General features: G+C 44.9%; 3 protein-coding genes and 1 long non-coding RNA gene across 4 annotated transcripts; 1 reads left to right on the top strand and 3 right to left on the bottom strand.

Annotated features, from left to right (window-relative positions):
• Positions 1-3,722: 3,722 nt before the first annotated feature.
• On the bottom strand, positions 3,723-7,763 carry LOC120686406. Its single transcript, XM_039968607.1, has 2 exons — positions 6,098-7,763; positions 3,723-5,440 (listed from the first exon to the last, which is right to left on the bottom strand). The coding sequence occupies exons 1-2, from the start codon at positions 7,522-7,524 to the stop codon at positions 3,856-3,858; spliced, it is 3,012 nt and encodes a 1,003-aa protein (XP_039824541.1). The 5' UTR covers positions 7,525-7,763; the 3' UTR covers positions 3,723-3,855.
• Positions 7,764-34,274: 26,511 nt separating this feature from the next.
• LOC120686234 (UDP-glycosyltransferase 88A1-like) lies at positions 34,275-35,901 on the bottom strand. The gene has a single exon (XM_039968417.1). It carries the CDS (start codon positions 35,852-35,854, stop codon positions 34,355-34,357), a length of 1,500 nt encoding a protein of 499 aa, XP_039824351.1. The 5' UTR covers positions 35,855-35,901; the 3' UTR covers positions 34,275-34,354.
• A 3,913-nt stretch (positions 35,902-39,814) lies between these two features.
• Positions 39,815-42,841, bottom strand: LOC120684733 (zinc finger MYM-type protein 1-like). Its single transcript, XM_039966620.1, has 3 exons — positions 42,702-42,841; positions 42,361-42,504; positions 39,815-42,256 (listed from the first exon to the last, which is right to left on the bottom strand). The coding sequence occupies exon 3, from the start codon at positions 42,245-42,247 to the stop codon at positions 39,815-39,817; it is 2,433 nt and encodes an 810-aa protein (XP_039822554.1). The 5' UTR covers positions 42,248-42,256; positions 42,361-42,504; positions 42,702-42,841.
• A 2,898-nt stretch (positions 42,842-45,739) lies between these two features.
• On the top strand, positions 45,740-48,566 carry LOC120686162. The gene is made up of 2 exons (XR_005680018.1): positions 45,740-46,817; positions 47,992-48,566. It is a non-coding gene; the product is annotated as an uncharacterized LOC120686162 (long non-coding RNA).
• Positions 48,567-72,089: the final 23,523 nt, after the last annotated feature.

Genomic DNA, 72,089 nt, shown 5'->3' with positions numbered 1-72,089 from the left:
CATGGTGTGGCCATCATGAACCTGCGATGTGATTCTGCAGGTAGAGTCTTAGACACATCTCCAACACTCTTTAGTTTAAATATTAATTTGTACTATTTTTCTAGAATAGAATCTCATTTAGAGAAGCATTACAAACATTTTGAACTAAGGAGCATTAGAGGTGCACCTAAGGGTCATCTATTTACACTCTTAGAGTCTAACGAAGAAGGGAATGATGCACACTGGGATGCATCCTTCGATCCACGATTGTGATGCAGCGCGCAGAGCTCATTAGGAGCAATCATAATGAACTTTTTACTCCGCCGCACGATTCGTACAAGGGAAAAAGGCGCAGCATTTGTAACTGCAGATTAGAGAAAACGGAAAAAAAAAAGAGATTTAGCTAGGTATGATAATTAAAAAGAATGCATCCGCTCATTGTTAAGGTATTGATTCAAACTAAAAAGAATTTCAAATTATCTTACTATTACTAATTAGAGGCTCCTTTTAAAGTCTACATGTGAAGCCACCTAGAATCTTAGGTGGGCACTCTAAAAAATAGAGAAATTCTAGAAATTCTTATGGAAAAAACACCCAGCTACATCCGATAACTCTATCATAATAGTCATCAATATGTTATCTTTTACAATAAATTATGCAAATATGCCGTTATGAAAGTAGACTATAGTAACTGCTAAACATGTATCCAAATTACTTGCATCTGTCATTATAAAAGAAATCTAAAGTAACCCATAATCTTCATATAAATTACACACCTATGCCATTATAAAAATAATGCAAATAACTCCCAAATTTGCATATAAATTATCCAATTATATTATCATTAAAAGTTAAAGTAACCCCTAAATCTGAATCTAAATTATATAATTATAACAAAAAATTAAAGTGCACCAATATAAATTCTAAATTACTATTCAAAAAAAAATAGGGCAAGAGTCTTCTCAAAAATTAAAATGCACCACTTTAAATTCTAAATTAAAGTGCAACAAAAAATTATAACCTAGAAAAGGCCTTATAACCTTCGTATCATACTACTCAAACAAATAGGGAAAGACTCTTCTCTAAAATCTAGAAAGTTAAAATTGACATAATTCTAACCTTGCATGACCCCTAGAAGTGCACTTGTGATGAGAGAGAATTAAAGGACACAAAAAAAAGGAAATAACAATAATACAATGTATGAACTGTATTGCTGCATCTATGGATGGAACTTGCATTGCATTTTCTTTTGAAAAAAATACAGCCATATCTGAATCCTTAGTTTCGTGCACATGGTTTAATTATCTCGATATGTACAAGCATATATAACAGCATACTCATATCTTCCAGAAGTAGAGATTGAACAAAAAAGGACTAAAGGCCTGACCATTATGTTGGCAAACTGCAACTCGTCAAATCTTTTTATGTTCAACATGTAAATTGCAATTTACATGTCAAATCTTTTTATGTTCAACATGTAAATTGCAATTTACATGTTGAACATAAAAAGATTTGACGAGTTGCAGTTTGCCAACATAATGGTCAGGCCTTTAGTCCTTTTTCGTTCAATGTGTGTATGGAACTACTCTTCTCAGGCTCCTTAGATTATACCATTCTCCTTAGGTTCTTTGTGTTGAGCACGCAGTGGTGGAGTGGTTGGGGAAGCAGAGTGACCCGGGGCCGTGGCAATGGAAGTAGACATGGCTGCAGGCACCTGATCCTGCGTGAACGTGTGGCTGCACACAACCACCACGCGGCGAGATGGACTGAAACGAGGAGCTGCTGCGGCACACCAATGTCCCCATCCTTCCCTTCTCGCACGCCTGGAGGAGCCGGCGCGGGGCGAGGTCGCGAGCGCGCGGGAGGAGCCGGCGGGGACGCTAGAGCGGGGAGAGGCCGGCGGCGGTGGAGGCGAGGGCGGGCGCGTCGGCGGCACGTGGTGGAGGCTGAAGAGCGAGGGGAGCAGTGGCACGGTCGGTCCGAACCGGGGAGGCCGGGGGCGCCCGGCGAGCTCGACGTCGAGCTCGGAGGTGCTTCAGTCGACGGGAAGGGGAGCGACAACGACGCTGGGGACCTCTCCACCCTCTGCGGCGAGACGGCGACCCGGCGGGAGGGAAGGACGCCCGGCGTCATGTGCATCGGGGAGGGCGGCCACTGTCGCATGGGGAGAGCTGCTGACGGCGTGTTATTGGGGAGGGCGGTCTTGGTGGTATCCCAGATCGGACGAGTAGCGTGACTCACCGGCAGCAAGGGAGGATGAGGGGGCTTGACCGCCCACAGCCCGGGTTCCAGCGGCGAAGGAGGGAGGGAGGAGATGGATCGATCCGCCTGAAGCTCGAGCCCCAGCGGTCGAGGAGGGAGCGAGGATCTGGTCGGAGGAGAGGCCAGCTCCATCCGCCCGTAGGCCGTGCCGTCGGGGTCGTGAGGCAGGGGTCAGGGAAGCGGCGGCAGTGGAGTAGCACAGGGGTGGGCGGCTGGGGTCGGAGGAGGTGGTGGTGGTGGCCATGCCGGAGCGTGCGGGGAGGAGGAGGCAGGGGCGCACGGGGGCGGACAAACCGTCAGCCAAGCGGTCGGTCATGGCCTCATGGGGAAGGAGGTTGAGAGATGAGGCGGGTCGGAGGAAGGGGAGGGATGGAGGGCCGAGATCTTATGGGATGACGATAGGACGGCTGAGATACAAAGATGGCAGACGCACGGGAGGCAGACTCAGGAGGGATCAACAGACTGACTTCTTTTTATGTAGTATAAGTAGTAGAAACCTTATTTTCATATTGATTCTAATTATCCCGTGCAGGTTGATACGCTAGTTATGTCTGAAAATAAATTCTAATTAATTATTCCCTCTAGTGTAAACATTGAACTACTCACCTAGATCTTATTTTAGAAATATATAGACCTTTATATCGATGTCAGACTCCTTGGAAAACTAGACTAGTTGTATTGATGTCAGGCTCAAATATAGTGTGCATGAACAATTATATATACTAGTCTACCAACTCGTGCTCCCGCACGGGCTAATTAGAGTTATTTTAAAAATAAATCATACAATTAATAACTATACTTATCTATCTCACACACTCATATCTATTGAATATTCTAACACATATTATAAAATATATATTTATCATAATATAGTTGTAATAGATTTTATTTTGCACCACACCTCCATGTGTGTAATTAAACTATTTATTTATGAATTAGTTCTTATCTCTTTCGTCGTACATGAACACAGTGACACTTATCGTGGGTAGTATTTTTATATACATGATAATATAATAATGATAGAAATTATAATTTAGAATTTTATATTGATATACTTTAAAATTTTATTATAATTATATAATTTAGATTTAAATTTAGGGGTTACTTCAACTTTTAATAATGACATAATTGGATAAATTATATACAAATTTAGGGGTTGTTTTGCATTATTGTTTAATAGCATAGGTGGGTAATTTACATGAAGATTAGGGGGTTACTTTAGGTTTTTTTTATAATGCGGTAATTTAGATGCATGTTTAGTGGGTTACTTTAGTCTATTTGTATAATGACATAGGTGAGTAATTTATTAGAAAAATAACAGATCCTATGACAATTATGATTAGAGTAGTTAGATGGATGACCAGATGTTTCTGATTTTTATGAGAATTTCTAGAACTTCTCTATTTTTTAAAGTGTCCACCTAGTATTCTAGGTGGCTTCACGTGGAGGCTTCAAAGGAGCCTCCAATTAGTAATAGTAAAATAAGATATTAAAAAAATATATATAGAGAGAGAGACATACAAATTAAATACTGGACTAGCTAGATTACAATGACAATGATATACTGGTGCCTCCAGTTGTCGTCACGAACGGCTGGTTTGCCAAATAAATGAACTAGAGGAGCTGCTGGCTTGGGTTTGGCTGGATTGGCTCCTCTACCTCCACAAGAACAGAGCTGCATTGGTGTATTGCTGTGTCATTCCCCTTATCTTTCTGCTTCGGCTGTTTGTTTCTCTTGCTGATCCAGGAGAAAAAGAGATGGATTGCCATGTAGGCCGCCACGGCTATGACAAGAACGAAGACATACACAGATGTCTTCCACCCTCTGTTTGAGCCGGCTGCGTAGGCACCTAGGAGGCCAAGCAGATCCAGCACAATTGTTGTGTTCATCACAAAATGCCACCTCTTGAGCTCTGTATCCTTTACCAATATATTCTTCGGTAGCAGTAGGAGCAGGATGACCACAATGGATGCCATGAACGAAGTGGAATTGCTGTAGAAGAAGGCGAGGTACCGGGGCCTCCTGTTGTCATGCATGACCGGGTTGCCGGCCTCGTGCCCATCACCGCCGCTCTGCCAAGCTCTGCCTGGCGGTGCCAGGCCGGCCTGGTAGGTGACGCTTGCCACAAGGATTCCTAGCAGCATGAGGTACTTGCGCTTGGCATGCATGTCATGTTCTTCATTCTTCTCTTTCTTTTTCTTGGTGGCCTCCATTGCTTGTTCTTGTGTCGTGTTGTTGTCGCCGGTGGTGGGCGCCGCCGGTTGTGCGCCGCTGCTGCCCACGAAGAAAAACACCAGGAACAACAGTCCTATGAAGAAGATGACCACTGCCACCAGCACGAATGTGTAGATGGATGTCTTGAGGTGCTGTGTGCTTCCGGCGGCGTAGGCGCCCAAAAGGCCGAACAATCCTGCCGCCGTGCAGACGGATAGCGCGTGGCTTCGAATGGCTGGCCTGTACAGGTTGGGGTTGACGAGGAGGAGGATGAGGGCGAGGGACAGCATGTAGCTCACCGTGTTGCAGTAGAAGAAGGCCTTGTAGCGGCGCGGAAAGTTGTACAGGAGGATCGGGTCGCCAGCGTGGTGCCCGGACTGGTCGTCTTGGAGCAGGAAACCACCTGGAGGAGTGAGGCCGGCTTGGTAGGTGATGGTCGCCACCAAGATCGCGAAGAGGAGCAACCGCTTGCGCGTCTTCTCCACCAACTCATCACCCTCTTCCTTGCTTCTTCTGCTCGTGTTCTCGTCCAGCGTGATGAAGATGACATGGATCACCACATAGACGAGGACGGCACCGGCCAAGGCCATGGCGTAAATGGAGGTGCTCACATCCCGGCTGCTTCCGGCGGCGTACGCACCGATGAGGCCGAACAGGTCCAGTATCATCACTGCCTCGAGGACATGGTGCTTTAGCAGAAGCTTCTTTTGGGCTAAGATGGTGGCGACTAAGGACGCCACGAAGGAAACCGAGTTGCAGTAGTAGAAAGCCCTGTAGCGCCCGACATTCGTCGTCATAAGGATTGGGTCACCGGCCTTGTTGCCGTTCATGTTGTCCTGCCAAAAACCACCCGGCGGGTTCAGCCCTGCTTGATAGGTAATTGTCGCCGCAAGAGTGGCAAGAAGCAGGACAAGAGATCGAGCTTGTTCCACTGCTTTCTGCTTCTCCGTTATCTTTTCTTCCTGAGGATTAGCTTGATCCGCCCTGATTTGGAGAAATTAAAAGATTTTCAACTACAATATTTGTCTTTGGAACCAATAATGAATGCTAACTATATTGGCGGTTCTCAAACTTGTCTCGTACTATCATTTAGGACCATAAACTTTCAAAATGCATTTCCAGATCCCTGAACACGCCACAAGCATCATCACTAGTAAAAAAAAACGTGGGGAGGATAAGTACTCTGATTCTAGTGTTAAATTTCATCATTCCCACTGCCGCATCTTCTAGCGCTCTCTTCAATTTCATCCTAGACCATCGCAAGAAGCCCCACTTACTAACCAAAAGACACACACTCATGGACATGTAACAAGTTCTTGGGTCAAAAATTCCATCTGATAGTCTAGTCACAAAATTCCATTTGAGAGTTTAGGGACCCTTGTGGCACCTGGTGGCAAATTTGGGACCTAGATGACACCCCCAAGACGTACAAGTTTGCGGACCTAAAAATATATTTTGAGAGTTTCAAGGTTTTAGATGACACACTGTGACAAGTTTGAGAGGTTAAAATATAATGCATTTTGAGAGTTCGGGGCAGAACCTAGATGACAGCACATCAAGAAAGTTCAAGGACCGGTTATGCATTTTACTCCTAATGATTATTGCATATGAAGTTTCAGGGAGAACCTCTTGGTATAGTACCTGCCATTCCTGTTGTCCCCACCATCATTTGTTACTACTGCTGGTTTTGCTGCTGATTTTTGCTTCAACATGGCGTCGTTGGCCCAATCAACCAATTTTTTACCAGTCTTGGTCCTGCTTATCTTGGAAGCAGCCCAAACAAGCAACAGGAGGAACGAGATGTATACCAGGACGGCACCAACCAAGCTGACCACGTAGACGGTGGTGTCGGTCTGCCTGCAGCTGCCGGCGGTGTAGGCGCCGATGAGGCTGACCAGCGCGACCACGATGAACACGTAGGCATGTGCCTCCCGGAGCTTCCTGTTGAGGAGCGCCACGATGATGAGCAGCGACGCGGCGAATGACATGGTGTTGAAGGCGAAGAACGTGGCCAGGCGCGCGTGGTGAAGATCCTTGAGAATGGCGTCGCCGGGGCGGTGGCCGTCCTCGCCGCCGCCCCAGAAGCCCCCCGGCGTGCCCAGCCCGCCCGCGTACGTGACGCTCACCGCGAACGTCGCGAGAAGCATCAGGACCTTGCGCTTGCGGATCGCTTCCTTGTCAGACCGCGAAGCAATCACCGCCTCGTTGAGCCGGTGTCGGAGTTGCCACCAGCCAGCAGGCTGCTCTTCGCGTCTACCGGAGCCGGAGTCGGAGTTGTTGCCCGGCAGGGAACCAATCATCACCTCAGGCTCAGGGGGGCGCCTATCGACTTGTTCGCGTACGGGAACACTACCGGAGCCGGAGCCGCCGGAGTCGGTGAAGCAGGCCACCCCCACCTGATAGAGGAGGTAGGCGACGACGCCGACCACCAGCAGCGAGGAGTAGATGGTGGTGAAGGTGTCCCGGCAGGTGCCGGCAGCGTAGGCTGCCATGAGGCTGAGCAGGTCCAGCACCATGGCCACCTGCAGCGGCCGGACGGCGACCCAGCGCCAGCGGCCGTCGTGCTTCTGGTACTTGCTGACGAGTTGGGAGGTGGAGGCGTCCTTGTCGTCGAGGGAGGCAAGGATGAGGATGATGACGATGACCACAAGCGACGCGGCGAACGCGGTGGCGTTGGAGTAGAAGAAGACCAGGTACCAGTGGCGGTGGGTGTCCCGGATGATGGGCTCGCCGGCGAGGTGGCCGGCGGACGTGTCCTGCCAGACGTCCCCCGGCGGGCTGAACGCGGCGGCGTACGTCACCGTCGCCACCAGCGTGGCCAGCAGCAGGATGTACTTGCGGAGCTCCTTCATGGGGTCATCAATCGTCGGCGTCGTGGGATCCTCATTCTTGCCCTTCTTGGTTTCTTTTTCTTGCTGCTGATTGGTATCATTCTGGCTCTTGTTGTGTGCACGCTGATCGGTGTTCTTGCTTTGGGTGAGTTCCTGTGTAACCTTGGCGAAACTGATCTGTGTTTGTTTGGTGGTAGTAGGAAGAAGCTCCGTTTCCGGCATGGAGGCAGGAAACATTGTTGGCGCCTCGACCTCGAGTAGGACATGGTCTGAAGCTCTATCTGCTCAGATATATGAGGGGCTGTTCGTCAGCAAGGCAAAATATGATGAGTTGAGCTGCCATCATCAGCATGATGATCCAAGATAGTTTTGGGGAAGCTTCCAAAATTCGAAGGAATGCAAAGTCGATGGTGGGGTGCTAATAATAACAAGATAGTTGTGAGGTAGCGCAGCCTGAGTTGGCTGCCTGCGTAGTTTATTTGACATGAGCGACTTGCAAGTTTATATTCTTCAGAGGTTTTTATTACTCTGAATGTATTGGTTGTCGTGAGTGATGTCGACCACGCACCCACCATCCATATAGTATTGGTCATTGACTTTGACTCTGGATGAGGATGGTTTGGTTGTATTGGTTCTGATTAGGGCTGTGTTTAGATTCGCAAAACAGTGGTAAAAAGGGTCACATCGGACACTGTAACACACTGTAGCACTTTTCGTTTATTTGTGGTAATTGTTGTCCTACCATGATCTAACTAGGCTCAAAAAATTCGTCTCGTCGTGTACATCAAAACTATGCAATTAGTTTTTTTATTTACCTATATTTAATGCTTCATGCATGAGGTAAAATATTTGATGTGATAGGTGAATAGTAAAGTTTGGAGAGAGAAATTTTGGAACTAAACAATGGTTTGGTTTCATCGCATAAATTAGGCTGTCCCATGAGCAATTTAATGATGTGGCATGACGGATAAATCGCAGTCTACGCAATTTAACGACTGCAACAAGTCTTCTAGCTAGCTGCTCCTTTCCTTTCCCTTTCCTTGTCTGCCAGCCTTGCTTCAGTAGCCTCATCATTACCTACATACATAGTTAATTATCAAGTTGGAATTCTAAAGCCCTGTTTAGTTCCAAAAATTTTCAAGATTCTCCGTCACATCGAATTTTTGAACACATGCATGAAGTATTAAATGTAGTTTAAAAAAATAACTAATTGCACAGTTTAGCTAGAAATGATGAGATGAATCTTTTGAGCCTAATTAGTCAATGATTGGACACTAATTATCAAACAAAAATAAAAATGCTACAGTTACCAAACCCAAAAACTTTCGCGAACTAAACACGCCCTAAGTGTCAGAATGCAAGCCCATTCAGGATTGCAGCTGTCCAATCTCAAGACCATCAGAATTGTAACTCTGAATCCTTAGTTTCCTGTGGGGAGGTCATTTGACCAACATTTGCAATTCAGTTACAACTAGGGAGGTCATTTGACCAACATTTGCAATTTAGTTACAACTAGACGTATAGTCTGCGTATTTGTGCGGCTAGTATTGAAAACTCAAAAAATTACATGTCGTTGTATCCTTACTTAAAAATTATACTATTTTTTACCATACATCACCCTGTTCATTATCTTAAATTATGTCTTATTGTTGATTAAAACAATTTAAATATGATCTACCTATAATAACAATTTTATTTATTGAGCTTTAATAATATTATGCATATATTTATTTTTATTTTTATTTTATTTTGATTGATTGTTGTTAGCTTTAGTTTTTATTAATAGTATATGTTTGTAACTGATACATAGCTAAATGATATTTTATATTTAACTTTTCATAATGGCATTGGTGGGTGATTTTTAATTAGGCACAGAGGTATTTTAGGCTAATTTTATCATAATGGTAGTGGTGGGTGATTTTTATTTTTCTATTTTTCTCCGATTAATGTGGAAATTTTTAGGCCTTGAGAGCAAACGTGGAGGCTCCGTTTATTAGCCAAATAATAAGATAATAGATGACCCGGCCGAATGCAACCAAGCGAGACAGCAGGTAAACATGCCTAAATTTCAAATTGCAAGTCGGAATGTCAGCCTGCAGGGATAAACCATCTCCAAGATGTGAACCGAGTCAGGTCGCCGGACAAGGGAGGTACTAAGTCTCCCTTCACATAAAGTAAGCACTTTCAACTAGTTCACACTTCACACAGCCCAATGGCCCACTGTGCTTATCTGGTCATGTGGTGTGAAGTGGACCGGACTTGTTGACTGGAGTACCATGTGTTTAGTTGTGCATCTTTAATAATGGATGAATTCTAAATCTAACTTGCTCTCTCAGGACCATTGCACATATGGCACCACACAATGTACAGATGTTCTTTTGGTACCCAATAAAATGAGAAATTCTACTATGGTTGAAATAAATGAGGATCGTCTATCAGTCTGAAATCGACGACTGAGGATAAGAGGTACCAAGAGGTACATACAAAAAAGTTTCAATCAGTACCAAAATAGGTGGAACTCATACCAAAATTGAAAAGGTACCTCCCAGTATGTCCAGGTGCCTTTCCAATCACCGGAAGATGTTCAAGACCGGCTATACCAATGAAGTATCTGAAGGTTTACCTTTAGCAATTTGCAATTGTGGTTGTTCTTTAACTCTTTAGTGTTTATCAACTTGGCTCGTCCTCCTTGTACTGAAATTGCATAATTTCTACTGACTATATGCTACATCACATCTAAAACTTCAGCCTCTGCATTAATCATATGACTACTCTTGCTTGGAGGCAATTCTTACGTAAATATATAAAGCAAAATAAGAAAATTTGCACATTAGCCCAAAACTGTAGAAATATATATAATTAACTTCTTGGATTACTTATATTTCCAGTGTCATAATTTTACAATGTGTAAGAGACATAGAAGCATGGTTGGCGTGCATACATATTTGATTCTTATTTTTATAGTTTAATTGGCTACAGGTGGCCTTAACTGAGGCGGATGAGATTCCGATTAGCTGGTCATCAGTTGAACTATGCTTATGTTGTGCCAGCCCAGCTCAGACACATGCAACGACCACACCTACATATAAAGATTTCTGTTGACTGCAATGTTTCGTCATACCATTTTCGTAGTACTTTTCCCAGTTTCTTATTTGATACCTTGCCACGGTCAGATCAGTGAAATCATATAATACAAGCCTCCTCAACAATTTAATTTGCAGCAGGCCTCCTCAACAACTGCACTTGGATCAATTATTTTGGCTTAGAATAGGTTGGCTACACCTTGTCATCCTCATTATTATTCTTTGTGACTTCACCGTAGGTCTTTCGAAAACATATCACTAACTTTGCTAGATGTCCCAATGATGGTGAGGAATGGTCTTTCAATTATATAGACGTAAGCAACTCAATAATTGTTGGAATACAATTTTATATATATCTCCAACTTTCATACATCAACCACTTATATATACCACCAGTATTAACGAAGAACATGGAAACTATGGAGCAATCAACTGCAAGGCCTATACCAGCCGGCCTATTTCCTCCCATTCTACTTTTAAACTAGGCGTATATCACGCGCATTTGCGCGGCTAGTATTGAAAATTCAAAAATTTATATGTCGTTGTATCCTTACTTAAAGATTATACTATCTTTTGCCATACATCATCCTATCATCCTGTTCATTATCGTAAATTATGTCTTATTGTTGGTTAAAACAATTCAAATGTGATCTACCTATAATAACAATTTGATTTGTTGAGCTTTAATAATATTTCTTATTTTTGTTTTATTTTGATTGATTATTATTAGCTTTAGTTTTTATTAATAGTATATGTTTGTAACATATACATAGCTAAATGGTATTTTATATTTAATTTTTCATAATAGTATTGGTGGGTGATTTTTAATTAGCCACAGGGGTATTTTAGGCTAATTTTTATCATAATGGCAGTGGTGGGTAATTTTTATTTTTCTATTTTTCTCCGATTAACGTGAGAATTTCTAGACATTGAGATCGAATGTGGAGGCTCCGTTTGTTGGCCAAATGATAAGATGATAGATAGATGGGGTGATATATATCCTTGTTTCAATCTGTCGGTGCGAACCGAGTTAAATGGAATGCTACCATCCTGGTTTACAGAACTCACAGCTAAGTGTCATGTAAATGTGTTGACGACCAGCAAGATACTACTACAAAAACAATTTGTAAGAATGCCTCGATTTTTTTAGGGACGGACCAAAATTCCACCCGTTGCTACAAACAGAGTGATGTTACTGTAGCATCAACCCGGCCCTAGAAAAGCATTTTTAGGGGCGGATCATGCCATCACCCGCCCATAGAAAATGGTGGCATTTGTAGGGCCGGGTCATGGCCTCACCCCGTCCCTACAAATCTGTTTTCAGGGGCAGATGATGGCATGGCCCGCCCCTACAAATGGTTCCACGGAAAAAATTCATAACTTTTTCATATGATCTCGGATGAAGCCAAATTTTATATCAAAATTGTAGAGAATTACGAGATCTAAAACTTTGTAGTTGACAACTTTTTCATTTAAGGTCATCTAATAGTCCAAAAAGTTATTACAAATTCTCTAATAGCTATGACTATATAGTATCTCATATAACTCAAGTCATACTTTAAAGTTTCCACAATCTCCACCTTTATATATATTGAAATATACTTTGCATATTTTTTATGTTTTTATAGTTCATAATAACTATAATATAGAAGTTTCACATTTTTTTAATTTGTTTTGCTATACAAAAATAATTAAATGAATTTTTAAATAAAAAAATATTTATAAGGACGGATGATGACATTACCCACCTCTAGAAATATATTTGTAGGAGTGGTAGGTTGCATCACCCGCCCCTACAAACACCGGGATCTGCTGCAGTCGTGTGCTGGTCAACAATAGAATGCAATTGGCTGGACACATGAGGCACGGATCGATGGGCCCACCTGCCTCCCCTCTGTTCTTACCTCCTTCGAGACACAGCTGAAGCATCCAGCTCTCTCTCTCATGTCTCCACTCTCTCTCCGTCTTCTCTAGATTTGCATCTAGCGCTGCCTCCCTCTCCTGTGACCTGTCTGCACACTCTCTCTTCTCTGGATCTCTCTCTTCTCTCGACGTGGTGGCAGTGGCGGATTTAGAATTTCTAAGTAGGGTATTTTCTAAAAAAATAGCCAGCTGCATTGGCCTAAATGAAGTATTTTGGTTCAAGCATACTGAGTATACATACCATATTACCTATACATATATATACATATATTTAATTTGTTTTTCGGCCAGCAGGGTATTCCTGAGAATAGGGGGCATCAATACCAAGTCCGCCCCTGCGTGGTGGTGCTGCTGCACCTCCGGCACGAGGCCGCGAGGCACTCCGGCGCTCCCGACCCTGCTCAAGGATGCGACTCCTGCTTACCTCAAAAAAAAAAAGGCTGCGACTCCTGCGGCGTGGCCGGATCCACGGCTGCGCGCAGCGGCGTGGCCTGCGTGGCACGCGGCGACGGCCAGGGGCGGCGCTGGCAAGCGAAGCCAGCAGCCCATGCGGCGGCGCGAGCGGACGCGGCGCCGGCGGCCTGCGCGAGAGGACGTGGCAGCGTGAGCGGAGCGGGGCGCGGATCTGGCGGCGCGGCCGCCGGCGGGGGCTCCCGGCGGCGCGGATCCGGGGGACCTGGGCACGGGTCTGGCAGCGGGGGCTCCCGGCGGCGCCGGATCCGGGGGACCTGGGCGATATCCGGCGTCGGCCTGCTTTTTTTAATCAGTTTCTAGGGGCGGGTAATGCCCGCACCTGTCCTTACAAATCTATTTCTAGAGACGGGTCGGGTTATTACTCGCCTTTGGAAATGAATTTGTAGGAGCAGGTGAGGAGGTGATCCATCCTTGCAAATGAATTTTTAGGGACTGGTAACTTATTTGTCTCTACAAATAGTTATTTTTAGCTGCGGAAAACAGAAGCGGGGGAGACATCAGCTCCTGCAAATGCTTTTTTACCTGCCCCTACAAACTATTTGTGTAGTAATGAGACCAAAAGAGCCGGCCATGTTTGTTTATTCCTCCTTGGTTGCCAGTCTAAGATGTCTTCATCAGCCCCAGCATTGCTGATGAAATGCAAGATGTTTGATGTGTGTATTAATTGAAGGGAGAAATGGGTAGGCTACGCTAGTTATAATAGTTAAAATTTTACTCCGTTCAACTAGAAAACATGTGAGTAATAAGGGTCATCGATAATTGCTACTGGACGACCAGCAGGCCCAGAAGAGCCGGCAATGTTTGTTTCCTCCTTGATTCCCAGTATAAGATGTCTCCATCAGCCCCAACATGGCCTCGGCTTTTTAGCAGCGTGAATAGCAAAAATATTTTAAAGACTACTCCCTCCGTATCTAAATTAGCTGTCATTCGGGACATGTGGATCGTTTTCGCAAAGCTTGTCGCTGGCCGCACGAAAGCTTCATGTTGGACCGAATTGCCCCTAATTAACTGCGTTGCCTTGCCTAGTTTCCCAGCGGGCCCCAGCGAGCGCCGTGCATAAAGAGCAACAACGCGCCTCGCTTCCTCTCCCGCAGCGCATGAGCAGCAACGCGCCATGCAAAAAAGCACGCGTGTGGGGATTCGAACCGTCGACCCCTAGCCTCGGGCGGCAAAAGAATAGCATCTTGAGCTACGCGTAACGGTGATATCCGCATCGCTATTTAATAAGGGCAAAGAAGTAAAAAGTACCCCTAATTAATCATTTCTTGGTAAGCACAATTCTATCCTAGCTTAATAAATAAATGCATTGCGAAGCCAATTATCGTAGCTTAGTTTTCATATTGAAATAAATTATTTTTAGTGATGTTGTTAGTTAAATCTAGAAAAATTGACTTAAAACAAACCCAAACGTAGCTATATGATTGGAGGCAAAAACCTATAATATGGGGCTTTTGTGTTCTTAACCTACTTTGAAGTGTAATTGTGATTTTGCCCTCATCTTTTAACTTTGTGATTTTGTCCTTTACTATTCTCAATTTAGTGCAGTTTTACCCCTAGTTAATGGTTAAAACCGAGGCAAATACGTAAAAATTAAGAGCAAAATCGCAATGACTTTTGAAAAATAAAAGATAAATCACAAAGTTAAGAAAATGAAGGAAAAAACACAATTGCATTTTAAAGCAGGGGTAAGAACACCAAAAAACCTAATATATTCTCGAATGGTCAAGTATACTTGGCAATTTAATTCCCCAAGCTTATTATGTTTGGATGTCCAAATCTTCGGGCACATAAAGACGTTGACAATTAACTAACCATATAGTTGCCTCTTAGGTTAACTAAGACTCGAAGAGCCGTGTCCTAGTTATCTTTCCAAAGATTCCCTTGGATATGTTGACTATGGGCTGTCCAACGTAAGGATGGATTCGGATCCGATACGGATGAAATTGGATTTGAATGTCACTTTTTACCACATTTTAATTCGGATACGAATGCGAATGCGGATCTCATCGAATACGAATACAAAACAGATAGTTCGAATCCGGATTCGAATCAGGATACCTTCTCGATTTGAAACATAGAGCTATCACGAGTATCAGTTTATTTTGTCAACAATTTTATAGTAGATCAAAATCATTATACAAGTAGGGAGTCAAGGACTAGAAGATAGCTAATAAAAAAAGAATATAATTATATATGTATAGATTTTATATTAAATATATAATACTAATTTTAAAGGTAAAATAAATAAATATTTAAATACTTAATAATTAATATATATAAAGATTTTATCATTAAATAAATAAATAATTTGACTCGTATAAAATAATTTTAATCATAAAATAAATATATCAAATAGTTAAAGTTAATTTTTATATCATTACTAATTTTAATAAATATATTATTAGTTATCTAGCTTTCTAAATAATTTAAATAGTGTACATCATTAAGTAATTAGGTATAAAGATAAGTTTAAGATTGTCTCACTAGGCGGATACGGACGGATACGGATGTGATCGGATATTCCTCGAATACGGATATGGAATCGGATAGAGAAAAATTCTCAAAGTTGGATTCGGATGCATCCATATGACATCCACATTAAAATCGAATACGGATACAAATATTCATATTTACATTTTAAGCGGATACGAATGCGGATAATTCGGATGTTCAGCCATCCGGATCCATCCTTAGTCCAACGTGCGCCTACTACTGTGCACTCCTACGTTGACAAGAGAGGAGGAAAGCACGTGCGAGAGCGGTACCCAAGAGTAAACGATATGCATGCTCACAATATGCTCACAAACTTCCCGTTTCAGCATCGTCGACTTCACCTGAATCCTTCCTTGAGCTAAAGGATAAACGTGTCTGCAAAACAGGGTAAACATCTGATCTGTCGCTTTGGTTGCTACTTGCTAGTTCTATCGTTGATTTGCACATATATACAAGACCTGACGGATTCCCATGCTCAAGCTCAGCTGAAACCATGGCGGTCATCCTGGATGCTTTTGGCATCCTACATCAGCAGGATGCTCACGGAAATGGTGAAAGACGAGGTGGGGATGCTGCTTGGGGTCTCCGTTGAGATAGAGAAATATGAGAACAAGCTGCGAGGCCTCAGGGATTTCCTCTTTGATGCTGAGAGGAAGCTAGCACATTAGGGACAAGCATGTGCAAGGGTGGTTTGTCGAACTGCTCCATAAAAATGAACCTAATTGGCTCCTAATCCAACCAGTGAAATGATGCCGGTGCAACGGATCAGAACCACGGTAACCGTAGGATCAAGCGGATTGATCCACCCCTTCTATCCCTTGGCACTGCTGGCGGTGCCTAGCGCAAGGCGAAGGAGCCGCACTGTTCGTTGCTGGCGTGTTGTCTTCATTCGCTGTCGACGTCGTGTCGTCGTCTGACTTGGAGCGGAGCAGCTGGAGCCGGTCCTGGGTGCAGCCGTCCCACACCAGCAGAACACGCATCGACCACCACCGCTTGTCGCTCATTCCATTGATTTGAATTTGATGGGCCTCCACGCGGTCAGGGATTCGGCTTCTTTAGTAAGCTAAGACATCAGTTAAGCTGAAATATTTTTGCTTTTAAAAATACATTTTTATCCATCCCTAAAATAATTTGTGTAGTAGTGCGCCGCTGCCTGCTGCATGGACCTGTTAGTATTGATCTCCACTGGGCCAGTCCAACGACTGGGCCAACCTTGACTCGCGTCCTGATCGGGGACGCCCAGCCCAATATGAGGCTGGTGGGCCCCCGTCGCGCAGCTCTATAAAGTGGAGGTGGGATTAGAGGCTCGAGACACGAGGTTAGTCGCCGCCACTATTCCCACCGTCCTAACCCTAATCCGATCTAGAGAGGGGGCGCTGAAGCGACGGGAAGCCGCCACCAGCACCACGACGCCGTCGTCCCCGTACTGCACCACCCGTCGCTGCCTGTGCGCAGTCTCCGTCGCCGAACGAGGTCGCGCCGGAATCGTGGACGACAATGACAGTGAAAGGTATGTCTCACAGAAAACCCGCCGATCTACTCCTAGGCGATCTAAAGTTTCTAACAATGGCACCAGAGCCAATCTAGAGAGTAGATCGAATTTGGGAAAAATGGATTCGGTCACGAATCGAAAGAACAGAGACAAAAGACATAGAGATTTCGATGGAAATCGAACAAGAAAAACGAAACCCTAGAGGAAAAGGGCGGCGGGACTCACCCGCTACCGCCACACACCGCCGGCGTTGTTTGACGCCGTATGGCAAAGAAAAGTCGAGCCGCCGGCAGAGGACATTACGCCGCGGCGCATGCCTCTCCCGCGGACTCGGTCCTCAGGGCACCGTCGCCCAGTCTGCTCGACGGCGGCGTGCTCAGCCAAGGGCGAGCACGCGCACCGGCGAGTGGACCGGCGGCGGCGCCACCATTTTCTTCAGGGCGCCATGGGCGGCGCAAAAGCAAGAGAAAGAGTAGGAGGGAGAGAAAGAGGTGAGGGGAGCCGACCGGATCTTCACTGGGGCGTCCTCCTTCACCGGCGCCGTCGGCCTCCAAGGCAGGTGCAGCTAGCCTCCATGGCCGGTGCCGCTGACTGCAGCTGCCCTATGCGGCACAGAAGAAAAGAACAAGAAGGGTCGCGGGCCGTCGACCAGACCCAGCCGTGCGCCGGCAAGAGCCGGCGGCGGCGCCCCCTCCGAGCAATGACCGGGGGCCGGCAAGAGGCGCCGGCGGCGCTGCGCTCGGTGCTCAGTAGAAAGGGGGAGGGCCGCGGCCACGTGCGGGCGGCGCCGCTCCTCACCGGCGCTGGCGAAAGGGGAGGAGGGCCATGGCGGCGCGGCGCCCTTTCGGCAGCCAGTGGTCGCCGCCAGCTCGGGCTCGAGCTGAGAGAGGCTCAAGAGGGAGAAAGGAAAGAGAAAAATGACATTAGGGTTTGGGGAGGAGTGGCCGCCGGGGTGTTTGCCCTGGCGAGATCCACGGAGGGCCGTCGGATTTGATCCGACGGCCAGGGGCTGCTCAAGCTGCTGCTGGGCCGACCGGCGGTGCTGGGCCGGATGGGCCGCGCGAGCGCGAGTGTGGGCCGCACGCGGAAGTGCAGCGCGCGCATGGGCGGCGGGCCGATTTCGCTGATTCGGGCCGCACGTGCATGCTGAGTGGGCCGAACACGGGACTGACAAAATAGTAAAGCCTTGGTTTTATGTTTTCGATTTTCAGAAGCAATTTCGAGTAAAGTTTTGATGAATTCGACTTCTATTGAATATTACACCAACGTGTATATTGCTTAGAAGAATAAAAGAGTACAAAGATGCTTCTGAATAAAGTGAATCATGTTAAGTTTCCGCTGCAAAGTAAAAGTTTCATCCTCTATTTAAATTGGAACCAACGGGAAAATTTAAATAGAGGAGTAGAAAGATATTTGTTTAAAGTTAATTTATGATATTGTTATTTTCTGACCAACGTTGATGATAACAATATTATATTTATAAGTTCAATGATAAATCTCTGACTTTTTGCATCAGAATGATCAATTTTTCAGAGAAAAGAGAAAAACAAATAATTGTTTCTGAAAAGAAAGAAAAGTTTTCCGCTGCAATAAAGAAAGATAGACTCAGATGAGTTTTTCCCTGTGGGAAAAAGGAACCTCTATGCTTAAGGTTAAGAAAAGCTTCCGCTGTTGTATGTCAAAGAAAGAATGTTTTGGCACCATTTTGCCATTGTAAGTATCAAGTTGAGCATTAGCTTGCTCTTAAAAGAAAATAAATTTAAAGTTTATTATGATATTGTCATTTTCTAACCAAAGTTGATGATGGCAATATTATAATTTTTATTCCAGTCATGTATTCTATTTCTGCCCAACGGTGATATAGAATTGAAAGTAAAGGAAAGTTGTATATTTTAATTTTGACCAACGTTAAATTAAGACATACAATTCTTCCCAAGTAGACAGAAATTAACAGACAAAAGTTGATTCTGATCAACGCTACAGATAAAGTTTAGAGGTTACTCAGCTGTATAGTTGTGGTTAAGAAAGAAAAGTGCTTGTTCCATTCTAACTTTTAGTTGATATGGAAAAGAGATGCAACTGTTTTTGAAAAGTTTTTGGTTTCTCTCACTAAAGTTTTGCGAATATTGTAATTCGTTAAATTTTTTGATTAAATTGGAACCAACGGGTAGATTTAATCAGAAAAGAAAGTATATGTGCATGTTATTAGTCATTGTGACCAAAGTTTTATCTCTATATTATGTTTTTTTTCCTTGTCCTTCAATAGTAAAGATAATGGTTGAAATGAGTTTAACGCATGTTAAATTTGACCAACGTTGAATTAAACATGCGTTGCAAATGCCTTTCAAGTTTTATACCGCATGTCGGAAAAGTTTTTGGCACTTGTGTCACTTATGACAGGAAAAGTTGTGATGGATCATGTGCTACTTGAGTATCACATAAAAGTAAAGAAGTTTGGGGGAGCTTTTAAAGTTATGCCAGTAATTCTCATGCACTACTATAGTGACTTGAAAAGAATCAAAGGATAAAAGGAAAGTTGTATGAAACCAAGATTGCAAGCATGACTTGCACAAGTATAGCAAAATGAAGAACTTGATGAGTTCTTGAAAGTGCAACAAATCAAGAACTCTGAGGAGCTCTTGAAAAGAAACGAGGAAATAGTACTCCCATTATTTTGTATGACTTGGTCATATGAATAAAGTTCTAGTAATGAAATGCTCCTCGTTCACAAGTGTTAAAAATAGTTTCGAAATTGTGGCAGCAAAGTTTGTGCCATATTTCGAGGGGGAGAAAGATTAGAGAGACAAGAAAGATTAAAATTTAGAGAGAATTTTCCCCGCAAAGTTAAATGTGATGCATTTTAAAAGCGAGGATGATCTATTAAAGTGAGTATGACCGACCAAAAAGGGAGTACAACGGTCATAATGTTGATATCCCAACCATAAAAATAAGCAAGATTCTTAGAGTTTTTCAGCTCTAAATAAGAAGAAAAGAAAGTTGAGCCTCAAAACATCCGAAAGAAAAGGTGGTGCTTAAAGCAAGGTGGTGCTTAAAGCACCCTTTGTGGCTTGTAAAGAACAAACCCAAACAAAAGCTCGAAGATATTCCATCTTTACAATAGATGGGATAATCTGGGGGAGTAAGTATGCAAAGAACTAAGCCTTGAAGAGAAGTGAGACTGTATGTTCACTCCTATGATTCAAGCACTACAATTGTCTCATCATATGTTGAGGTGTTTATTGAATGACAGAAATTGAGATGTCTCATTCATCGAGGTGGCAAGAAGCCATAAAGGATGTCATGAGACCTAGAAGTTTCAAATTTATTTTGGAACATAAAATAAGTTCCTAATAGAGCCAAGACAGTAGGCTATAATGGGTCTACAAAATTAAATGTGACTTCAGAGGGAACATGGAAAGTCGTTGAGCACGACTTGTGGCAAAAGATTTATGCAAAGACAAAGGATAAGTTCTAATGAGACATTTTTTGTACAATCTCATGAAAGAATTCTTTTAGAATCATGGAGACATTGGTGCATACTACTTTTAGAATTGCATCAAATGGATGTTGGTGAAATATCTTCCAATGAAGATTTGTACGAGAAAGTGTATATACATGACATAACCAAATGGTTTTGTTGTGAAAAGAAAAGAACATCCGAATACCATCTGATGAAATCAGAATAGTGGTATCTAAAGTTTTATGAGAACAAAGAAAGTTTTGGGTTTTAATTAAAGGTCAAGACGACAAATTGCAAATATGCAAAGTTTGAAGATGGGAAATTATTTTCCTACAAAGTTTAAAGAAGGTTATTATGACCTCTAGTTTTGATAAAATAATCTCGGTGAAAAATCATTCGCTCTAGAAATGAAAATTCACTGGGATAAAAGTAAAGGGGGTATTAAGGATTATCGCAGAGAGCATACTTAGAAAATAGTTCTGAAAGATATAAAGTATGTATGCGAGTAAGCCTACGCCTGTCCTATTGTCAAGGGTAATAGTTTTGGAATTTTCAGAATTCCAGGAACCGTTATATGATCGATCAAAAGAAAAGGTTCCATGTGCTTCAGCTGTTGGAGGCAAAATTAGTGCTCAAAAGAATTTACCCTGACATAGCACAAGTATCCGGGAAATTTTGGCAGAAGTCCAGTCCAGCAATAGATCACTGGAATGGAGTTATAGAATGTATTGCAATTTTGCAAAATATTGTCAGCCTCATGCTAAGTAAGAAAGAAACATTTACTCTCAAAAGGTTGTGAGTAAAAAGAATCAAGTTTTGGCGAGTTTAGTGAAGCCCACAGTAGTAGCTAACACTCGAGTTTGGAGTTTTATTGTGGAAAAACTCCAAAGCAAAATAGTTGTAATATTGTGGGTCGTGTACCCAAGATTTAGCATTATATGAGGCTGCAGGACAGGCAAAATGGTTAAGAAAACCATTACCCGGAATTGATAATGGTAGACAACAGCAATATACCATTCGAATGTTTTCACTCCTATGGCAACATGTCAAGTGTGCTGCCAAACACATTGACAATGGGTCATATGTTGCAAAGGAGAAAATCCAGAATCATATGAAATCATGGAGCACCAAAGTATCAAGCAAGTGCTTGCGGATCCGCTTACCAAAAGGCCTACCGCCCAAGTCGACATGGGTTTTACGGGAAGCCTACGATTTCTGGATTACTAAAGGGCCCAAAGAAAGGTTAAGGTCTTATTTCAATATAGTAAGGTACATTGTGGCTGTTAAGTCTGACGGTAACTAATAACTGTCATGATGAGGCACGCTCTACGTACTGATCTGCAATGAGATGAGGCCAATAGCAAAGTAACTAAAAAGAAAGTAAAGAGTTAAGTTCAAATTGAGGAATTTTAAAGTATAAAGGTGAGATCAAGGGGGAGAATGTTAGTATTGATCTCCACTGGGCCAGTCCAACAACTGGGCCAACCTTGACTCGCGTCCTGATCGGGGACGCCCAGCCCAATATGAGGCTGGTGGGCCCCCGTCGCGCAGCTCTATAAAGTGGAGGTTGAGATGCCCGTGGGGCTAGGACCTTGTGATGAGTGATTGAACAACACAGTGTGCGTGTGACGTTTCTCTTGGTTGGTGTCGATGCAGGTGATAGGTGGAGACTGAACATGCGGCGACGTGTGAAGAATGAAGATATGATGCCACGCCGATGGACTGAGAGCGGTGAAGGGTGGATCAAGACTTGCGTTCGAGGGATTTGAGATCGTGCGGTGTATGTCTACTGTACCTGACGACACAGCGAGAGAACGTTGGTGGACGGTTTCTTGGTTAAGCCACAAAACCAAGATCCCGGACGTTCGTTGCGGCGGACGTGGCTGAAGACGGGGACAATTGTCGATCGCGAGAAGATTCCGGATCGTCGTGCGGCGAGATCACGGGACGCCATGGTGCTAGATGGAAGGATCGCGGACATCGAGATTGTTTGCCGTGGAGGATGATATTGAGTGATACGTGCCGATTACGTTAATTTGATTTACGTAATGGCAAATTTGTAATTTAGGTAGTGCCACCCTATGGGTTATAAATATGTGGCACCTAGGATTGAGGGGTATGCGTTTTTAGGGTTTTTGGGCGTTTGCTACAGTAGCCGCCGTGAACAGTTCCGCGCTACAGTAGCCGCCGTGAACAGTTCCGCGCCACAGTAGCCGCCTCCCTGAAGCTCTTCTTGCGTGCACTCCTCTCTCCAGTCTAGCCTAGGGTTTAATTCCTAGTGAGGGATTTTTGTTGATCTCTCTAATCAAGAGAGGGAGGACGATCGGGCGGAGGCTAGATGCAATTTTGTAAGAACAAGTACTTGGTTTAATACTTTATCATTAAGTATTGTTCTTCGTTTCATTGCATCGTGCTTATTTGTTCTTCGTCAGGTTTATCGTCGGTTTCAATCTAGGTTTTCTTGATCCGCATTTTATACTTAATTTCCTTGCATAATATTTTGAGAATAGATTTCTAGTGATCTTGTGAACCTATGTTTCGAGTTTCCTCGCGTTTGGATCTAATTTGCTAAAGTTCTTGAAATTTGGGAGTTTGATCTGTTTGCTTCCGTGCGAAATTATTTTGAGTTGCTCCCATTCACCCCCCCTCTAGTCGCATTTTCCGGTCCTACAATTGGTACCAGAGCCGGTTAAGATTTTCTCATACCTAATCTGTTGTGAAATCCACTTGTGGCGATCATGACTTCGTCTTCACATCCACCTGCTTTTGATGGAACCGATTACCCGTACTGGAAGGCTCGCATGAGTGCCTTTCTCAAGGGGAAAGGGATTGCGATTTGGAATATTACAATTGATACGACTTATGTGATTCCAGCTGATCCCTCAAATGCAGCTCACGCTACAAAATATGAAAACAATAACAAAGCTGTAGATTTTCTCTTTGCTGCTTTGAGCAAATCTGAATTTGATCGTGTTTCTGACAAACAAGTTGCTCATGAGATTTGGTCTACTCTACAAAATTTTCATGAGGGCACCAACGCAGTGAAGATCCGGTTATTTGAAACTTACAGGCGCGAATATGATAATTTTATGCAATCGCCTGGTGAGTCTATCGAAAATCTTTTCGCTCGATTTTTGAGTCTTGTCAACAAAATGAAAGCCAACATAACGGTTATGCCGTATGATGATCATGCAAGGGCTCTCAAATTGTTGCATGCACTCGACTTGGATGTTTGGGGTACAAAAGTGGAAGCGATTGTTGAGTCTACTAATTATGAGACTCTTACAACTGATGAGCTTTTCAGTAAGCTTAAATCCAAAGAGATCGACATCTAATTTCGAAAAAAGCTTAACAATCCCACAGCTGGTTCTTCTTCAAATATTCCAATGGCTTTGGTTTTTGGGAGTACTAACACTAATGCTAATCTTTCATCTACTCCTAGTTTTGCTTTGTCCTCCTTGTGTCATATTGCAGATGATGAGTTGGAGGTATTTGATGATGATCAGCTTGTTTTGCTCACCAACAAGTTCAAGCGGGTATATGAAAACAGGCGAAATAGAAGGCGTTCAGAAGGATGCTTCAACTGTGGTGAGCGTGGACACTTCATTGCTGATTGTCCAAGCAAGGTGAAGGCACTGGAGCATGGCAACAGCTACAGGCGCCAGGAACAATCAAGGGACAGGAAGAACAAGAGTGATAGGCGTGGGAGAAAGAAGGGACAACAGAAGTTTACTGACAAGCAAATCAAGAAGGCTGCACATGTTCTCTTTTCTTCGCTGGGTAGCTTTGATTCAGATGCCTCCTACAACTCTAGTGATTCAGAGTCCGAAGATGAGAAGCCCAAAAAGACCAATGATGGAGGACTCTGTTTTCTTGCTGACATCAAGGGAGGCATGTGCACTATGGCTTTAAATGAGGGTGATGCATATGACTGCAGCAACGACTCTTCTGATAATGAGGTACAAAATTCTGCTGAAGAAGAAATTGAAGAGTTGACTAAACTTGTTGATAAACAAAATAAAATTCTAGCAAGACTTAAGGCTGATCATGATAGAATATCTGCTGAATTAAAAACACTAAAAGATGCTACACCTGCTGCTGTAGAATGTGAGGAATGTTCTATTCATATGGTTTCTATTTCTGAATTGCAATCTAAGCATGCTGTTTTAGTTGATAAATTTGATTGTGCTAAGATTGAATTGGAAGAACTTCGCTCTCGTTCTGTTTTACTTGGTGCTTGTGCTACTTGTCCAATTTTGCAAACTGAGTTGAATGTTGCTAAATGCCATATTGTTCAGTTGGAGAAACACACTTGTCCTATTTTACCTGAGTGTTTGACTTGTCCTACTTTTGTTGCTGAAATTTCCATCTTAAAGAAGGACAATGCTGCTTTAGAAGAAGAAAACACTCATTTGAGAACAATCCTTGGTTGGTGTTCTGTGCGTGAGCCCCAGATTGGTGTGACTATTGCACAAATTAAAAGGGGTGAACATTTTGGTGTTGGTTATGATTTGAAGCGTACTTTTGGTAAAAAGAATGCATATGGTGAGAACAATGGGCCTACTCCCAGTGAGAAGAGTCCACCGGTCTCATCTGAAGGTTTTGTGGTAGAACCTCCCAAGTCTGTTCCTAAAAAGCAGGTTTGGAGGGTTAAACCCAAACACTTCAAAAGCCTGAATAACACATGGCCACCAACTTGTGAACATTTGGATAACCTTAAGCCTGATTTTTCTGGTTCCACTTCTAAGGCTAAGGTTGTCGTTGCTCCTACTCAAAATATTTACCATTGCGATTTTTGTGATCGTGATGGTCATTTGGCGGAATTTTGCTTCCGTAGGAAGCGTGCTGAACGACGTGATCGGTACCCTGCACATGGTGCCTATGATCGTAGTGACTCTAGACGAGCGCCAGTTGTTCGCTTTTCTGGTTTTCGCTCACATAATAGTGCCCCTGCGTCATATAGGAATGACATGCCACGTTTTCCCCCTCGTGGGCATCGTCGTTCTTTCGAGAGATTTGATTTTGCTAATGCTTCTTTTGAGCAAATGGCCCAGCACTGGTTTTCATTGCATTATCCTAACCCCAGTGTTGAGTCATTAGCTCACTCTCGTGTTCGCTATTGATTGCAGGATGGAGGCGAGGAGAACATATGGATAATGGACTCTGGTTGTTCGCGTCACATGACCGGAGATGATAGATGGTTCTCCAGCCTCACCCCCGCGAGCGGTAAAGAATACATTACATTCGGGGACAATAGTAAAGGAAAAGTGATGGCACATGGCTGTATCAAGGTAACCAATAAATTCATGCTAAAGGACGTCGCGAAGGTACGGAACTTACATTATAACTTGCTTTCTGTCTCACAACTTCTTGATGATGGTTTTGAAGTGCGTTTTAAGAAAGGCAATTCGCGAGTTCTAGATTCTATCGGTAACCTTGTTTGTCAAATCTCCCCCTTTGGACGAATTTTCATGGTTGATTTCTCTAAATCTTTTGGACAAGCTCGTTGTTTGGTTGCTCATGGTTCTCTCCCCATTTGGAAGTGGCATCGTCGTTTGGGTCACTTGAGCTTTGATTTACTATGCCATTTGAGTTCGATGGGTTTGATAGATGGTTTACCGAAACTCAAGTTTGAGAAAGATTTGGTTTGTGCTCCTTGCAAACATGGCAAAATGATTGCGGCTTCTCATGCACCTGTGACTCAGGTGATGACAGAACGACCGGGTGAGTTGTTACATATGGACACTGTAGGTCCAGCCCGTGTTCGTTCTGCTGGTGGGAAGTGGTATGTGCTCGTCATTGTGGATGATTTTTCTCGTTATTCATGGGTGTTCTTTTTGGAATCCAAGGATGAGGCTTTTCAATTTATTCATGATCTTGTTCTAAAGCTGAAAAATGAGTTATCCAATAATGTCGTTAGAGCAATTCGCAGTGATAATGGCACAGAATTCAAGAATGCTCGAATGAAATCTTTTTGTTCAGAACAGGGTCTTGATCATCAGTTTTCCTCACCGTATGTCCCCCCTCAGAATGGTGTTGTTGAAAGGAAAAATCGAACGCTTGTTGAGATGGCTAGGACAATGCTTGATGAACATAAAACCCCTAGACGTTTTTGGGCTGAGGCGATCAATACCGCTTGCTATGTTGCTAATCGTATTTTTCTGAGAGCTTTTCTGGGGAAAACATCTTATGAGTTGAGATATGGTCGTTGTCCAAAAGTTTCTCATTTTCGCGTATTTGGTTGTAAATGCTTTATTCTGAAAAAAGGAAATTTGGACAAATTTGAATCACGTTCTTCTGATGGGTTGTTCTTGGGGTATGCTTTGCAAGGGCGAGCTTACCGGGTTCTTAATCTTGATACTAATCGCATCGAGGAGACATGTGAGGTCACCTTCGACGAGACGATGCCTTGTTTCTCTTCTGCTTTTGAGTGTGCAGGTGATGATGAGATTGGACAAAACATTTTTGAAGATGAGGTTGATGGACTTGACGATGATGATGATGCAACAGAGGATCCAGCTGTGCTCGAGGCAACTCCCATTTAGACGCCTAGCAGCACGATAGACGATGGGCCTTCAGAGCTTTTCACATCCACAGCAGATCCTGCAGCTATACCTATTGTTGATCATGAACCAGCTACAATTGAGGGGGAGGCAACTTCTGTTAGAACAGCACCTCGACATATTCAGCGTCGCCATCCACCTCAACAAATGATAGGTAACTTGAATGAGCGCACGACAAGGTATAAATCTAGAAATCAATGTGTCCTTGCGCATTCTGCATTTGTTGCCTCTTTTGAACCCCGTGATGTTGGACATGCGCTGTCTGATTCTAATTGGGTCAATGCCATGCATGAGGAGTTAGAAAATTTTGAACGAAATCAGGTTTGGGTTTTGGTTGATCCACCTTTTTCTTGCAAACCAATTGGTACTAAATGGGTTTTTAAGAACAAACAAGGGGAAGATGGTCTTGTTGTCAGAAACAAAGCCAGATTGGTGGCTCAGGGTTTCTGTCAAAAGGAGGGTATTGATTATGGTGAAACTTTTGCTCCTGTTGCTCGTTTAGAAGCTATTCGCATTTTGCTTGCTTTTGCTGCCTCACGTGGTTTTAAGCTTTATCAAATGGACGTGAAGAGTGCCTTTTTGAATGGGTATATAGAAGAGGAAGTTTATGTTAAACAACCCCCTGGTTTTGAACATCCTAAATTTCCTAATCATGTTTTCAAGTTACAAAAGGCTTTATATGGGTTGAAGCAAGCACCTCGTGCTTGGTATGCTAGACTGAAAACTTTTCTACTTGAAAATGGGTTCAAAATGGGTTCTGTTGATAAAACTTTATTTCTCCTCAGACAAGGCAATGATTCTCTAATAGTTCAGATATACGTGGATGATATCATTTTTGGTGGTTCGTCTCATTTTCTTGTTGCAAAGTTTGCAGAATCGATGAGTAAGGAGTTTGAGATGTCTATGATGGGTGAGTTGACCTTTTTCCTAGGATTGCAAATTAAACAAACACAGGAAGGGACATTTGTGCATCAGGGAAAATATACAATGGATGTCCTGAAGAAGTTCGACATGGCTGATGCTAAGCCAATTTCAACGCCCATTCCGACTAGCGCAGCTTTGGATGCTGATGAAGATGGAGAATCCGTGGATCAGAAGGAATATAGAAGCATGATTGGGTCACTTTTGTACTTGACTGCGACGAGACCGGATATACACTTTGCTGTGTGTCTGTGCGCTCGTTTTCAGGCATCTCCCAGGACCTCTCACCGTCAGGCGGTGAAGCGCATAATGAGGTACCTTCGTTTCACTCCTGAATTTGGCCTTTGGTACTCTGCTTCTTCGACGCTCAGTTTGTGTGGTTATTCGGATGCTGATTTTGCTGGGTGTCGTTTGGATAGAAAATCTACATCAGGTACTTGCCAGTTTTTGGGTTCTTCTCTTGTTTCTTGGTCCTCTAGAAAACAATCCAATGTTGCTCAATCTACTACAGAGGCCGAGTATGTTGCTGCTGCTAGTTGTTGTTCTCAGCTTTTATGGATGATAGCTACCCTTCGCGATTTTGGTTTGTCGTTTTCTCATGTTCCTCTCTTGTGTGATAGCACCAGTGCCATCAGTGTTGCTAAGAATCCTGTGCTGCATTCTAAAACGAAACATATTGATGTTCGTTATCATTTTCTAAGAGATCATGTTGAAAAGGGTGATATTGAGCTTAAGCATGTTGATACTAGTCAGCAGTTGGCTGATATTTTAACTAAACCACTCGATCAAGCCACGTTTGCACGTTTGCGTGGTGAGTTTGGTGTGTGTTATCCTTTCTAGTATCAATATTTTTGTCGCTTCGGTTACATATGCCTTATACTTGTTTCAGCGAATTTGTGATAAATGCCTTTGGAGAGGTTGTGATGCTTTGGGTGACCATATTTTGTTTTGAAAACAGCACACAGATACTTCATGATTTTATCAGGCTTGTTTACATGTTCTTGTTCTAGTATCTGGTTGAATACTCGACATATATCTTGCTCACGGTTCGGTTTTGGCTCCTTTCAATGGGTCAAAGACCGGTTCGTCACTGTGAATGTAGCTTCTTTTGGGCCTATGAAAGAACAAATGTTCTTTGTGTCGCAAAGACACACATGAACCGGGCACTCTATAGTCCAGGGGCTGTCAAAAGATCCCAGATCAGCAGGGACAACAAAAGAAAAATGGGTTCAGTATTCAGCATATAACATTGGGAACAATATATATGATGCTGAGATTTGGGTTTGTATATACAGACTTGTGCTTTAGGCATGGCAGCCTAAGTTGGTTACTCACAGCTTGCCCCAGTCGCAGGTGTTGTGTGTGCCACGGGTTTGTCTTTCATGGCATAGACCTGATTCAAGCATTTGCAGTGAACTTTGATTGGAAGCTTTGTTACCCATCGTGTGAGCTTGCTATATGTCTTGTCTTCAGCTTGATACTGGCTTTGAATTTGTTTGCATGGTCTGACTAATTGGTTTTCAAAAGGTTCTAATTTAAATTTCTATGGTCATTGCATTGTGTTGCTGCTTTTCTGAACAGCTGGTTTTGCTGGTTCGCTGGTATAAGTATTTGATATATGTCTCTGAAGCTTCTATCTGTGCCGTCCCCTCATGTATCTTTTACTTGATGGAGTGCTTTGTCAACAAGGGGGAGAATGAGTGACACAAATTCATTGCTGAGTCTCAGGGGGAGGTTGAGTTTGAGCATTTTGACAGGGGGAGTTTGTCAGCTTTGGAGCTTTTCAGTTACTCTTGTAATTGTCTTGATTGTGTCGAGCCTAGCTTTTGTTGCTAGCCCATGTCTTTGGGGATCAAGTTTGTTAGATTGTTTTCTTTTCTTTCTTCTTTTACTCTATTTTTGTTTGAATAAATTTGTGTGGTGTGGTGTTGTCAATGCACTCATCAAGGGGGAGATTGAGATGCCCGTGGGGCTAGGACCTTGTGATGAGTGATTGAACAACACAGTGTGCGTGTGACGTTTCTCTTGGTTGGTGTCGATGCAGGTGATAGGTGGAGACTGAACATGCGGCGACGTGTGAAGAATGAAGTTATGATGCCACGCCGATGGACTGAGAGCGGTGAAGGGTGGATCAAGACTTGCATTCGAGGGATTTGAGATCGTGCGGTGTATGTCTACTGTACCTGACGACACAGCGAGAGAACGTTGGTGGACGGTTTCTTGGTTAAGCCACAAAACCAAGATCCCGGACGTTCGTTGCGGCGGACGTGGCTGAAGACGGGGACAATTGTCGATCGCGAGAAGATTCCGGATCGTCGTGCGGCGAGATCACGGGACGCCATGGTGCTAGATGGAAGGATCGCGGACATCGAGATTGTTTGCCGTGGAGGATGATATTGAGTGATACGTGCCGATTACGTTAATTTGATTTACGTAATGGCAAATTTGTAATTTAGGTAGTGCCACCCTATGGGTTATAAATATGTGGCACCTAGGATTGAGGGGTATGCGTTTTTAGGGTTTTTGGGCGTTTGCTACAGTAGCCGCCGTGAACAGTTCCGCGCTACAGTAGCCGCCGTGAACAGTTCCGCGCCACAGTAGCCGCCTCCCTGAAGCTCTTCTTGCGTGCACTCCTCTCTCCAGTCTAGCCTAGGGTTTAATTCCTAGTGAGGGATTTTTGTTGATCTCTCTAATCAAGAGAGGGAGGACGATCGGGCGGAGGCTAGATGCAATTTTGTAAGAACAAGTACTTGGTTTAATACTTTATCATTAAGTATTGTTCTTCGTTTCATTGCATCGTGCTTATTTGTTCTTCGTCAGGTTTATCGTCGGTTTCAATCTAGGTTTTCTTGATCTGCATTTTATACTTAATTTCCTTGCATAATATTTTGAGAATAGATTTCTAGTGATCTTGTGAACCTATGTTTCGAGTTTCCTCGCGTTTGGATCTAATTTGCTAAAGTTCTTGAAATTTGGGAGTTTGATCTGTTTGCTTCCGTGCGAAATTATTTTGAGTTGCTCCCATTCACCCCCCCTCTAGTCGCATTTTCCGGTCCTACAATTGGTACCAGAGCCGGTTAAGATTTTCTCATACCTAATCTGTTGTGAAATCCACTTGTGGCGATCATGACTTCGTCTTCACATCCACCTGCTTTTGATGGAACCGATTACCCGTACTGGAAGGCTCGCATGAGTGCCTTTCTCAAGGGGAAAGGGATTGCGATTTGGAATATTACAATTGATACGACTTATGTGATTCCAGCTGATCCCTCAAATGCAGCTCACGCTACAAAATATGAAAACAATAACAAAGCTGTAGATTTTCTCTTTGCTGCTTTGAGCAAATCTGAATTTGATCGTGTTTCTGACAAACAAGTTGCTCATGAGATTTGGTCTACTCTACAAAATTTTCATGAGGGCACCAACGCAGTGAAGATCCGGTTATTTGAAACTTACAGGCGCGAATATGATAATTTTATGCAATCGCCTGGTGAGTCTATCGAAAATCTTTTCGCTCGATTTTTGAGTCTTGTCAACAAAATGAAAGCCAACATAACGGTTATGCCGTATGATGATCATGCAAGGGCTCTCAAATTGTTGCATGCACTCGACTTGGATGTTTGGGGTACAAAAGTGGAAGCGATTGTTGAGTCTACTAATTATGAGACTCTTACAACTGATGAGCTTTTCAGTAAGCTTAAATCCAAAGAGATCGACATCTAATTTCGAAAAAAGCTTAACAATCCCACAGCTGGTTCTTCTTCAAATATTCCAATGGCTTTGGTTTCTGGGAGTACTAACACTAATGCTAATCTTTCATCTACTCCTAGTTTTGCTTTGTCCTCCTTGTGTCATATTGCAGATGATGAGTTGGAGGTATTTGATGATGATCAGCTTGTTTTGCTCACCAACAAGTTCAAGCGGGTATATGAAAACAGGCGAAATAGAAGGCGTTCAGAAGGATGCTTCAACTGTGGTGAGCGTGGACACTTCATTGCTGATTGTCCAAGCAAGGTGAAGGCACCGGAGCATGGCAACAGCTACAGGCGCCAGGAACAATCAAGGGACAGGAAGAACAAGAGTGATAGGCGTGGGAGAAAGAAGGGACAACAGAAGTTTACTGACAAGCAAATCAAGAAGGCTGCACATGTTCTCTTTTCTTCGCTGGGTAGCTTTGATTCAGATGCCTCCTACAACTCTAGTGATTCAGAGTCCGAAGATGAGAAGCCCAAAAAGACCAATGATGGAGGACTCTGTTTTCTTGCTGACATCAAGGGAGGCATGTGCACTATGGCTTTAAATGAGGGTGATGCATATGACTGCAGCAACGACTCTTCTGATAATGAGGTACAAAATTCTGCTGAAGAAGAAATTGAAGAGTTGACTAAACTTGTTGATAAACAAAATAAAATTCTAGCAAGACTTAAGGCTGATCATGATAGAATATCTGCTGAATTAAAAACACTAAAAGATGCTACACCTGCTAGATGGTCGTCGAGAAGATTCCGGATCGCGAGAAGATTCCGGATCGTCGTGCGGCGAGATCACGGGACGCCATGGTGCTAGATGGAAGGATCGCGGACATCGAGATTGTTTGCCGTGGAGGATGATATTGAGTGATACGCGCCGATTACGTTAATTTGATTTACGTAATGGCAAATTTGTAATTTAGGTAGTGCCACCCTATGGGTTATAAATATGTGGCACCTAGGATTGAGGGGTATGCGTTTTTAGGGTTTTTGGGCGTTTGCTACAGTAGCCGCCGTGAACAGTTCCGCGCTACAGTAGCCGCCGTGAACAGTTCCGCGCCACAGTAGCCGCCTCCCTGAAGCTCTTCTTGCGTGCACTCCTCTCTCCAGTCTAGCCTAGGGTTTAATTCCTAGTGAGGGATTTTTGTTGATCTCTCTAATCAAGAGAGGGAGGACGATCGGGCGGAGGCTAGATGCAATTTTGTAAGAACAAGTACTTGGTTTAATACTTTATCATTAAGTATTGTTCTTCGTTTCATTGCATCGTGCTTATTTGTTCTTCGTCAGGTTTATCGTCGGTTTCAATCTAGGTTTTCTTGATCCGCATTTTATACTTAATTTCCTTGCATAATATTTTGAGAATAGATTTCTAGTGATCTTGTGAACCTATGTTTCGAGTTTCCTCGCGTTTGGATCTAATTTGCTAAAGTTCTTGAAATTTGGGAGTTTGATCTGTTTGCTTCCGTGCGAAATTATTTTGAGTTGCTCCCATTCACCCCCCCTCTAGTCGCATTTTCCGGTCCTACAGAGGTGGGATTAGAGGCTCGAGACACGAGGTTAGTCGCCGCCACTATTCCCACCGTCCTAACCCTAATCCGATCTAGAGAGGGGGCGCTGAAGCGACGGGAAGCCGCCACCAGCACCACGACGCCGTCGTTCCCGTACTGCACCACCCGTCGCTGCCTGTGCGCAGTCTCCGTCGCCGAACGAGGTCGCGCCGGAATCGTGGACGACAATGACAGTGAAAGGTATGTCTCACAGAAAACCCGCCGATCTACTCCTAGGCGATCTAAAGTTTCTAACAGGACCTCGTAATAAACTGGTACAGTTGTTGGGGCTGATGGCCGATGGGGAATGCTGATGGAAGCCTGGACGCGTGCGCACGCAGGGGCCCGTGCCGCCGCTTGGTTGCCCCGGTGGATCCATGCCGCCGCAGCCGCAGCTGTGGAGGGTGTCGGAGGAATCGAGTGGGGGTGAGAACAAAGCATGGTTTTCAACCCTATTCTTTAGTTAGGGGCATTTTAGTCTGTTTCTAAATAATCTAACAAGTTTAATCAGGGAAGAAACTAACTGTGGAACCTAATGGATGTAACAGAAGGACCAGATTATTGGGAAGAAATGAAGTTATGGTGTCATATAGGGAGCTTCTAAAATGAAGGGCCAAGGAAGGAAGAGGCAAGTTTATTAGGGCCATATAGGGAATTTTCTCTTGATTTGATGGGCCTCCAGGCTTCTTCGGTAAACAAGTTCAGGCATCAATTAAGCTGAAACATTTTTGGATTATAGTGATGGAGAACCCTTCCCCAGACCCCGCAGCCTATGTCAATAGGTATGCCCAATGATGAAGAATCACGAATTTGCCCATTCAGAGCTGTGAGGGATCTGAGAAGAATCTATTTAATCCATGGCTGGACGGATTTGTATTATTAGCTGAAATTGATCGAAGACAAGAGTATCGATCCAAGCATGCACACTGTACTATACTAGAGAGATCAATGATGCAGTGGCAGCAACGGGTTGAGGATCGCTGTGGGATGCTCCAAGCAGCTCTCGCAGCTGGAGGAGGTCGCCGGAGACGACGACACACTGGCAGAGGTGCGGTAGTTCCCCAGCGTCCGCGCCGGAGACCGCCTCGCCCTGCAGGGCTGAAGGATGGGTCGACCCACGTTACCGTTTTTATCACGAGTTCTATCCTGGCCACACAATCCACCATGCTCTTGTGTGACCGATCCACTCGGGGTCATAACGGCAACATGAGCTACCTACCAGTATATCATTGTCATTTTAATCTAGTCCAATAGAATGTTTTTAGAGCATCTAAGAGAATTGACCACATCACGATCATATAACTTTGATCACTAGTGTTAATAATTAGCTCCGGAAATATGATAGCAGGTACGTTTCCATAGTCAGGAGGTCATCCACAAGTCTACCAGCCCCGCCAGCGCGGCCTCCGACTCGCCGCCCTGGCGCAGCGCCTCCTTGCCCTGCGCCATGGCCGCCAGCGTGCGCTCCCGGAGCGCCGTGCCGCCGCCGGAGTCCATCAGCCACCGCACCTTGGTCGCCACCTCCTCCGCCGCCACGATACCGCCGTCGTACCCTTCCAACGCCACGGCCAGCCGCAGCTCCTTCTCCAGGAGCCGCAGGTTCATCCGCTGCTCCGCGTGCAGCGGCAGGCCCAGCATTGGCACGCCGGCCATCACCGCCTCCAGCACCGAGTTCCACCCGCAGTGCGTCACGAACCCGCCCACGGACCCGTGCGCCAGCACGTCGCGCTGCGGCGCCCACGACTTGACGACGAGGCCCCTGGCCCTGGTCCGCCGGAGAAAGCCGTCCGGGAGCAGCGCGCCCAGGTCCGGCTCCGGTGGCTTCTGAAACTTCCTCGCCGGATCGTCTTCGCTGTCGCCGCCGGGCGGCGCCCGGACCACCCACAGGAACCGCTGCCCGCTGGCCTCGAGCCCGGCGGCGAGCTCCCTGGTCTGCTCCGCGCTGAACCGGCCGAGGCTGCCGAAGCAGAGGAACACCACGCTGGCCTTGGGCTGCTTGTCCAGCCACGGGAGGCACTCCCCGCCGCCCTCGGCGAACTCCAGCGACTTGATCAGCGGCCCGACGCAGTGGACCGGCGGCGTCGGCTGGCCGGGCGGCGCGCAGCGGCCCGCGACGACGGCGTCCACGGCGCGCGGCTCGAGGGAGCGGAAGGTGTTGACGATGACGCCCCGGCAGCGGCAGAGGGCGGCGGCGGCGTCCATGAAGGCGCCGTAGGCCGCGTCGCCGCGATCCATGGTGGCGTGGATGGCGTGCGTCGCCGGGAATGGCGGGACGCCCGGCACGCGCACGAGCTGCTCCCCCATGTCGCGGAAGCTCGCGGCGGTCCGCGCGTGCAGGGCCGGGAGGTGCAGGAAGAAGGCGAGGCACGCCGCGCCGGAGGTGAAGAAGAAGTAGGCGGGCACACCGAGCTCCCCAGCGACGTCGAGCGCGGCTCCCGAGAACATGTCGACGACGAGGGCGGCCGGCCTGGTGGGCCGCGCAGCGGCGGCGAGGAGCGCCCGGAGGTGCGGGTTGGCGGCGCGGACGGCCTCGACGATGAGGGCCTCATAGTGCTTGGACGCCACGGGCGGGAGGTCGTCGGCCTTGGGAACGCGGTGGAAGGAGATGGACGGGTTGGCCGCCGAGACGCCCGCGAAGAACGGCCCCGGAGCGCCCGTGTCGTAGGGTGGGTCAACGACGACGATTGTGACGGCGAGCCCCCGCGCCGCGATCGCCCTGCCGAGCTCCACCATGGCGAACAGGTGGCCCATCCCCGGCGTCGGGTACAGCACGACCTGCCTCTTCGGAGGCCCCGCCGCCGTGGTCGTCGTCGTCGCGTTTGCGGCGCCCTCCATTGCCCTCACGAGTACGTGCGTTGCCATGTTTGCGGAGGAGTGGTGGACGGCGGTGCTCCGGGGCTCCGCTTCTGTCACGAGAACCAGTAGGAGTCTAGGAGATGTCTCGATGAGGTGCTGTCGTGTCGTCTGGACTTAAATTTTGAGAGCCGAGGCCTTTGCGTTGATTGAAAGGTCAATGCTCCTTGGATGGGGCATCCAAGGTCAACTCACATGGACCAACTATATATAGTTGGCAATAAGGCACAAGGCCCGTGGGTCGGCCCATGGTAAATTTATTGACCCGGCCTAGGCACAGAACCACACGAGGTTAAATCGGCCCGAGACTTGTGCCGTGCTTGGGCTGACCCCTCGACACGTGGGCCAGCACGGCCCGGCACGATTAGCGGATGACCCGATAGCGGCTCCAATATTAGCCTATCACAACAAATTTCCCACATTCAGTCTACCTATATATATACTCATTCTCAACTCCAAACCCTAACTCCCAATTCCCACCCTCAAGTCCTCCACTCATCCTAGCAAACAGACGGCCGGCCTCCATTCCTCCCACGTGTCGAAGCCGTTGCCAGCCTTTCCTCGCTTCCTAGCATGGCGGCACGCTGACACCCAAAAACCTTGTCTCCTTGCCTCCCCTCTCCCAGTGGCTGGCACAGCCAAGGCTCACCCCTCGTTGCTCCTCCACCTGCCTCTCCTCTCCCGGTGGCTTGCAGTTGGCCTCTCGGGCTGCTCCTCCGCCTGTCTCTCCTCTCGCGGTGGCTGGCGCGGATGGCGCTCACCCCTTCCTGACAACTTTTTCGTCCTCCTCTCTACCCGCCTCTCCTTTCCAGGTGACCGGCGTAGCCAGCGCTAACCCCTCCCTCACCTCCGCACATGGCAGCACGAACAGCTCGCCTCTCCCTGCACGGCGGTATGGCTAGCGGCCACACCTTCCCTCCGCACGAGGTCATGCGACCAGCAGCCACCGCTTTTTGTGCGTCTGCCCCATGTGGCGGCGCGGCCACCGCCCGCCGCATCTCTCCCCAGACACAGCGGAGCAGCCGACGACGGGCCGCTTCGGGCCAAATGGGCCAGCACGGCACAACCTCGTGCCGTGCCTAGGCCGCGGGGTCAGTCCGTGGGCTAGCCCGGCCCAACCCGTTTAGTAACTGTGCCCAAAAGGATAATCAGGCCGCGCCTTATCAGGCCCACACAATGTAGGGCCGGGCCGCCCATTTGGCCATCTATAATTGTTTAGCATCGTCACATAAAATAATCCTACTCACGTAAAACAATATCCAAAAAATAGAAGAGCCACATCATGGATCTATCTCTCTATGCTCATGTCCTCTTACCCAACCTTGAAATTGACAACCATCTGGATCTCCCTATGCTCTCTCTCCTCTTCCTCACAGCAATGGCTACTAAAAAGCAGCTAGTCCTGCTCATAAGTCATAACCTACCTCCTGGAGCAGCAACACTCCGGCAGCTTTAGGACCGGGGTTATATTGACTTCACGATCGGCTCCCTCTGTTTTTTTTTGAGGAAATAGGAGGGGTAATTCCCCTACTGGTTATATATTAAAAAATAAAGGGGTACAAATAGCGTCAAGGAAGTTAAGAACAAAAAAAGAAATGTAAAAGATCAACAAGATTACACAAGTGCTTGGAGCCATGATGACATTTGTGGCTTAAGACTAGCTTTTGCTCTTAGTATAACTAAGGCAAATTTCTTAACAAAGTGGCTTTGACAGTTATCCTGAGCTGGTTGGATGCCTTTAAAACATAATCATTTCTCTGCATCTAAATGCACCAACTCATAATTATGATCACATCCATGAAGAAGAAGGCATCCCAAGCTGAATCCTCAAATTGTCTAGGGTAGTGAAAGGGTCATCCAAACCAACTGTAAGACCAATCGTGGTCCAGCAGCCTTGAGCAAAACAGTAGTGGAGAAATAAGTGGGCTAATGATTCTTCCACAGATTGGTTGCAACAGACACATAAATATGAAGGAATAGCCATATTCCTCCTTTTGAACATCTCCCTGGTGGACAATCTATCATTAAGTAGGAGCCATAAAAAGACCTTATGCTTGTTTTGACATGCCGATTTCCAAAGCCATTTAAAAGCAGCATGAGTTACTTTGTGACCTGTGAGATGAATATATGCTTTGGACGAGGAGAAGTAGGCCGAACCCCAAATATAGGACCAAATATCAAACTTAGATGAGTCTTGTAATGAAGACATTTCCTGGGCTATTGAAGATAGCTGTTGCAAAACAATATTCGAAATTGGAAGATGAAATAGCTGTTCTGGTCCGTCCACATCGACTGCATGTTGAAGAGAGATTTTTGTGCTTTTAGCGAATTAAAAAAGTTTTGGAAATTGGACTTTAGGCACTCTATTTAACCAAAGATCTTCCCAGAAAAGACAGCCATTCCATCATGAATATTTACCATTGCCATTCCTTTGTAAGCTTCTAGAAGTTTTAGAATATCTCTCCACCAGAAGGAACCTTTTTTCTGCGCTGATGGAAGAGAACCATTGCTGTAGTATTTTTCCCTGACAAGATGGACCCAAGGAATGTCCATTATGTTAAAGAATTTGTGGAGATTCTTGAGAAACAGAGCCTCATTCTGAGTTCTGAGGTTAAGAACACCCAAGCCACCTTCTGCTTCCAAAGGCAATGTTTTACGTACTTATCTATCTGTTTAATAATTGTCTTGTGTAGGCTGAAAGTACTCATCAAGTACATGGCCAAAGCTGTGAAGATGGCATTAGTGACCACAAGCCTTCCATCTTGTGAATGGAAAGCAGAAGTACAGGATAATATCTTTTCACATATAGTCACCAGGGGAAGTGTTGGGGCTTTTCCCCTGAACAGACGAGAGATGAGATAGAGTGAGAAGAGAGGAAGCCAAGTGAGCAAGAGAGCAAAAGGCCAAAAGTCCCCACCTCCACCCCATAGGGGGCTATTTATATGGAGGAGGAGGTGGTTGTTTATGTCTATTCCATCGGTGGGGTCGAATATTACTAGGAGGTCCCTATAATTTACAAACAGGTCCTTGGATGTTGTAAATATGTCCCTAGACCTCACAAACAAGCCCTTAAACCACTACTTTGGGCCTCTTTTGTACACAAAGGTGTGCCTACCCCTTGCAAACCTAAGGCGCACCCCCAATAGGAAGAAAGTCCAGTACCTTTGGTTTTGAGAGGCCAAGTGGAAGACCAAGATAGGTAAAAGGGAGAGTGCCAATTGTGCAGCTAAATGACAGAGAGAGGGCAGCCTCATCTTCCATGTTAATGAGAACAAGCATTGATTTTGAGTAATTAACTTTAAGACCAGTAGAAATCGAGAAAGATTGTAAAATGTTCTTCAGATGACTAAGCTGATTGGCATTGCCTACTATAAAGATAAGAGTATCATCGGCATATTGCAGGATAGGAAAATCCAAAGGGATGGGGAGCTGAAGATTGTCCAAATTTTTCTCATGGTTTAACACATTTTTAGAGAAGGACAGCTGTAAGAACAAAGAGGAGAGGGGAGAGGGGATCTCCTTGTCTAATCAGCTCCCTCTGTTCAAGAGAGCCATGGAAGCACATTGTTTCACATCTTGGTTCCACCAATCCCCATAGTTCTGTGGGCTGCTTCTTGCCACTATTGGATTGCATTATTGGTTCCTAGTCAGGGGCGGGCCCAGGATTTGGGACCTTGGTATTCAAAATTGTAAGTAGTGGAAAAAAAATTTAACAGCCCAATATACATATTAGTAGCACATGATTTAGTACTAACAACATAAATTGTTCATAATCTGAATTCTGAAATTGTTCAACATATAGAAAATAGAGGTACTAAAACAATAAATGGCATTGATAAGGATGCTTACAAATTACAAGTTAACTTTTCGGTCCTTCATAGCTTGAAAATAATTGATGATGTCCTCATCCTTCGCCTGCAAGAAGAATTCTCTTTCAATGAATGTGGTCAAACAACTATTCAAAAAATCCTATCCCATCTTGCTTCTTAACTTGTTTTTGATAGTGTTCATTGCAGAAAAAATCCTCTCAACACCAGCAGTTGCAACAGGAAGAACTAGAACCAATTTGAGAAGTTTGTACACAATGTCATACTGAGAAATCATATCTCTTTTAACTAGCATCATAGACAAGTCTGCTAGACTTCTCAAATTTTTGAAGTTCTCATCATTCCTCACATCATTAATATAGTTGTGTAGTTGAAAACGAAGTTGGTTCCTCTCTTGAAAATCAAAGTCATGAGGATAGAACCCAGCAAGCTTAACCAACTTCTCATTATCAAAGGCAGAAAAAGAATTAGCTGGATTGAATGCTGCCATACATCTAAGTAGCTCTGTGTTTACCTCATCAAACCTGCTATTCAGCTCCTGAAGTTGCCTATCAATGACACCCAAAAACATATCAGCATGAAACCTGTGGTAATTTGTGGCACCTCTATAGAACTTAGCTGATCTTTGAATAGGAATATACTTTCCATCCATATCAACAACTTTAACTTTGTGCTTCTCACAGAAAGAAGTGACATTCTTAAGAAATTCTTCCCATCCAGCATCTCTTCTCAAAACATCCAATTCCACCTTTGTGAGCTCAATAAGATCCATTGCATTTACAATATCTTGCTCCCTCTTTTGCAAAGCATTGCATAAGTCATTTGTGTATCCAAATATTTCATTCATCATGTGGAGCAGAAAAATAAACTCAAATGAGGTAAATACTCTGAGCATAGTTTGAGCTCCTAATGCCTCAACCCCTTTACCTTCTTTCCCAACTCTAAAAAGCACTTTCTTGATTGAAGGATACAAATGAATCACATGCATAACAGTTCTATAATGAGATCCCCAACGTGTATCACCTGGTCTTGCTAAGCCCATCTCTTGATTCAATCCTTGGCCAGTTTCAATTTCACCCAATTTCAGTGCTTCAATCATGTATTCAGCTTGAGCTATGCGAAGCATGCGGATTTTCTTGCAAGACATGTCTAGAACATTCAACAAATATGCAAGTTGCCCAAAAAACCATTGACAATCAATATTCTCTTTAGCTACAGCTACAAGGGTTAGCTGAAGTTGATGGGCGAAGCAATGAACATAATATGCAAAAGGGGACTCTTCCATAATTAATTTCTTCAAACCATTGACATGACCTTTCATATTACTAGCTCCATCATACCCTTGACCACGTATCTTGGATAAAGGCAACTGATATTTGATAAGTAACGACTGAATTGCTTGTTTAAGAGTCAATGATGTAGTATCTTCAACATGCACAAGACCAAGAAACCGCTCAACAGGTTCTCCATTTTTATTGACATAACGCAAGCAAAGAGCCAATTGTTCCTGTTGGTAGGCATCACTAGACTCATCAGCAAGAATGGCAAAGCATTCATCACCAAGTTCCTCTATAATAAATTTGGTTGTTTCATGAGCACAAGCAGCAATAAGTTGTTTCTGAATCTTGTGGTCAATCATCTGGCAATTGTGTGGAGCATTTTCAAGAACCACCATATTAACTTCTTCAAAATTCCCTGCCAGCAAAGCCAAAAGTTCCCTGAAGTTCCCTTGATTGTTTGAATCCTTTCCCTCATTATGACCACGAAAAGCTAACCCTTGACGCAAAAGATACCTTATGCACTTTAGTGACCATGTCAAACGAGCTAGATACTGAGCCTTGAAATCTGCACTGTTTGAGCCTATAGACTCGCAAATTGAAGTCCTAGGTTTCATGAACAAATTATATTTCTCCTCAGCTTCATTGTGAGCACTATTGATAGCACCAACATGCCTACGAATTCTGCATTTCATATTCCAATTTCGAAAACCTTCATTAACAAAAGCATCTCCACCAGGATATTTGCTACTATCCTTGAACAAGTAGCAAACAAAGCAATATGCAGCACCTGTATGCATACTATACTCTAGCCACTTGAATTCATCAAACCATTTAGGTTGGAATCGGCGCATACCTCCACATTCATGTTGAGGAAATAATTCTCTCTTCATTCTTGGTTGACATGGTCCCAATGCAATGTATGACCTTCTAACCGAATCTTTGTCATTTACAGGATAGCTTGAGATAGGAGGCCTCAATCCCGGATCATGCTCTATATTATAATTACTATCATCTTCATCGCCGGAGTCAGATTCATCTATAGGCATGGATTCATCATCTTCAATTATTGAGGGATTAGCTGGTGGCTGCTGCTGCTCATCTCTCTCTGCTTCAAGAGGTATGGTGTTTCTCCCACTCCCACTGGTACTCTGTCCTTGAAATACTACTATCTGCATTTGATTTTCATTAGTAGGTGGACTAACAACCTCTGCCTCAGGAGGTTTCTTCTTTGCAGCAGCTCTTTGCAAGAACGATCTCAAATCAGTAGCGGCACTGCCACCCCTCTTCCTTTTCATAGTTCAAACCTATAAATTACAAGTATTCAATATTCAGAAAAATTCTGACTTCATGTCTATAAGTATAGATTGCTGCTAATTTTTTCACAAATCCACAACCATAACTAATTCACCTTAGTTCACTGGATCTAGCTCTGGCTGTCTTCTTCTCCTTGCGCCCGGCCGCCCGTCCCTGCCTGCCAGCCTGCGGCCTGCCCCCAGCGCCCTGGGAACCTGGGCGCCGAGCTGCGCCCCCTGGTTATGTGCGTAAGTTTTATCTGCCACACCAAACTCACTGTCGCATCAACAATTCCCAATTGGAGCACCAAATCTTTGATCATTTCAGCATGAGAAATAATGTACTCTACACAAGTGCTAAGTTTTACTGGTCTCAAGGCATCAAATGACAGATATCATCTCAGCACACCAAATTGTTGGGAACGGAGTGCGCGCGATATACAGAACATGTACGCACCTGTACGGAGTATTTGAGAGCGACGCCGGCCCTGAGCCCCTGTCGGCCTGTCCGGCTGTCCCCTGGCCGCCCGGCGTCCTGGCCGCTGGCCGCTGGGAACCTGGGCGCCGACCGCGCCTGGCGTCCACGCTGACGCTGCTAGCCTGCTACGGCGAGCCTGCGACCTACGGTGCTGCCGCCTGCCCGCCTAGGCCGCGGTCGCCGCCCCGCCCTGCGGCTTGCGAGCGTGGGGCCCGAGCCTCTGGGGCAACGAGCCCGGGCGGCCGGACGGCAGCGGCCGGCGTGTGGCGGGCTGGCGCCTGGCGGGCGGCGGCGGTCTAGGGCTAGGGCGGCGCCGGGTGGGGAATCTCGGGAGGGGGCGTCGGGACAGGATATGAGAGGGATTGGGCTGGGGTAATGAGAAATTTTGGGCCATGGGGTGTATATGGGCCGGCGGGGGTGGAGGGAATTGGGCTGTTGAGGTTGCTTTGGGCTAAAAGAGGAACTTGGAACTCTAGTAGTCAGATTTGTTGTGTTATTTTCGTTTTTTTGTATCATATACCTAACATACACTATATATACAAATTTTTTTGTCAAAAATAATTGGTATTCAACTGAATACCATTGAATTCAATGGGGCCCGCCCCTGTTCCTAGTTTGGATTCACATAGCTAATGATCAGGGATGGATCACAAGCGCAACTCTAGAGAGAGGAGTACCTTCTTCACATATGTTTGGTCTTCCTTTGTGTTCCATGTGCTGAACCATACCTATATACACCGTAGAACCAGCAGAGATCATATGGAAGATGGATATGTTACATTTCTTTGTGCTTTAAAATTTGCATATAGGCCTGTACAACCTTCTTCCTTCTCATAATTGCTGCTGCTTTGCATTGTTGACTACGCCTAAGTGCTCCTCCTCCTCTTGCCCTTGTAGCTCCTTCCCCACCCTCTTCATTGGCTCACGCAGAGACGCAGCTGCTGAACTACTACTACTACCCGAGCTCCATCGACCCATCTAATTTAAGGGGCTGTCTATGGGCATTTTTTTCACTTCCTCACATCCAAACTTTTTCACCATTAGATCAAGATTTGACGGTGGATCTCCTCTCACTGTTCATCTTCTTCCCTCAACCTTCTTCCTCCTCCCATGTCGGCACCTGTGTTGTCGCCCCATCGTCGGCGCGGGAGGGCCTCGCTAGAGCCCCGCGCTGCCCACTGCCAACTCGTGGCTCTGGCACGACCTCCCGCACCCGCAGCTCATCCGCTTGCCCCTCCCGACACTGCCTCTACCATGGCCCGTCGGTGCCCGTAGCTCCTCTGCTTGCCCCTCGGGGCCGCTACCACCGCCATAGCCACCGTTGCCCCTGTGGTGCCACCGCCACCAGCCTCAGTGCGCCCGCAACCTTTGCTGGGCCGTCCTACCACCTTGGCCTTCCTCTAAGCCCAGCAATGGAGATTGCTGGAGCTCAAACCCCAATCCCGTACCCTAACCTCACTGGAGATGGAGAGAGGATAGAAAAATGGGTATCAGAGAGGATTGAAATACTCGGGGAATAATTTAGCTTTCCCGTTTAATTTTCTGCACCCGATCGGTGGCTGGATTTATTTATGAGTCAATGTTATGGTTTGGGGCAATTGCGTTTTTGCCCCTGTTTTGAACCCTAACTGTGATTTTACCCCCATTTTCTTTCACTTTGCATTTTTGCCCTTATTGTTTGGAAAGAAGCCTCGTTTTACCCCTACTCCGTCAACATCACATAAGAGTGTCAAAGAAGACAATTTTGCCCTTGCAAATATATCCCTAATTTTTTTAGAACTTTGTGAGTATACCCTAGTTTGCCATTATATTTTAGTAGCATTTCAATAAGAACATGAACAATAATTTGACATAATTTGGATAGAATCATTTCATAAAATTTGGATAGCATCATGACACAGTCCGCTCCATGTCTTGCACATTCACTAAACATAATGAAACTTTTTTCCCTGATATGTGTTAGTACACTCCATTCTTTCGCTTTGTGCTGATCTCCTGTCCATTTTCTGCTAACTACGCTCCATTCTTTGTTTTGTGCATAGCTCCTGTTTAAGATGGTCGATCTCCATGTCTTTCTTTTCAGGGAGAGCATTTTCTGTTTACAATTTTTGCATCAATCAACCAAGCATATAAAGCTAAAAAATTAAACAGAAAAAAGGAGAGGAAACAAACAAGAAAGACTGAGTATCAATTTATCATTATCCACAGCCTACGTGGTGATCCAAAGAAAGAAAGAAGAACTCCATACGTGGACCAACAAATCAAGTGTTGTTCCATGGGCACAAATCAGCACCGATCAGCCAAGCCAAGCTCCCGCTTCCCCAGCTGCTTGCCGTTGCTCGGCTGCTGTTGCCCATGCTGCTGCTCTATCGGCTGGCGTGCCTACGCGCCCCTCGCCTCCGTTCCCTGCCTCTGTGCCTTACCTCCGCACCCCTAGCCTCTGCGCTGCCGCCGCTGCCCGAGCCTTGGCGTGCACGCCGCTGCTGCCGCCCCTGCAGCAACCGCACTGGCCACGCTCCGCCGCCGCAGGGGCTGCAGCTGGCCAAGCACCACCCCTGCTTGCGGGAATCTCGCAAGCCAGGGTTCGCACGGGTTGGGGAGAGATGCCGCGGTTCGAACGGATAAGGGTATTTTGGTCTTTTCGCTATATTATAAAGGGTTTTCTTATTTTTAAAATTTCTTAAAGTCTTGATGCAGCTAACTGTGTGAAACAGTAGGAGTAAATATGCAAAGTGAAAAACAATTGGGATTCAAAATAGGGACAAGAACGCATTAATCCCTTATGGTTTTGGTTTGGCATTAGACGAGGATCAATAATCTCAGATTCTCACGGTACGGTGTCAGGCTCAGGCAGCCCGGTGGTGTGGTGATGGTCACAGGGCAAGGGCCGGGGACAAGGGAGCAGGTTCTGTGTTGCCGTGTTGGCCAGGAGATCGAGATAGGTGATGGCATTGGGTGGCGGCGCGTGTGGGAAGAACAAAGGATGTTCTATATCAAGGGAAAAAAAAGAGTATTCTAAAAAACAACAGCATTTCTGCAGAGTCAAACAGACCAACACAAGGCTGCCGCTCCTACAAGGACTAGAGATTTGTAGAATTTTGTTATTCCATTGAGCCAGCTTCCAAACATATTTGAAATATTGCGAGATTTGGAGAGGCCCCATGCTGAGTACACCGTAGCCCAAACCATCAGTGTAAACTGACAGTCCAAAAACAGATGTTGTATCATTTCATTTTCATGACAGAAACAACACTATTGATTGCCTTGCCAGTTTCGTTTCGCAAGATTATCCTTTGTGAGAATTACACCGCGTTTAAGATACCAAAGAGAAATGTTAATTTTGAGTGGAATTTTCAGCTTCCAAAGACCTTTATTTACATTTGGAACATTCTGATTGATTAGACCCCGATAATGTGATTTCATCGAAAAAACACCCGTCGAGTCTAGATTCCACCTAAAATCATTGCTCTTCGTGAGTAAGGGCAACTGTTGCAAGACGTGAAACCAGGTTGTTCCACATCACTAACTTGCAGCCTATTGGATCTCTACGCCAGGTTAGATTGGGATTCGATGTATTAAGCACCTCACCCACCGTATCCTGTTTTTTCCTAACTTGTTATAAAGTTGAGGGTATTGATGTCATAGGGGTCTATTGCCAAGCGAGGTATCCTCCCAAAATCTCACTTGTGACCCGTTTTTTATGTGGAATGTTCCAAATTTAAGGAACTCACTCTTGACTTTCATTAGACTTGCCTAGAAATGAGAGTCTCCGTTCCTCCACTGGACTTGTACCAGGGGCTTAGGATAACTCATCAGGCTTTGTGAAAGAATGCAGCCATATTCTAGTATCTAGTAGTGTAGGTTTTCCTTTGTCATTAATCACTAATTTTGCTTCGAATTGACTAACTTGTTTTTTATGGGAAGTACTAAAACAAAATCTAAGTTGATGCACAGTACCCTTCCATACTTAAATTAAATAGGCTGAAGTGGCAACATATTAATTATTTATACTTTTTTTTGCAGAACTTGCTTCATGGAGTAATACGTGGAGCAGCTTACTTCTGCTCATGTGGTGACTGTGATCATAATGGGAAGGTAACATGTTAATAACCATCTATGCAACTGAATACATTCTATTTCATGCGTTGTGAAATCCAATATGTTTTCATATGTTTCCTCATTTTATGCAATATACTTAGTTGAAAAATGTGGCTTGTGTAAACAGAAATAATCTTGCAGCTTGATTGAACTATCGGCCTAGAGTTTTGCAAACGTGTTGTTTTTATTTTATCTGTTACTTCTACACAATATTTGTTCTGTTATATTATGTTAAAAGTGCCATCCTATATTAAGTTCTTTCCTCTGAAGAGATTTGTGCAAATGCTCGGCGTTGAAAGATTTGGCTCCATACCATCAGCATGAAAAATAAAAGCACAATGAAAATTCATTTAGTCTGACCTTTGAGGCAATCTGTAATTTTTACATATTTTCACTATGTAAAATAAGGTGCTTACACTCAAAGACACTCCAAAGTCCAAAGGGCATAGTGATATTTTTGCTCCATGCGATTCGGAGGGTACAACTTGATTGGTGAGCTTTCAACTTAGTTCTAGGTTTAGATGTGCCTTAGCTTCAAACTGGATTGCTTGTTCGTTATGAAAAACTCAGGCATGAAGTGCTGAGCTCTGAAACTATAGGCTATATAGTACATAGATTGCTCTGTCACTATTCTTTCCATGTTGACTTTATTAGATGCTTGAATTGGGGACAAAGCACCTTTCCCCCAGCCACTACATTGAGAACAGTTTTTCTCTTTTCTGCTGTCTGAATGCTTGACACAGCTGAGTTACGTTTTGTAGTTTGGTAAAGAGATGAGCTCTGTAAAAATAATTTAAGCTATATATACTAGGCAGATTACTCATGTTACTTAACCCCTTAGTGGCCTCAATTTTGTGTCTTCTTTTTATGACCTTTGCAGCAGAATGCTGGCTTGTTAATTGGTGCTACTGCTAATAGTGCTGGTACATATATGTTCTTTGTGTACTTGTTTCAAAGCTTACATATTAGCTAGTTTGTCATTGTCTGTAAGAACCAGCAACAAGGAAATGATACATTGGTTTCAGGAAATTGATTACCAATTAATGCTAAATTTTCATATGAATAACCCTGAATTCTGAGGACAATTTTTTTATGGTTTGTCCTATTTTTTGTATTCCTAGTTCGTTTAGCTCTTATATTCCTTCTTAATTTTGTTCTTATTTATTCCTAGGCGCTCACTGCGAGAGCTTTTGAGCTGCATGCATTGAAGAATGGAAAAGAGACGCACAACCCGAATGACCATATTATTCTTTGTTCCTCAAATATCTCGCTGTTTGAAGCATGCCGGAAACTGAAAGAAGCGAGAAATGAAACTATACTGGAAGCTACATTTGATGCTATCATAAAAAGCCATCACGAGGCGGTGCCAAAACAGAATGTGGAAGCCCCTGTCGTTAACACATCTGCTGATAACTCCAATAATCTGATTGACATTGTTCGTAATCTGGAGAAAAGGGTGGAGAGCACCGAGAAGAGGATGGAAAACCTTCAGTCTCACGTGGACACAATAGACAAGAATATAGATTTTTTCTGCAAAGAAATGGTCCGGTACCATGAGCTATTTCAAGATTTATCTAAGGTTTTGGGAAGATTTGTTGATGACATGTGAAATTGAGAAGAAGTATACAATGTGATGGCCTGAGAACTTCAGTCTTGCTAGCACTGCTAGCAGGAGCAGTACCAATATTAAAATGTTATGGTTGTTGCTATTGATAAGTTAGACTTAATTGGTAGACTTTACCTTAATTTGTTTTGCTTCGTTTGCCTAATTATTGACCTCTTTTGTTATTTGTTACTCAAAACCTGTGTGCCATCTGTTCATGGTACATACAATACAGGAAAAGAACCCCCCCCCCCCCCAAAGCTGGAGTTTTGTTTGGCATTTATTTCTTGAACATCTGAATGTGATTTTTGTGTGTGCAATGACATTATCGATAATAAGGTTCGTTCTAGAAATGATGTTTATTTTCCAATCATTATATTCAACATTTGATTATTACAGCCCAAGATTTGGTATGTGATTAATTAGTATGCACTGCACCCTGAACTCATGGTTTTCACTTAAATAGAAAGGCTTGAATATCTATGCAGTTCAGGCAACGTTACTAATTCGTTAAGGATGATTTACTTTATGAGGGCATGCACCTTGTTGGACTTGCCAATTGCCTGTCATGTTATGTGACAATAAGTCTTAACCATTGAATATCTGATGTCTCGATTAGGATGTTTACTGCCATATAAGATGGTTTAACTCAGGAATTGTACAGAGGGAATGCATAAAAAGGATGCGGTTTAATTAATTTTTTCACGTCTTTGACACCTATATATCTACTGTATGTACCGCTTGAGAAGTGTAGCACAGTAATCATACGTAACAGAAATGTCATTATTTCTTTTCGCGGAGGCTATATATTTCACTGGACTGAAATGTCATTATCATCTCCGCTAACCAATTAGCTTCCTTTTTCTAGCTGATTATCGTTGTAAGATCCAAGGGGGGTTTCTTTTGGACTTTCACTACACGAAATTGGGTAAAAGGTGACCTGGGTACGTCCAGAGCCTAGTAAATAGTGACACACTAAAATGTCGCTTAGCACTAGTAATGAGATTGTATGTTGTAAACCAACAATAAAGAAATGTTAATATCCTTGATCTGCTTCATATCCGATCCCTAATCCAGTTTCATCAGACCATGTTTTTAAAACAATGGAATGCAAGACGTACGTATCGGGACCGACAATGAGCCAAATACTCATTCACAAGATAAAAGACCGAGTCTGGCATTGTCTTCACCGAGTTAAACATGCTAAGGGTCCCTCTGGATCCAGGGGCAGACCAAGCATAGGCCCACCGGCGGGACAAGCCATCACTCAAGCTCTGGGTTTTCAGTACAAATTGGGCACTTTTTCGGTATAAGCCGCCCCTTATATCTCTGTTTTTCTTATAATTATCTAGGGGAGTTCTCCACTCTTATGAGACTCTCAACAGTGTAACTAATTCTCAAAGTTGTGTTTATCCACCAAGGGGGTGTTCACAGCCCACACCATTCATTAGTAGCATCAGTCCATGCTTGCATCCATCTATAACATATCCATGTATTCTTATATGATTCTTCTATATATGGCGTATATATTCGTCCATTAATCTATATCATTCATCTATAGTATATTCATCCATAACACTACTAGAAAACAGGCCATGGGAACCGGTTGGAAATGGCCTTAGGAACCGGTTTTCCAACTGGTTCCCCCAAACCGAGACAAGTGGCCTTGCCCTAAGACACCGGGTTTTTCACCCAGTGCCTTAGGCACTCAGGCACTCATTGCCCTAAGACCAACCGGTACCAAAGAGGCTGCCACGCTGACGCAAGCTGGCAGGCTTTTGGTACCGGTTAGTCTTTCCAATCGGAATCAATCAGTTTTTCATATTTTGTCCAAATCCAGTTTTATTTGTTTTATTTATTACTGTTTATTCTTTTATAATTGCTAAGCGTATTTGAGCTCTACGGTACTATACGTTCATTGGTCGTGTTTGATTTCACAGAATATTTAAAACTAAATAAAAGTCAAATGCAAGCATATAATTAAGCTAATTAGCTGAACTAATACATTTACAAATATACAAACAACAAGACATCATGTTTAGAAATATTTACAAATGTACAATTCATGTTTATAGTCCAACTACTGGCCCCTCATGACGTCGATGGAAATCCTCTAAGGATGTGACCATCGTGGTAGAACTCGCCTCTAGGATTCAGGATCTCGTTCAAAATGAATCCGGCGAGCTGCTCGCACACGGCGTTAATCCGATCGGTAGAATAAACTTCAGCTGTGATTCGACACATCTATCATTTAGGAAAAAAGGACTGATATATTAATTTCACATCATTAGTATAATTAGGAAAATGTACTTGTGAACAGTTTGTATGTACTCTTAGGTCCTCTGTAGTAGGCTTTTCGCATGGAGTCATAATGTGCAAGAAGTCGCATACGTAGTACCCGCACCAATCAGTTTCTTATTTTTGTCTCGCACACTTAAGGAGAAACAAATAAATTACTCAATACAGAACAATTTGGGATTCCTTAATTAGAAAAAGTTTGTGAATCAACATACCAGATAATTCATTTTAACGTTCAATTCGGCCCTTCATTGACCACGTCCTTTGTTCGTTTTCACAAATTTTTTCCACACCCTGCACTCAAAGTTAAGTTTGATATTCAACAATTGTTATGAACTTAAAAAGGATTTGATTATGCAAATTGAAATTACCTGTTCAAGGGGTCTATGATATGTTGGATTGCGGACTTTGGTTTTCTCATTGAGTCGAACACTACAAGATTGCCGCTCTCTACGGCAAGTATGAGTAAAATTCAATGATAACTGCAGATATAGATAGCATATATACATGCATTAGACTTAGTATTTATTTAGAAATATAAAAGAGGATTGAGTCGACAAAGACTTACCCATAGTTGTATGGTATGAATATATAAGATTTGTAATTTTGCCTAGTCAACGAATTGTACATGTTTTGACACGTCTCCTTGTAGTTTTCGTTAAGTATTTTCTGGTTGACTAGCAACGGAGACATGTAGCCGATCTGATGGTGCCATCCTTATTTTCGGCATCTTTGAATCTCCATACTAAACGATAAAATAGAAATTATATAATGCACACAGATAATTACGTTGCTTGTTAACAAAAAGAATTAATGTAGAGATAAGTGGTACTTACAGAACCCAAATGGTGATAATAGAGGCGTCGAGGGCTTGTCGATGGTATATGTGATTGTTATCGCCATAAATTAACAGGATTAATTTATGGGTCGAAAGCAAGATGGGCTTGAAGCAGGAAATTGAAGATGGCTTGTAAATCGGCTCCTACGTGAGCGTTTGGGCCCCATGGGCAATGTATCTTTAGATTTAGTTCAAGATTAGAGATAGAGTCCGATCGGGACAAGATTAGTTTAGATTGTTTACCAAGTCTCCGGACTATAAATATGTACCCCATGTTATTCATAAAGGGGGAACGTCATCACGTCTCGCAAACAACAACTCTCGGCGCATCGCCACCCCTAATTCTAGGGTTTCATCCAAGTAAGTGCCATGCTGCCCTGATCGCCTTTTGCAATCAGGGCAGCATTGTTCTTGCTTTTACCTTGGTATTACTCGTACTGAAGCGTTTTTTATGGCGAGTAATGCTAGTTATCTTGATGTTCGTAGCATGGCTTTTAGTAGATCTATCGTGCTTTATTGATTATCATCTTCGAATATCATGTTGTTTTCGTGCAATCATGTTTCAATCTTATGCTAGTTCTTGTTGTGTAGAATTAGTTGCACGGAGACAACACCCTGCTTCTTTTCTGTCTAGTAGATCCAATCTGTTACGGTTTGCTCTTGTACACAAGAGTTGGCGTGATATCTACTAGGTTAGGCCTTGCAAATAGATTGGATGATCCGGTGATGTATTAGATGCTTTGCCTTAGTCTTAACAGGGAATTGATCCGGGAATCGGCTCTTGCTAGTTCTTAGGCCTCTGTTTTGGGTTATGGTTCAGTTATTTCTTACATTTATTAGGCCCAATCACGTGTAGGATGTTCCGATCTAGCAGTGAAGCTTTGACCGTCGTGGATTAGTTTCTTTAGATTTAATTGAAGCAGCTTTACACTTATTTGCTTTATTTATCGATATCCGGATAGATGCAGATCCAATCTGACACTGGGACTCGATCGGCTCTTTAAAGCCGATGCAAGAGTCGTCCCGGGGAGCCGACCACGGCTCGGACTTATGTTTCCACGTGTTTGTGTATGCAGGCAAATCATCGCAAGTACGTCTACACCTTCCTGATCGGGTATAAGTTAGGTGGCATGCCCTGCGTCTTCACAAGCCGCGGTGTGTGCTGGAATTGCGGGCCGTCGACGAGGGAGCAGTGCCTGCCAGCGCCCCGGCAACCTCCCGGCTCTTCGTGTTGCCTGTCGCTGCTCGCCGGTGGGTTTCGACTGACAACACATTCTGGCACGCCCAGTGGGACTTTCATCAACAACAACGCCCACCGCAGAGATGGCAGGAGCTCAGGACCAAGCATCGGTTCTGCCGGTCGCCAAGCCTGTCACGTATGAAGAATTGACTCTGGAACACAAGCAAAAATATGATGAGATCAAAGCTCAGTTCGAAGCCGATCTCATCGGCTCTTTTGAGAGGACCCGCAACCATGGCATCAGGTGGAAGGGGTTCTCACCAGAAGGCGCTCTCGACAACGTTGATCTGTCCGTGCCTTCAGAGGAACGCACCAGGGCCCTACACCAGGAGATGAACTACATGGTGGCTCACACGCTCCATCGGCACTCAGAAAGCCTGGTGAACGAGCTTGAGCGCGTGGCACATCACGTTGTCCAGGAGGTAATCAAGGGCCAGTACTCCCCGTTGGGACCAACTCTAGGGAGTCACAGGGGGGAAGCTACATTGCAAACCAAACCGCTAGTGTCCTACTCGCTCGCGGCAGCAATACAGCAGAATTCGCCGATCTACGTCGTCCACAAGATCGGCGGTGATCCTGGAAAAGGCCAGTTCCTCACCGAGCCGCCCAAGGAGATCCCGTACGGCTACACGTGCACGTACATCCCTGACAGCGTCAATCCAACACGCTCGGTGCAGTTGGCAAGCCCAGGGGCTTCTGGAGCAGACGCAGAGAAACAAGCGTGGCTAGCAAAGTACGCTACTCGACCGAGTGCTGAGCCATTGGCCCAGGAGTTCTTAGTGTGGAGCAGGTCCGTGCAATACTGAGAGACCAGTTCGGCATCCTGCCCAAGAGAAAAGCGATCGGCTATTCCAAGCCATGTCCGAGTGACTACGACTTGATCGCATTGCCACCAAAGTATCGGCTCCCTGAGTTCACCAAGTTCAATGGGTCAGAAGGAGCCAGCTCCATTGAGCATGTGAGCCGATACTTAACGCAGCTTGGGATGATCTCAGTATCGGATCCGCTGAGGGTCCGGTTCTTCGGCCAATCTCTTACAGGCCCAGCTTTTGGATGGTACGCGTCATTGGCCCCAGATTCGATTCGATCTTGGAGGCAGCTGGAAGACCAGTTCCATATCCAGTATCACTCAGAGGCTGCTAAAGCTGGGATTGTCGACCTCGCCCAAGTCAAGCAGAAGCGAGGAGAGACTGTGTCAGAATACATACAATGCTTCAGAGAGGTTAAGAATCGATGCTACTCATCACGCATCACGGAGAAGGAGGCAGTCGATCTGGCAGTTCTGGGACTAGCTAAGCCGATCAAGGATATGGCTTTCCAGTTGGAGTTCGCATCTCTGGCGCACCTGGTGCAGAAGCTGACGGCATACGAGCTTTACCATCCTGAGCTGTACCAGGACAAGTTCAAGCGCCATGTGAACATGGCCCAGGCGGATGAATCTGATGACTCTGGCGAGGAGCAAGAAGTGGCCGTGGCAGAGTGGACTCGGGGGGGGGGCAAACCCCATCCCGTGCAAATGGATCAAGCAGCAGGGGCTTGTGAAGGGCTTCGACTTCGACGTAGCCAAAGCAGAGCAGATATTTGATCTGCTGCACAAAGAAAAACAGCTTAAGCTCCCAGAGAATCACAAGCTGCCAACCGCACAAGAGCTGCAGGGGAGGCTATACTGTAAATGGCATCATTCATTCACTCATGCCACGGGTGAATGCAAGGAGATGCGTCGTCAAATCCAATCGGCTATCGAGCAAGGCCGATTAATTCTGGCTCAACACACGATGAAGGTCGACACGAAGCCCTTCCCACAAGCCAACGTGGTAGAGTTGTCAGACTTCACTCCTACGAGCCAGAATTTTTCATTCCAGATCAACATGGCGGGGCCTGTATGTCGTCGTGACGAGCAAAGGAGAGAGGCCGTTTCTGGCAAACAGCCCCAAGATCAAAATGAGCCAGGGCGACATCATGTAACTGAAGAGCAAGTGTGTCACATCCGTAATCAGCTTCCTGCTTCCGATCGGCTTCTGGAAAAGTATGAATATCAGCACAAGCTGCATCGCCGATATCAATCGGAAGAAGAGGAGTACGAGTACCGCACAGGGAGGACGCTGCGAAGGCGCCAGGCTGTACGCGACCACTGGCATTGCCCGTTCTTCAGGTACTGCTGGAATTCCGGCATGAGCCGATTGCCCACTATAGATGATTGTCTGGAGTGCAGGCCTCGGACACGCCAGTCAGGCGATACTTCAGTGTTCCGGCGCTTGGGTCCCAAAGTGCGTCACGACGATCATGTTGAGCGCCAGACCAAGGGTGATTCCGAGCCAGAAGTAGAAGACAGGTACCATCGCCCACGGTGGTGCCCTGACGGGCTTAATCGCTCGCCGAAGCGCAGAGTGCAGCGCTTGCGCAGTCTAGAAGAGGCAGAAGCAAGGTACCTCGACGTGCTGAGGAAGGCATGTCCGGATCTCGCGGAACAGGTCAGGCACCCGCGAAGGGTGGAAAGGCGCCCTCCAAGGAAAGAGTGGTGCCTCAAGCTGGCAAAAGCCGATGAGAAGCCATCGACTGATGTGAACATGGTGTTCGTGCTCCCATCAGAGTTCCGGGCACCTCAGCCGGAGGATTTGCCTGTTGCACAGTTGGATCTTGGCCCCCAGCCGATCATCTTTGAGAAGCCAAAGGAAAAAAGCTACAAACATTTGAATGGGTTGTATCTCAAGGGCTTCATCAACGGTAAACCCGTCAACAGGATGCTGGTTGACACCGGTGCTGCAGTCAACCTAATGCAATATTCAGTGCTGCGCCGGTTGGGGCGTTCTTCTGCCGACCTAATCAAGACCAATGTGATGCTCAATGACTTCAACGGACAACCATCAGAGGCAATGGGGGTTCTTAATGTGGAGCTGACAGTGGGTCGCAAGACGATCCCGACTTCGTTCTTCGTCGTCAACAGCAAGAGTAGATACACGGTACTGCTTGGGAGGGATTGGATTCACGCCAACTGTTGTATCCCTTCCACCATGCATCAGTATCTCGTCCAATGGGGTGGAGATGAAGTAGAAGTGGTCCCTGCGGACGATTCCAGCGAAGTCTTGCTTGCAGATATGAATGCCTGGGACGCAGAAGGACAAGAGCCGATCTCAGGGATCGCCCTGGAAGATTGTGATCGGATCGAAGCGACAAAAAACAGACTGAGGCTGGTCTTATCCACTGGCCTCACAGAGTAAACACATCCTGGCATGCTACGGGGTGTAATAGAGATAGAGAGGCCGGTCCCAGTGACCGGCCCCAAAAAATAGAAAAATCCTGTTTGGGGTCGGAATTGTTACATCATGTACATACGATGGCCTGCTCCAGCAGTTGGCCACTCATTGACTATTTAGTTTTGAATGATGATGGGAGTATAGAAATGGCCAGCCCATGCGGTTGGCCAAATAATTTTTCTTGTCATCTCACTGTGTTCGCCGCTGATCTTGAGGATAACGAGGACTCGCCTGCGTTCGCAGCTGGTTTTTCAGATGACGGCAAGCTAGGATATGAGTTCACGTCAGCTGATGATTTGGAAGAGGTTGACATCGGTCCTGGGGATAAGCCATGGCTGACATTTATCAGCAAGAAGTTGGATCCGGTCTTGCGTAAGGAGATGATTGCACTGCTGAAAGAGTACTGGGATTGTTTTGTATGGGACTACACCGAGATGCCCGGTCTAGACAGAAGCATCGTCGAGCATCGGCTCCCGCTCAAGAAAGGGTTTCGGCCGTTTCAGCATCGAGCACGTCAGATGAAGGCCGAAGTCCTAGAAGAAGTCAAGAAAGAGGTGGAGAAGATGTTGGACGCTGGGTTCATCAGGCCGTGCCGGTATGCAGAATGGATCTCCAGCGTGTTACCGGTGCAAAAGAAGGATGGCCGATGGCGTGTCTGCGTCGATTTTAGAGATCTCAACAGGGCGACGCCAAAGGACGAATACCCGATGCCTGTTGCAGAGACATTGATCAACGCAGCTGCCGGCCACAAAATGATGAGTTTTATGGGCGGTAATGCTGGCTACAACTAGATCTTCATGGCCCCAGAAGACGTGAACAAGACCGCGTTCAGAGTACCAGGCGCAGTCGGCTTGTTCGAATATTTGGTTATGACCTTTGGACTGAAAAATGCCGGTGCAACGTACCAATGTGCCATGAATTACATTTTTCATGATCTCATCGGCAAACTGGTAGAAATTTATATCGATGATGTCGTGGTCAAATCCAAATCAGCTGGGGGGCACCTAGAAGATCTACGTCAAGTTTTGGAGCGGACTCGAAGGTTTGGGCTCAAAATGAACCCGAAGAAGTGTGCTTTTGGCATATCGGCCGGTCAATTTTTGGGATTCCTGGTGCATGAATGGGGAATCGAGATCGGCCTGAAGAGTCAAGGAGCTGTGAAGACGATGAAGCCACCTACCACAAAGAAAGAGCTGCAGAAGCTCATCGGTAAAATTAACTTTGTCAGACGATTTATTTCTAATCTGTCTGGGCGCATCGAACCGTTCATGGGTTTAGTGAAGATCAAATCCGATGATGAGTTTCGCTGGGGGGCAGAACAGCAGTAAGCTTTCGATGAAATTAAAGAATATTTATCATAGCCTCCAGTGTTGGTTCCTCCTCATTAAGATAGGCCGTTCTATGTGTACCTATCCGTGGGTGACACTTCCATTGCTTCGGTGTTAATCCAGAAGCACGACGGCCAGGAGAGGGTAGTTTTCTACCTCAGCAGACGCATGTTAGATGCCGAGACCAGGTACCCTGAGATCGAGAAGCTTTACCTTTGCTTATTCTTTACGTGTACAAAGCTTCGTCATATTTTGCTCTCGGCGGAAACAATTGTCATATGCAAATCGGATGTCATAAAGCATATGCTGTCGGTTCCTGTCTTGAAAGGCCGGCTTGTTAAATGGATGTTTGCATTGTCGGAGTTCGATATTCGATACCAGCCTGCGAAAGCAGTCAAAGGACAGGCACTGGTGGATCTTGTTGCAGACAGGATCTGCACTGATATTACTGCACTATTTATTCGTGCTTGGGCTATGTTTTTTGACAGATCGGCTTGTGATGATGGATGCGGTGTGGAAATTCTGTTGGTGTCACCTCGAGGGGTGACTTACTCTTTTTCCATCAGGATGACTGCCCCATGCACCAATAATTTGGTGGAATATGAAGCCATTCGCAAAGGGATGGAACTACTCCTCAAAGCTGGTGCAGAAGCGGTGGAAATATTTGGAGATTCGAAGCTGGTGATCTCTCAGCTCACGGAAGAATATAGATGTGAGAGCGAGGCTCTTTTTCCGATATGGATGCAGTGCCGTGAGTTGATGTCACGATTCATGTACATCAATTTCCACTGGATATGAAGAACTCTGAATAATGAAGCTAATAATTTAGTACAGATGGCTTCTGGGTACAAGGAAACAGCCGATGGGGTCGATGTAGAAGTTCAGTTTCTAGAACCCGGAGACTGGAGAGCCGATATCTTCAATTACTTGAAGGATTCGGCTCGGGGGCACCCAGAAGGATAAGACTCAAGGCCATGAAGTACGTTCTGATAGGGGATGACATGTTCTACAGGACCTTGGAAGGACTACTGCTTAAATGTCTGGGACCTTCAGAGTCAAATCGGCTCTTGCATGAGGTTCATGAAGGAGCCTGCGGTACTCATCAATCGGCTCATAAGATGAAGTGGCTGATTAGGCGATCGGGTTATTACTGGCCCACTATGCTTGAAGATTGCTTCAAATATTACAAAGGGTGTCAGGCATGTCAGAGGTTTGGCAAAATTCAGATAGTGCCAGCATCAGTAATGAATCCTATCCTCAAACCGTGGCCATTTAGAGGATGGGCCATGGACATGATTGGTCAGATCAACCCGTCGTCTAGCAAGGGTCATCAGTGGATTTTAGTTGCTACAGATTATTTCACAAAGTGGGTAGAAGCAGTGCCCATGAGATCAGTAGCGTCAAGAGATGTGACCAGCTTTGTCAAAGAGCACATCATTCACAGATTTGGGATCCCTCAGACCATTACGACCGATGGAGGATCGGTCTTTATATCAGAGGAATTCAGGAAGTTTGCCGATGACATGGGGATTAAGCTGATCAGATCATCTCCATATTATGCCCAAGCTAATGGACAGGATGAAGCATCCAACCAGAGCCTCATCAAGCTCATAAAGAGAAAGATCGATGAATATCCTAGGCGCTGGCATGAGGTGTTGTCAGAAGCTTTGTGGGCGTATCGTATTTCATGTCACGGGTCCACCAAGACATCGCCGTACCATTTAGTCTACGGCCAAGACGCTGTGTTACCATGGGAAATCACGGCCGGATCAAGGCGTGTTGAGTTTCAGAATAATCTGTCTGCTGAACAGTATGCAGCCTTGATGAACGATAATGTGGAGGATCTGACAGAGCTAAGGCTTTGGTCGCTTGAGAAGATCAAGGAAAATAAGGCTAAAGTTGCTCGTGCGTACAAGAAGGTCAAGCCAAGGAATTTCCAGGTTGGAGACTTGGTTTGGGAGGCAGTATTGCCATTGGGAACTAAAGATAAAAAGTATGGCAAGTGGTCCCCAACTTGGCACGGGCCATACAAGATTGATCAGGTTTTGCCTGGGAATGCATACTTGCTCTAGGAATTGGACGGCGCCAAGTTTCCTGTCGCTGTCAATGGCCAACACCTCAAGAAGTATTTCCCGAGAATGTGGGAAAGCGAGTGATGAAAGCCGATGAGATCCATCTGGCTGCAGTGTAATAGGCCAACACGTTGAGTTGGCCGGTAAAAAAAACATGACAGGACAACACGTTGAGTTGGCCAGTAAGAAAAAAGATAATGTCTGAGACAGCCGATGTGCGACCATCGACTTAAGATGTTTTAAACAGTTACAAGTTTCAGGTTAACAGGCGGTAATAATTGTTTCTTGAGTCTATCTATTGGTTCAGGAATTCTTCTATGGCATGGATGGCTTTTGTGCGGACGGCGTCTGCTCGTGCTATGATTGCTTCGTCATCCTTGTCATCGCCTGTAACTATCTGCCGACTCAAGGTGCTTATCTCTGCAAACTCCGCTTGTATCTGCTCGGCCATTTCCTGGGTTTCTTGTTTGGAGTTTGCGATGGAAGTTTCCTCAGCCTGGATGAGTTTCTTGGTGGTACGAACCTTTTCTTCGAGTTCTGCCAGTTCTTTCTTCAGGAGGTCGAGTCGGTTCATGTTGGCAGACACGTCAGCTTTGATATCTAGAGTTGCCTTCTTCTGGTTGAGGGCCTTGCACTTTTGGGTAATGTCAGCTTTCAGAGAAGCTTGAGAGCGACGTGCTTCTATTCTTTGTTGTGCTTTATTCACTTCTACCTGGAAGAATGGAAGATTGCTGGCCGGCCAAAGCTTGATTTGCAATGGCTTCGGGAGTTGGGATTCTATTTGCTCGAAGATATTCTTTATCTCGCTGGAATCACCAACTAGAGCAGTGAGTGGAGCAGATAGTAGATCCTTGATGAGATGAAGCTGATGTGCCAAATTAGCCGATTGCTGCAAAGGTGGTGTTTTTGCTCCAGGGGCAGTCAGACCCATTGATACCGGGTCAAAGGAAAGCAAACTTGAAATGTCAAAGCCCTGTGGACATATTTGAAGTTAATAGCAAGATGCATTTATGAAGTTATCGGCTGGTTCAGAATTGGTTCTTGTAATGTTACCTATTCTGAACAGGAAGTGATGATCGGCTCTGGTGTAGCTGATCCGGTTGGATTGGAGGAGACAACAGGGGCTTCGACTATGTCAGTCTGTTCGTCATGCACATCCGTCAGAGCATTTGAAGTTTCAGTTGCCACAGTGTCAGCTTCATGAATGGTGACTCCGTGTTGTACTGGGCTGCTGGTACCAAGGATGTCTTCAGTTGCGTCCTGGGGATAAAATTACAGTCAACCAGAGTATGTGTGTATGCAATAAAGAAGAAGTTTTAGAAAGATGAGTTACCTGGTTGGTGTTGGACTCTGATGGACTCGGGGAAGCTGGTGCTGGTTTCTTGATAACGCGCCTCGTGATCATCTTCCTTTTCTTGGTTAAGACTCGGGGGGCAACAATTGCAGAAGTTTGTCTTCGTTTCGAAGCCGACTGAAGTAAGTCTGGCTGAATGGTCATTATCACTTTCTTCATTGATGGCAATCCTTTGCAGAAGAGTACATCAGGGGCAGTTGGAAGAAAGTGGAATGGCTCCCCGTTGCTGGTCATAGGTTCTGGACCATCTTGTTGCTGCAAACAGGGTGAGCAAGAATTAGACAAGTGGAGATCATCGAACATGGTGTAGCATCTTGAACTGGTGAGGCTATCAGGCAGATCGGTTCTACTCTCCACCAAGTGGTGAATATGGAAGTGGGGAGGGACTTGTCCTAGGCCGAATTGCCGAGCTGCTATGACTGGTTGGTAAGATTCATAACCTGGCTTGATAATTCTATTAGAGGTGCTAATGCCAATAGGAAGGAAGCCAGGTCGGATCATTAAAGAGTATAAATGCCGAGTGCTGTTTTCATCGGTAAAGTTATCTAATCTGAAGGCAGTTGGGTTTTCAAAGGATTCAGATTCAGTGAATGGGAAATAGAGTGGATTATCCAGTCCCTTGTAGAAGATTCTGAACCAGTTTGCTGCATCTGCTGAATTCAGTTTACTTCCAGGAAGACTAAATAAAGCTTGGCCATAGCTAGTACATTTAATTGGTTTGCCACTCTCATCAGGAAAAGAGTTCTTGGTTAGGCCTTGGAAGTTCGGAATCTGGTGCTGAAAGTACAGTTGTGCCCACAACTGAATAAACCACCAAGGGCCTCCGGTTCTCAGTTTCTTTTGGTTAAGCAAGTTAGATGTCATCAAATGGAGATATCTGTAGGTTTCTCCAAGAAAAAGTTTGCCTAGGCCGATGTGATTGCCATGGGCCAGATGATAGGCCAAGGGAAGATAGTTCTTAGTTGGAGCTAAAGAAGGACCACAGAAGATGAAGTGCTCTAGCCAAAGATTTAAGAAGGTTGTGTGTTCTTTTTCAGTCACTGGACCTTTTGTTTTCATATGCTGATTCATGTAAGTGCCCCAGTTTGTGCAGTTAACCTTGGAAGAAAGTTTGAAGGGGACTTCTGCCATTTTGTGGGCAGCTGGATTAGGAGATCCAATATCTAGGCCAGTGATCATGGTGACATCTAGCAGAGTGGGAGTCATGGGTCCATGACCAAAGAGGAAACAGTTCAGAGCATCAGACCAGAAATAGCCGATGGTTTTTAGAAGATTCTCATCTTTGTCAAGAGGAGATAATGATAAGCTAAGTGCATCGGCTATGTTCAAATCCTGCCACAAGGGCATATAAGCTTTTGCTACTCTGCTGTACCATGTAATCCAGCTCTCAGGAGGGTTGGGCCGGGCTCTTAAGCAGTCGGCCCAGAGGTTCAAGTCGATATTTTGACTCACGAAATTGATCCTATTTGCTTCACAAGAGATCAAATCTATGGGATTTTCATAGGTTCGTGGGCCAAGACATAAAGATTTTGGATTGGAGGGATGCGGCAGAAGGATGTCTGACACCTGAAGTTCAGAAATTCAGAAGTATGCATATGGTGTCATGTTTCAGAGTTTAGTGTTTTAGAGACATAATAAGTTGAGGGAAGCTAAAGGATTAGGCCGAATATTACCTTCAGGTTGCAGATTGCCGCATCACCGATTGCAGAATTTGTTGTCTGAACTGCAGAGTCTGCCATGGTTTAGATCCGTTGACTTGGGGTTTGGTTGTTGTGGGCTCTGATTCGAAATCCGAATGCTTGAGGAGTTCTTGCTCGAATTTGTAGAGCTGGGTTTTCGAATTATGTTCGTATTTGAGAGCTTGTTTCGAGTTCGGTTCAAGGTGGAAGTGATAACTGCAGATATAGATAGCATATATACATGCATTAGACTTAGTATTTATTTAGAAATATAAAAGAGGATTGAGTCGACAAAGACTTACCCATAGTTGTATGGTATGAATATATAAGATTTGTAATTTTGCCTAGTCAACGAATTGTACATGTTTTGACACGTCTCCTTGTAGTTTTCGTTAAGTATTTTCTGGTTGACTAGCAACGGAGACATGTAGCCGATCTGATGGTGCCATCCTTCTTTTCGGCATCTTTGAATCTCCATACTAAACGATAAAATAGAAATTATATAATGCACACAGATAATTACGTTGCTTGTTAACAAAAAGAATTAATGTAGAGATAAGTGGTACTTACAGAACCCAAATGGTGATAATAGAGGCGTCGAGGGCTTGTTGATGGTATATGTGATTGTTATCGCCATAAATTAACAGGATTAATTTATGGGCCGAAAGCAAGATGGGCTTGAAGCAGGAGATTGAAGATGGCTTGTAAATCGGCTCCTGCGTGAGCATTTGGGCCCCATGGGCCATGTATCTTTAGATTTAGTTCAAGATTAGAGATAGAGTCCGATCGGGACAAGATTAGTTTAGATTGTTTCCCAAGTCTCCGGACTATAAATATGTACCCTATGTTATTCATAAAGGGGGGAACGTCATCACGTCTCACAAACAACAACTCTCGGCGCATCGCCACCCCTAATTCTAGGGTTTCATCCAAGTAAGCACCATGCTGCCCTGATCGCCTCTTGCAATCAGGGCAGCGTTGTTCTTGCTTTTACCTTGGTATTACTCGTACTGAAGCATTTTTTATGGCGAGTAATGCTAGTTATCTTGATGTTCGTAGCATGGCTTTTAGTAGATCTATTGTGCTTTATTGCTTATCATCTACGAATATCATGTTGTTTTTGTGCAGTCATGTTTCAATCTTATGCTAGTTCTTGTTGTGTAGAATTAGTTGCACGGAGACAACACCCTGCTTCTTTTCTGTCTAGTAGATCCAATCTGTTACGGTTTGCTCTTGTACATAAGAGTTGGCGTGATATCTGCTAGGTTAGGCCTTGCAAACGGATTGGATGATCCGGTGATGTATTAGATGCTTTGCCTTAGTCTTAACAGGGAATTGATCCGGGAATCGGCTCTTGCTAGTTCTTAGGCCTCTGTTTTAGGTTACGGTTTACTTATTTCTTACGTTTATTAGGCCCAATCACATGTAGGATGTTCCGATCTAGCAGTGAAGCTTTGACCGTCATGGATTAGTTTCTTTAGATTTAATTGAAGCAGCTTTACACTTATTTGCTTTATTTATCAATATCCGGATAGATGCAGATCCAATCTGACACCGGGACTCGATCGACTCTTTAAAGCCGATGCAAGAGTCGTCCCGGGGAGCCGACCACGGCTCGGACTTATGTTTCCACGTGTTTGTGTATGCAGGCAAATTGTCGCAAGCACGTCTACACCTTCCTGATCGGGTATAGGTCAGGTGGCACGCCCTGCGTCTTCACAAGCCACGGTGTGTGCTAGAATTGCGGGCCGTCGACGAGGGAGCAGTGCCTGCCAGCGCCCCAGCAACCTCCCGGCTCTTCGTGTTGCCTGTCACTGCTCGCCGGTGGGTTTCGACCGACAACAGTGATATAGATTGTCGAAGTACACCCAGAAGTTGTTCTCCCCGTGGAAGAAATCATGGTCACAATACTTGACTCCGAACATTTTCATTTCGTTATTTGACATTCGCATGTACCATCTATGCAAATTGATCATATGCGTGCCCAGGCTCATCTCCTGTTCCTCAGTGACAAAAAGTTTTCCATACTTGTATGGAGCAACAACAGGAGTGATAGGGATATCCTCCTCTACCCCCCTTGCCTGCTCTAGTGTTAATCTTGTTTCAGCAAGAAATTGCGCCTCGTGTAGGTCTGGCAACCTTGGCACCCGGAGGGGCTTGAGTTCTTTTTGTTGTGTGCCAAGCTGAGGAATGTTCTTGCCACATTTCTGATTTCTCTGCTTGTGGGCCTTATCAGAGTCCGATCATAGTCTGAGGGTAAACTTTTTGGTTTTGGTGGGTTGTCTAGTTTTCTGAGAACCTTTTTTGCTAAATCTAGAGGTACTGGTTCCCTCTACGGGGGGACTTTAGGCTTCATATGTTCTTTTATATATTGAGCAGTATCCTCTTCCAACTCCTCAGCGGTCTTCTCGTAGGTTAATTTTTTTTCCGCGGGGCTATATCCTTCTCGTCCTTTTTCTGCTTCTTGGTTTGGGTTCCAACCGCTGGCAATGATGAAGTCCTTCTCTTTGCCTTTTCCGGTGCTGGAGGAGTTCGAGTACTCGTGGCCCTTTGCCCGGGCGGAGACGGTGTGAGGCAGGATGTGTGTACGGTGGAGAGGGAGGATGCGGAGACGAACGATCGTCGGGATCCACGGGAGCCGTTGTATTTGCAATAAGTTTGATGTCGACCTTGCGCCATAGAACAATCTCGTGGAGTGTGTCTCCCAATGTCTTCTCTCCATCCCCTCCAACGAAGTCGAGCTCAAGATCCTCATTGTTTCCAACCATCTGCTCAACTATGATAGAGACGTAGCCAGGGGTACCAGCCTTCCATGAACTGTAGTAGAAGGGTTCAGTGGTAGGGATGACCCATATGCCTCAATCTGGGGGTGCTCAGCTTGTGCGTTGGGCGCCACCGTGGATGCACAGCTGCTGCGTCGCTGAGAGGCCGGGCTTATCACAACATCCGGGTGCAACCCAGCAGTGCCCTTTTGGCTCAGAGCTAGCTGCACTACCTCATTGACCCTGAAGTCCATCTGAGATTCCAAGGATGCAACCTTCCTGTTCATCTCTTCTTGTAAGGCACGAAATTTCTCTTCCTGTTCTATTTTGCTCTTTCGATGAGTCTTGTAAGAGCTATCTCCGGCCCAAGCAACTTTCTATGGGACCATGCCGATGTCGCGGGCTCGTCCAGGGTGTTCCGGATTCTTTAATGTCCTTGTCAGTTCATCATTCTCCCTTTTGAGGCTGGAATGTTCCTTGTTGGGCCTCATCTATTGTTGTGACTAGATCGCGGGACACTTCGTGCATATGCTCTGGCATCACCAAAGTTCCATCCAATTGGTTTAGTGTCACGCCATTAGCAAATAACCACCACTTGGATCTATCCGGCCATTCCCAAGTCGCCGGCCTGATGCCTCTATCCATAAGGTCCTGCTCCATCTTCTGCCATTTTTTAACTGCCTTCTTATACCCTCCAGCCCCAAGGTGGTGGCTATACTTCTTATTTGACACATTCGTCTTGGCCTGTTCAGATTTTCCTTGGGCTTCCTATGATAGTTTGTATTGTTTGAACTCCTCCTAGTAAGGTTTGACCTGAGGAAGATCGTCCCCGTTCGGCTCTTTATCCTTCTTGATGTAATTTGTGAACAACTTCTTCTTGAAAGTTGCAAATGCAAGGGCCATCTTTTTCAAGGCACATTTCTTCACAAGTTCTTGATCAACTCCTTCAGGAAGAGTGAACATATCCTTGAGCTCTGTCCATAGCATTTCCTTTTGATGTGGAGGCATGGCGTGTTGCTGTTCTTCTTGTTTGCTCAATTTCCAGAGTCTTGTGGTGATTGGAATTTTTGCCTGAATAATAACCCCACATTGGTTGACAAATTCTGTGCTGGCGTCTCCCTTTTGATTGGCTCAACGAAGTCGATGCGGAGGTTGACTAAATTACAGAAAAGATATGTTAATCGCAAAACTAATCTACCTAAGTCACCATGCATAATTAAGATCCGTACTGGAGCGTGCTGCTGTTTGGGTGGGGCGCAAAGTCACCATCTTCTTCATCGCCATCTCCAGACATATCCAGGAACGAATCAGCTATCCGAGCCTCTTCTTCACAGATTTGCTGGGTGGCGTTGGCCCTCGTATCTTCATTTATTGGGTCCAACATGTATTTCCCGGCAGCCTCCTCATTACCGAAGGGGTCCATCCTTAACTAAAACCGTAAAAATGTTTTAGAGTACGTGTCCATCCTTAACTGAAGCACGAGAATTCAATTTTTTGAACGAATGTGTGTGTGAGAGAGAGACAGAGAGAGTGTGTGTGTGTGTGTGTTAGAGAGTGTGAGTGTGTGTGTGTGTGAGAGAGAGAGAGAGAGAGTGTGTGTGATTGAGTGTGTGTGTGTGACAGAGAGAGAGAGAGTGTGTGTGTGTGTGTTAGAGTGTGTGAGTGTGTGTCGAGAGAGAGAGTGTGTGTGTGTGTGTTAGAGTGTGTGAGTGTGTGTCTGTGAGTGTATGTGTGTGTGTGAGAGAGAGAGAGAGAGAGAGTGTGTGTTAGAGTGTGTGAGTGTGTGTGTGAGTGTGTGTGTGAGAGAGAGAGAGAGTGAGTGTGTGTGTTAGAGAGTGTGAGTGTGTGTGTGTGAGAGAGAGAGAGTGTGTGTGTGTGTGTGTGTGTTAGAGTGTGTGAGTGTGTGTGATTGAGCGAGTGAGAGACTGAGCGTCTGTGAGAAGGAGACAACGAGAGTTAGCGAGAGACCGAACGTCGGTGATAAGGAGAGAGCGTCGGTGAGTGAGTGAGCGAGAGACCGAGCATAAGTTCGTGTGTTAGCACGAGTTTGTGAGCTCGAGAAGTAATATAAATGACACCTTTGAATTAAGAATGAAGAATTACATAATTAAATAATCAATACATGATAGATTAAAGCCTTTAAATACATGTAATAAAATTGAAGAGTGTGCTTGAGTTACAGAAATACATGATAAATACATAATTAAAAGCATCATTCAGTCTCCATTTAAATAAATAAAAGCATTACTCACTCTATACTTAAATAAATAAAAGAATTACTCACTCTCCATTTAAATAAATAAAAACATTACTCACCCTCCATTTAAATAAATAAAAGCATTACTCACTCTCTATTTAAATAAATAAAAGCAATACTCACTCTCCATTTAAATAAATAAAAGCATTACTCACTCTCTATTTAAATGAATAAAAGCACTATTCACTCTCTATTTAAATAATTAAAAGCATTACTCACTCTCTATTTAAATAAATAAAAGCATTACTCACTCTCTATTTAAATAAATAAAAGCATTACTCACTCTCTATTTAAATAATTAAAAGCATTATTCACTCTCTATTTAAATAATTAAAACCATTATTCACTCTCTATTTAAATAATTAAAAGCATTATTATATTAAAAGCACTATACATAAATTATATACTACATCGATTTATATTTAAATAATAATACAAATTATATACTACATACTACATAAATTAAAAGCACTATACATATATTATACATACTAATATATAAATAAAATAATTAAGAAAAAAAAGGGCCGGCGCATGGCGGCGCCATTGCTTACCTCAAGGGGGCACTGGTCCGCGGCGCGGTGGAGGGGGGATGCTCGGCGCCGCGGTGGAGGTGGGCGAGTCGGCGGCGCGGTGAAGTAGGGCGAGTCGGCGGCGCAGTGGAGGGGGGCGGCGTCGGGGTGGTCGGCGCCGGAGGGGAGGGGGCCACGCGGCGTCGAGGCGGGCCGGCGAGGGCGATCAAGGAGGGCGCGACCACCGGAGAGGACGAGGAAGGTGTGCGCAGGCGGTTCCCAAGCCGGGCCGGGCGCGCAGAGTTGCCCGAAGTTGACGATGACGATGAGGTCGGTGCGAGCGAGGGCGGAGGAGGGGTGGGGGCCATCGGCATGGGCGAACGAAGCCGGAGCGAGCGTGGAGAAGAACGGCGACGGTAGCACGATGATGCGGTGGTGCGTGGCGAAGGACGGTGACGGCGGCACGAGGATCGGGGAGGTCAACGACGCAGTGGCGGCGGCGGCAATTGAGATGAGCAGGACTTAGAGCGAGCAAGAAGAAGGGGAGGGATTATATAGGCAGGGCCTTTGGTACCAAGTGAAAACATCACCCGGTACCTATGGCAGCCTTAGACACCGGTTAGAGTCTCACCCGGTGCCTTAATGGAGCCTTAGGCACAGGTTTGTGTTTCACCCGGTGCCTTAGCTCCCCAACGTGCGGGAAATGAAATACCCTTTGGTACTGGGTGAGAAAAACAAATCTGTGCCTAAGGCAACTTTGCTCAGTTAATAGGAATTTTCTTTTTCGCTTTTTCCCCATTTGGTTCTCTATTAAATCTTTTAATTGCCCAATAAACCTTATAATTGTCTAGTAAATCCGATAATTGCCCAATAAATCATATAATTGTCTAATAAATCACTTAATTGCCTAGTAATTTAATAAATTGAATAACAAATTTGATAATTGCCTAATAATTATATTAATTGAATAATACACCGTTTATTTTCCTAATAAATTATCTAATTGTCCAATAAATTAGTTAATTAGTTAACTGAATAACAAATCTGATAATGGCCTATTACACTTGTTAATTGCCTAATAATTATATTAATTGAATAATAAATCATTTAATTGCCTAATAATTATATGAATTACCTAAAAAATCATTTAATTGTCCAATAAATTAGTAAAATGCTAACAAATTAGTTCATTGCATAACAAATCTGATAATGTTCACGAAAAATATTACAAGACATAATCATTCAACTAATGGAATATTAACGATGGTTCGCTTTACAATCATCTCTTCATTGTGATCATGACGTGCGTAGGGAGTGTGGGCATTTCTTAGCGTCGTCACTACGAGTGGTTAGTTTCTAGCAACGGCGCCTCGAAAATGCCATGTGGTATGTCTTAACGTTTACAGAAGGATCCGCAAGTGCACAGATATACCGTTGTAGCATTTCACCCGAAAGTATTCAGGGTATCGTTATTTATATTTTTCCCAAGGGATGGCTAGGTTGTGTAAAGTGTATTTACTTAGTTACATAACCATGACACGTATGAACAAGATGAAGACCACTGACTATACAGGGGTAAGTGATAAATGAATGATAATCAGGGGTAATGTGACACACACAGAACAGCCAACTCTCATGAATAAAGAATAGACAGGCAATCCTAAGGTTAGTGGGAGCATAGGCAAAGATTCCTAGTACACTATTCATGTTAGCAGATAAGTTACGTTAGCCACATTGCTTAAAGCTGCAGGTGCTGGGAAATTAGGGACATCAGGGAGAATGACCCGCACTAGAAAACATCCAGTCCCGTTTCATATTTGCATGAACTCCTACACCGTACCCGAATGTCGGGGAGTACGCTAACCGAGAAGCAGCTTCCCGGCGGACCGACAGGGCTGTCACCACATGCGGTCTACCCCAGTCACACCGTGGAGCACCATCATATCCAAAGGATCCCACATACTAGGCACCATGCCCGCATATGAGGTCACTACCCTAGCACCCCCGGGTCCCCCACCCTTCGGATGGATAGAAAAGATGCTAAGGCAAACCCGAAAGCACAACGAACCGATATCCTTATCCAGATCATCTGGTCTAAGCATGCAACTAGAATAACTTGGTAAAGCACTAATCAAGGCTAAGCAAGCTACGAACATAGCAAGATAACCAAGAACGAACTTAATATGAATAGCATAATGAAAGTCGGAATACAAAGCCATACCAGAGGCCGAGGATTGCTCGCCGACCCCGTGGTTGACTGGATTCGCTAAGGAGATGAAGTACTAGTCTAGCTCCACTACCCTAAGGAGTACAAGTCACAAGAGAGTGTAGAGAGAGAGAGGCCTTAAAGTGGTGTGTGTGGTGTGAGTGGTGGGAGGCCCCTTTTATAGTGCTTGAGGTCAGTTCCCTCCATCTCCTTGTATGGAAACATGGTCAACCGCCTTCAGGAGGACAAGATCGAGCTTCCCGCCAAAACACAGCCCGTTTGGCTACCAGGTGGGGTCGGCCGACCCCCCCTCTTGGCGCCAAATCCCACCGACCTTTGCTGGTTCACTGCTTTGTGGGTCCTGATGTCATATGGTCGGTGTCGGGGCTTGGTTGGTCGGTTTGGTCTGGTTTGTGGGCCTCCTTTGCTCATGTTACGCAGGACGCAATAGTCTACGACTTCTGTCTGCGTATTTGTCGTGTTTTCGTCTTATTCCGGACTTGTGCTCCTGAAATCATAAATTCTCAAAAACAACTGTGGAGCTGGGTTAGTGATACAAATATGCGAGTAAGAGGTACAGTTTTCCTTCTTTAATGAGTATAATTGACGGTCATATTTTGCACTTAACGACTGTCAACAGGGAGCCTCTTCTTCGGCTAAAAGAATACTTGTGTCAACCTCCACTGCGAACGGAGTCATGTCTTCAACCTTGTTGTATTCTTTTTCATCTGTTACATCGTCGACTCCCACAATTTTTCTTTTGCCAGCCAGAACTATGTGGCGCTTTGGCTCATCTCCTACACCTAGAAAATTTGATTTATTTCTAGACTTGTCCTTTTTCGGTTTGCTAGACATGTCCTGCACATAGAAAACTTGAGTGACATCCTTAGCTAGGACGAATGGTTCATCTCGATAGCCAAGCTCTTTGAGATCTACTGTTGTCATTCTGTACTCGTCGATATCGACACCTTTTCCTATCAGTTTAACCCATTGGCAATGAAATAGAGGGATCTTCAGCGGCCCTTAGTCGAGTTCCCAGATCTCCTCAATGTAACCAAAATATGAGTTTGTTTGCCACTAGAGTCAGTGGCATCTATATGGACACCACTAGAGTCAGTGGCATCTATATGGACACCACTATTTTGATTGGTGCTCTTGTTATCTTAGGCTCTGGTATAAAATGTGTATCCATTAATTTCATATCCTTGGTACATCAAGATTGAATTTGCCGGACCCCTAGCCAGCCAAGCTACCTGCTCGTGAATTTCATCGTTGTCCATGACTTTCTTCTGCAACCAGGTGGCGAATGTATCATTATGATGTTTTGTAATCCATGTCTCAGACTTCAACAGGTACATGCTTCGCACCATTTGCATGTGCTCCTCTATGAATGGAGCCACCAAGGCTGATTGTTGCAGAACTATGAGATATGCTTTTCTCAACATGGCATGATCTGTGGCATTTACTGATTTTCTTCCAAGTGTGCCGTTTCCAATCAGCCGCCCCTCATGACGTGATACTACCCCAATTGGGCAAAGTTCTTCCACATAGTCAACACAAAACTCAATGACCTCCTCTGTGACATAACCCTTTGCAATGCTTCCTTCTGGACGAGCCCAATTATGAACGTATTTCTTTAAGACTGCAAAGTATCATTCAAAAGGGAATATATTATGAAGGAAAACATGACCAAGAATACCAATCTCCTTGACCAGGTGAACTAGAAGATGCGTCATAATATTGAAGAATGATGGAGGATCATCTCAAGACTAACTAAACTTTGGACTACATCCTCTTGTAGCCTGATTAGACTAGATGGATCGATTGCCTTCTATGAAACTGTATTGAGAAATGTGCATAGCTTTA

This window comes from Panicum virgatum, chromosome 8N (genome assembly GCF_016808335.1).
Source record: "Panicum virgatum strain AP13 chromosome 8N, P.virgatum_v5, whole genome shotgun sequence".
Classification (NCBI taxonomy): domain Eukaryota; kingdom Viridiplantae; phylum Streptophyta; class Magnoliopsida; order Poales; family Poaceae; genus Panicum; species Panicum virgatum.
This window is presented reverse-complemented; position numbering and strand designations above follow the sequence as displayed.

Excerpts from the sequence above, each read along its gene's own strand:
- LOC120684733 (XM_039966620.1), bottom strand. The coding sequence starts at position 42,247 with ATGAAAAGGAAGAGGGGTGGCAGTGCCGCTACTGATTTGAGATCGTTC.
- LOC120686406 (XM_039968607.1), bottom strand. The coding sequence starts at position 7,524 with ATGTTTCCTGCCTCCATGCCGGAAACGGAGCTTCTTCCTACTACCACC. Across the intron at positions 5,441-6,097 it reads GGGGACAACAGGAATGGCAG|GGCGGATCAAGCTAATCCTC; the intron begins GTACTATACCAA and ends TCTCCAAATCAG.
- LOC120686234 (XM_039968417.1), bottom strand. The coding sequence starts at position 35,854 with ATGGCAACGCACGTACTCGTGAGGGCAATGGAGGGCGCCGCAAACGCG.